The following is a 72,089-nucleotide window of genomic DNA, read 5'->3' on the forward strand; positions in this document are numbered from 1 at the left end:
AATCCAGACATTAAGGGGGTCTCCTGTGGCACTCAGGAACATAAATGTGCATTATTTGCAGACGACCTTCTTTTATTCGTCACTTCTCCTTCAGTCTCCCTCCCTAATGTATGCAAAACATTGGCTAACTTTGCAGATATTTCGGGCCTTCGGGTTAACCTATCAAAATCCTCCATCCTAAATATCTCTGTAAAAAGAGAGGAGGCTCAACGCTTGCAATCCTCCTTCGAGTTTCTTTGGCAAGACTCCCGTATCAGATACCTTGGGGTTAGCCTTACGGCCAAGTTCGAGGATTTACATAAAGCAAATTACCCAGCTATTTACCAGTCCTTGAAGGGTGAACTACAGAGTTGGTCTCTTTATCGATTATCATGGCTAGGCAGAATTAATGCTGTCAAGATGAATCTGCTTCCTAGGCTTCTCTACATATTCAGGGCTCTCCCTGTTCCACTCCTCAGGGAACCGCTGCGGAAATTTCAAAACCTGATTATCAACTTTATCTGGGGGGGGAATGGGACATAGACTCTCTCGCAAGGTACTGTATGCACACAGACGGAAAGGGGGGTTGGGAGTCCCTAACCTTTGGCTCTATTACCAGGCTGCGCGATTAGCACAGCTCTCTGCGGTTTACTCCAGATTTGAGAAACCAGACTGGATACAAATTGAAAGACAGGCAGTTCCTATGTACACCCTGGATTATCTCCTATGGAGTCCACCTAAGCTCAGACCTCCCATACTGTCGCCTGTTTTGTCGTCTTCCTTCGCTTTGTGGGATGGTCTACGGCAGTCCTCCTCCCTCACCTCCAGTATGAGACCACTTTCACACTTATTCCATAACCCGGCATTTCAACCCGGTATGGACATTAGGGCCTTCCAATGGTGGCTGGATAAAGGAATTTATCGTATAGGACACTTCTTCACCTCCCAGGGACCTCTCACCCTCAAACATTGCTCTGACAAGCTCAAAATGCCACTTTCGGAAAAGTTTAGATTTTTACAAATCTCGCACTTTCTCACATCCATCTCGAAAGGGGAATCCCCTCCCTTCTCTTTCACAAGCTATGAGGTATGGTGCTGTAATTCAGCGGAGCAGAGAGGGGGCATCTCAATAATCTATAATTCACTGGTATCCGACCAAGAGAAACTACCATATATGCGGGCCTGGGAACGGGATCTGGCGTCCGAATGGGACAGAGAGGAATGGGGTAGGGTTGGATTTCGCTCCTTTCAGGGGATCCACAGTATATCATTAATGGAAGCAGGCATAAAAGTCTTGACCCGTTGGTATTTTGTGCCCGTCAAATTACACAAGATGTATCCCTCTGCCTCACCTCTCTGTTTCAGGGGATGCCAGATGCCTGGTTCTATGTTGCATATATGGTGGGAGTGTCCTAGAATTAGGGGCACATGGAACAGAATTTTTCATATGATATACAAAGTGACTGGACATAGGATTCCCAACACTGCCCCTATCGCCCTACTGCATTCAAAACCCCCGGGCATTCCGAAATACACCTACACACTGGTTCGCTACATACTGTTGGGAGCCAAACTCGCTATAGCGGGATCCTGGAAATTGCCCAGGGTCTCCATCAGGAAAATAAGGAATAAAATCACATGGATTATGACCCAAGAGAAAATGGTCAGCGTGCTGACCACCACGGTACCCAAATTTGAGATGATTTGGGAGCCCTGGGCATCCTACGTAGGTATCTCACTGGTTCCAGGAGTGACTATGAATTAGATTGTCTTACTGATGTTATCTGGGGACTGGCTGTAAACCCTTACTTCTGTCCTATTCTCTCTTCTTTTCTCCTTTTCCTCCTTCCCTTCTCCTGATCTTCTGTCATTCCAATCTTCTCTGGGCCATAGGGCCTTTTCTCTATGTTGTTGTGAGGCAACTAGTTGTCATTACGTTATGCCTTATATGGGAGTTTGAAACCCGATTTGGTACGGACATGTACCGGGAGTATTCCTCTATTTACTGATCTAATTTTCTTATTTCACCATGCTCACATAGACCTCTCTTGGGTCAGGATACTTGATGACAGGCTTGACAACCATGAAATCTCATTGGTTTGTTTGTTTTACATGTGCTACATTTGTTTCCTCATTGCACATTGACTCTTTGGTGTTGTCAGAAAGGTACTCTTCTATGGACTACTGGCAAATGCCCTGGATGTCCTCTACTCATGTTATACCTTATACTATTGGTACTGTTAAGCTCCCGAAGTTGTGTTGCCTTCTTTACAATATTATTGTACTTGAATGTCCTGTACATTTGTTATTCTTGAATAAAAATTATTGAAAGTAAAAAAAAGAAATCCATATGGAAATGTAAACTATTACCTGTTACATAATAGAGAAGTATGGAAACTGTGGTAGTTTGCCAGGCTGGCCACCATACATTATGAATCACCACCTGACATGTTTCAGACTAATACTGTGGAGTCCTTCTTCAGAGGTGCAAAAAATGGGTACTGGTGTTTTCTAGAACACAAATATGTGCTGTTAGTAACACATTTATGAAGACTACATTCTGTTATACAGTAAATATATCATAGATATGTAATATCACATTATTACAAGTCATTACACAGGCTGTATTGTACTTACTCAATCCAACCACTACATTGTACATCAGAGCTGCATATCCTTGACCATGGATATGCATGGTCAGGGACCCAATATAGGCATGAGGCGGCAAGTCCCAGGGAGGGTGAATCTACAGTCACAAGGACCAGACAACAGGTAAACCTCCAGTGTAACCAACAGTCAGCTATATCATCTATGGAAAAATAGATAATATGTAGATATTGAGAGAGAGGCCATCTCCATCAGCCAAACACACCATAATGGTAAGTGTCTTGAAAAAGGAGAGCGCAGGTCCAGGACAGGACTCTCGTGCATGCTCTGAAACTAGTTGTGAAGCCCAGATTGCCCACACCTACCTGTGACGTCAGACGCCTCCGATGACTCCCGGCCGCCGCACAAGTCTCCACCGCTGCACGGCACTTCCGGAACGATTGAGCTAAGTCTCCACCAGTTCCTGGACATTAAAGCGGAGTTCCACCCTGGATTTTTTTTTTTTTTTAATACCCCCGGGACAGTCAGGGCTAGTGCATTCCACAATGGCTAGCCTCTGATCTGTCCCGGGTTGCACTTACCTGTTAGGACAAATACTTACCTTGCAAATGTCTTGTCCAGCGCTGCCATCTCAGATGTGGGCAGCTTGAAGCCAGCGCGTCCTCTTCGGCGTCTTCTTCCGCCTTCTTTGGTCCCACGATGCTCTGCGCCGGCCCCGACGTCACTTCCGGGTCGCGCGCGTCATCCCTCCACAGCTTCTGGGCATGCCCAGAAGCTGTTTAGAAGGGGATGACGCGCGCGACCCGGAACTGACGTCGGGGCCGGTGCAGGCGCAATGATTCCTGGGAGCTATGACGTCCAGCTCCCAGAAATCATTGCAGAGCCAGGAAGTGACGACGGGCCGCGGCCGAGGAAGGAGGAAGAAGGAAGTAAGGTAAGTATATTTTCTTCGCTACGAGGTAAGTAAAAAAAAAAAAAATATGCGATTATCCATTTCTTTTTCAGGTGACCCGGAGCGAGAAGATGGAGGTAAGTATAAAAATAGGGTGGAACTCCACTTTAAGCCTACGCCTGGACACCTGGATACTTGGATGCAATCTCCAGCAGCCGCCCTCTGAGAGCCATGCACTTACCAGCTTACTTATATGTAAGTTACTACATTGTCTTGTAATAAATTGTGCTTTTTACCACACTCAAGAGGCGCTTCCCTCTTCTCTTTAGCCACTGATACAGACCATGCTATTGCATGGTACCGATACATCGATGATATCTTCATGCTATGGGACGGACCGGAAACATTACTCAATGATTTTTTCAATTACATTAAAGACAATAATACCTTTAATTTATAATTTACAATGTCCCATAGTAGGTCAACTCCCACAATATGAAAGAAGATTTTTCAATTAAGCTTATATTGGATTTTCAATAATAACTATTTGTATCCCTATTACAATGCAGATGTTATAAAATGTAAGTGTATGCTGTAACCAAAGATTGCCTTTAAAAAGTAACTCCACTTTCATGGGGAAAAAAATCAGCAAATAAAGAAAAAACAGAATAGCGTATACAATTGTGACACAAATCATATTGTAACTGAATGTTATTAACAATTACCTTTCCATTTCAATCTGCAGCTGTTGTAATTTTCTGAAAATACAATATGGCCGCCTGGAGCTTTTCTGTACACAGAATGTATACTGACCACACCCCCAGAAACATCATTTCCTGCTTGTGTGATTGGCTCACCAAATCAGATTTCTGGCATCCCCTGCAACAAAAATGTCATTTTTGGTGAGATACTCCCAATAGGAACACGTCTAAAGGGATGCAGGCCCAGCAGATTTCCTCATTAGAGCTCTGTAGCTGCCACAGCTGATAGATAATTATGAAACCACTCCCATTAGACCCACTCAGCACAGAGGGACAAACAATGATTTCTTCAGAATGACAAAAGGTAGAAATCTGCAACAACAAAGTTTGGTATAATCATTGCAATATACAGAGATCACCCAGAGGGGAATGTTTTTTTTTTTTTTTTCAACAAAAGTAGAGATACGCTTTAAATAAAACCTGTTTTTATTATATCCCTTATTTTAGGCCGGCAGGGTAGTGTACATAGTTTCCTCAAAACTTTGCGGCACCCTGCCTCAGTACTCTTTTTAAAAGCCCCTGTCCCTACTTTTATATTGTGCTTTCCTTGGCTCATTCCTTCCTCTGTTTTTATTACATACCATACTTTAGACCCCATGAGGTAATCACTGGGTCTTTGTGCTTCTCTATGCAATGCAGGCAGATCATGGCTGGTGGGAGGGGCAGACAGAGTGCTGTACATAGCTTCCTGAAAACATCACAGAACACCACCCAGCTTTCTAAGATGAGAATGAGGGACCCCTATTAGCAAAAGTATTTAGGCATAGGACACACCCCCTGCCACGCCCCTTAAAGGAGAATTATACCAAAAATTACTAGTTAAACCCACAAGTGCTTTTTTTCCCCCCACTTATATTCCTTTATACTGGCATTTGAAATTTACAAATGCAGCAATTTAGAAATTGGATGAAAGGTTTGGCACTGGGAAACACTTTATGAAAGATAAGTGCATTTTATATACAACTCTATAGATCAGACCAAAATGAGGGACAAATGAGGAGGAAAGGGGGACAGAGGGACTTTGTTCCAAATCAGGGACAGTCCTTCGAAATCAGGGACAATCCTTCAGATTTGGGGACAGTCCTTCGAAATTAGGGACAGTTGGGAGCTATGCCATAGTACCCTGCCTCAGTACTCCTATTAAAGTGATTGTAAATGATCACTTTGTAAAACAATCCATTCCGTTTAAAATAGAAAGGAAAGGCAAAACATTTTTGTATAGATATAAAAACCATTATAAATACTTTTTTCCCCATTTTTATAGGTGATCACATTCCCTCTGTTCTCAGCTGCATAAGAGCTGGGGGGAGGAGAAGCCAACAGGACACTGAGCTTCCCAGTGAATGGCTGTGCATCGGGGGCGTGTCAGGACAAGTCTGATCATTGGAGGAGAGCTGGCTAAATTCCAAGCACAGCTAGAAAACTGACCACAGTGTGTTCTCCTGCTTAGTGTGGTCAGTTTTTAATAGGAAAGCAGAGGGACTGGCAGGAATGCCAGGGATCTTACACAAAGGAAGCAATACAAACAGAACAGGAGACTTTCTCGTACAAGTACACAGTACAGCAGACACATATCAGGAGCATGAAATGTTGGGGTAACAAAAACTTTAAGAGCCCTCAAGTCCTGATGCAATCAGTGAGAGGAGTTATGAAAATATCAAAATGCCTTGATGGGTGGTTGTCAGTCTGGCGTAGCAGGCGTGCCAAGGCAGGCTGCATTTGCATGCAAGGTAACGCCCAAATGTGATGCTGAGCCTCCATGATTGACAGAACTAAAATCCAACAAGGAGCGAGCAAGGGACAGTCAGGATAAGGAAGAGAGGGCTAGAGGATGCTGCTCCTTTCAGCTTTTAATGCACGTTGTGAGAAGCTCACAGTGTGCAGTGAAATCAGAGTAAGTCATTTCAGTCCAGGAGAGGAGCCGGTACAACTGTGCAAGACTGAAGGGAAGGCCGGAGTTGACCTTTAACTACTATAATATGAATTTTGGGCGGAATGCCCCTGTAAAGTGTTACTAAACCCAGGAGCCTGCGGTCACTATATGTGGTCTCCCCTGGACCCTACAGTCACTATATCTGGTCTCCCCCAGGAGCCTGCGGTCACTATATCTGGTCTCCCCTGCACCCTACAGTCACTATATCTGGTCTCCCCAGGAGCCTGCATTCACTATACGTGGTCTCCCCAGGAGCCTGCGGTCACTATATCTGGTCTCCCCTGGACCCTACAGTCACTATATCTGGTCTCCCCTGGACCCTACAGTCACTATATCTAGTCTCCCAGGAGCCTGTAGTCACTATTTCTGGTCTCCCCAGGAGGCTGCAGTCACTATATCTGATCTCCCCAGGAGCCTGCAGTCATTATATCTGGTCTCCCCAGGATCCTGCAGTCACTATATCTGGTCTCCCCAGGAGCCTGCAGTCACTATATCTGGTCTCCCCAGGAGTCTGCAGTCAATATATCTGGTCTCCCCAGGAGCCTGCAGTCCCTATATCTGGTCTCCCCAGGAGCCTGCAGTCACTATATCTGGTCTCCCCAGGAGGCTGCAGTCACTATATCTGATCTCCCCAGGAGCCTGCAGTCATTATATCTGGTCTCCCCAGGATCCTGCAGTCACTATATCTGGTCTCCCCAGGAGCCTGCACTCACTATATCTGGTCTCCCCAGGAGCCTGCAGTCACTATATCTGGTCTCCCCAGGAGCCTACAGTCAATATATCTGATCCCCCCAGGAGCCTGCAATCACTATAGCTGGTCTCCCCAGGAGCCTTCAGTCACTATATCTGGTCTCCAACAGTACACAGAACATGGGAATGCAATAGTTTTAGTAAATATAAACTGATCACTACCTTTTCTCATCAGAAGTCTTCCGACTTCTATAAGTTTCCGGCCGAGTACTGGTTAACCACTAGCCCTCCGGAAGATTTACCCCCCTTCATGACCAGGACATTTTTTGTGATACGGCACTGTGTTGTTTCCACTTACAATTTTATTTCATTTTTTCCCCACAATTAGAGCTTTCTTTTGGTGGTATTTGATCACCTCTGCGGTTTTTAGTTTTGCGCTATAAACAAAAAAAGCCAACAATTTTGAAAAAAAAAAAAAAATTTTTACTTTCTTTTTTTTCCCAATACTTTCTGCTATAAAAGACATCCAATAACAAAATGTAAAAAAAAAAAAAAAAAAACACATTTCTTTATCAATTTAGGCCAATATGTATTCTAGATATGTTTGTTAAAAAAAAAAAATCCCAATAAGCGTACATCGATTGGTTTGCGCACAAGTTATAGTGACTACAAACTATGGGATATTTTATTATTTTATTTTTTAATAGTAATGGCAGTGATCAGCGACTTATAGCAGGACAGCCATATTGTGGCGGACAAATTGGACACTAACTGACACTTTGGAGACTTTGCGGGAACCTGTAACACCAATACAGTAATCAGTGCTAAAAATATGCACTGTCACTGTATTAATGACACTAGCTGGAAAGGGGTTACATCATGGTTAATCTAAAGGTTAACTGCGTGCCTAGCCTGTGCTTTCTCACTGTGTGGGAGGTGCTTTTACTAGGGGAAGGCATTGATCCGAATCCCTGCTTTGCAGGAACACAGGATTGGATCAATACCTTCCGGACAGAACAGCAATCTGCCTTGTGTACATAGGTAGATCGCTGTTTTGCCTGTGTACTGTACTATCGGCGGGTGCCGGCGGATAAGCCCGTGGTACCGGCCACTGGGCTTCCGCTGTGTGTGATCATAGCAGAAGCGGGTCGCAGCAGCGTGCGTGCGTGCCCTGGACCCGGAAGTATCAGATCACGTACTGGGGTACTAGGGCGTCTACTAACTACAGGAAAGATTTATGTCATTTTTATTGTTTTTTTACTAGTAATGGCCGCGATCTGCGATTTTTTGCGGGACTGCAACATTGCGGCGGACAGATCGGACCCCTAACTGACATTTTTGACAGTTTTGGGGGGGATCAGTGACATTACTACAGTAATCAGTGCTAACAATATGCTCTGTTACTGTAATAATAACACTGGCAGGAAAGGGGTTAACATTGTGGGGGATCAAAGGGTTAAATGTGAGCCTAGGGGAGTGATTCTAACTGTGGGGGGGGGGGCGTGGCTTGTGAAATGACCATAGAGACCTGTGATCCTATATAGAAGGATCACAGGTGCTCTGTGATCATTCCAGGGAGAAGGACGGTTGGCTGTGTTTACAACAGAATAACTGCGGCGGGCGGTCCTTAACCAGTTAAATAACTAGATTAACCAATCAAAACGAAACATAACAATTTCTTTTTTATCATGCACATGTCTTTTTGGAAGAAGGGGAGGGTCAGAGAAGACAGGATCAAACAGCCTTTTTACACAATGCAGAGGCTTAACCCCTTAGGTTCCACAGTGAGTATAACAAGCATGCTTTACTGCAGGGGTGGGGAACCTTTTTTTCTGCCAAGGGCCATTTGGGTATTTATAAAACCATTCGGGGGCCGTACAAAATTATCACCTTAAACATGAGCCTGTTATATTTGGTCAAACATTTAATTATCTCACCCCTAATGTGGTGGCTGCAACTGCTTCTCTTTGGTGAAGTGTGTGATGTTAGCTGGTATTGAGGATGTTGCTACTCGCAACAGGTTTTCCAGGTTTGCGTCGGTCAGTCTGGAGCGCAGACGACTTTTTTGTGGTGGTAAGTTTTGAAAAGAACTGCTGGGCTGGTACTGCTGGTGGGTATAGCTGGCTGGCACTGCTGTGGGTACAGCTGGCTCAGGCTGGTACTGTGCTGTGAGTACTGCAGGATGGTACTGCTGGCTCAGGCTGATACTGCTGTGGGTACTGCTGACTCAGGCTGGTACTGTGCTGTGGGTACTGCCTGGCTGGTACTGCTGGCTCAGGCGGGTACTGCTGTGGGTACTGCTGGCTCAGGCTGGTACTGCTGGCATGTACTGCTGGCTGGTATTGCTGTGGGTACTGCTGGCTGGTACTGTTGTATGTACTGCTGGCTCTGGCTGGTACTGCTGGCTCTGGCTAGTACTGCTGGTTCTGCTGTGGGTACTGCTGGTTCTGGCTGGTACTGCTGTGTGTACTGCTGGTACTGCAGTGAGTACTGCTGGCTCTGGCTGGTACTGCTGGCTCTGGTTGGTTCTGCTGTGTGTGCTGCTGGCGGGAAATGTTGGCTAGGAGAAGTGTAGCAGAGCCATGCTGGAGGAAGAGGTGATGTTTCCTGTATTGGTCACAGGCGGAGTGCATTTGATATCACTCCGCCTGTGACTCACTCAGACTGTCATAACGGAGCCAGAACTATACAGGAAGCATTGGCTCCATTCTGACAGATCGGCTGAGAGACACAGACTCAGCTGCATGGGGGGCCAGACCAGATGACTTCGGGGGCCGCATACGGCCCCCGAACCATAGGTTCCCCACCCCTGCTTTACTGCATATACAGACCGATTTTACTGTTGTTGGTTTAGTAACACTTTATCATTTAACTCTGCACTGCGGCAGAAAGGTAAAACCACGCTTGGCGAGACGGAGAGGGGTCTTGCAGGTGATTATCAGCTTGTTCTGATGGCACAACGGTTCTCATCTCGAGCAGGAAAAAAGCAGAAGCTACTAAACCGCAGTAGCTGAGAAAGTTATCAGGGCGTCAAGTCAAACATCCTCCTAGGCCAGGACTTCCGCACACAAACAAACCGCTGTTGTAGTAACGGCCTTATCAGCAGCGCTGTTCAATTTTTACATAAAGACCAATAAGAATTGAATGATGATTGGCTTCCAGGAAGCTTCAATAAAACTCTGATTGCTGCCGGTTATTTATGACTGTCGGTGTCGCAGAGCGCAGAGCTATGCACCCCGAATGCCTGGAATTCCTTATCATTCCTAGAAATGCTGGAGATATAAAACATGAACATTTAAAGTGGAACTCAACCGCATCTGAGCACCACAAAACCGAAACACTATTTCGTTTATTTTCAACCACTTCAGCCCCGGAGGATTTGGCTGCTCAATGACCAGGCCCTATTTTGCGATTCGGCACTGCGTGACTTTAACGGATAATTGCGCGGTCGTGCGACGCTGTCCCCAAATGAAATTGACGGCCTTTTTTTCCCACAAATAGAGCTTTCTTTTTGGTGGTATTTGATCACCTGTGCGATTTTTATTTTTTGCGCTATAAACAAAAAAAGAGCGACAATTTTGAAAAAAAAAAAAAAAACAATATTTTTCACATTTTTATATGAAATTCTCAAAAAAAAAAATGTAAAAATCTAAATTTTTTAATATTTTAGGCCAATTTGTTTTCTGCTACATATTTTCGGTAAAAAAAAATTACAATAGTTGTATTTTTATTGGTTTGCGCAAAAGTTATCGCGTTTACTAACTACTGGAAAGATTTATGTCATTTTTATTGTTTTTTTTTTTTTCCTAGTAATGGCGGCAATCTGCGATTTCTCTTGCGGGACTGCGACATTGCGGCGGACAGATTGGACCCCTGACTGACATTTGTGACACTTTTGGGGGAACCAGTGACATTACTACAGTAATCAGTGCTAAAAATATTCACTGTTACTGTAATAATGACACTGGCAGGGAAGGGGTTAACTTTACTGGTGATCAAGGGGTTAGGTATGTCACTAGGGGCGTGATTCTAACTGTGGGGGGCGTGGCTTGTGATGCAATCACAGAGACATACGATCCTACATAGCAGGATCCCATAGCCTCTGTGATTACTTTAGTGAGAATGACAGACGGCTGTGTTTACATCAGCCGTCTGTCTTTCTCCCTCTCCTGTGGGAGATTGCGAGTGACCAGCGGACATCGGAGCCACCGGTCACACACGCTGGCTCCCCAGGGAACGAGCGGGGGGCGGGAGCGTGCCGCCGGAGGCACGCGCTCGCCCCCCACAGGCTCGTGGGCGAGCGACGTAGTACTTTGCCCAGCAGCGGCTGACCGCCGCAGTAAATAGTCGTGTGGCGGTCGGCAAGTGGTTAATAATCAAAGAAAACTCCCCCATCCATCCATGTCTCCATGCTTTAGTTTGCTGAGAAATCACTTTGAAAAACATCCCCCCTGGCCTTTCTGGCTGTGGCCCTCTTGAGTATGGCCAAATGATTTAAGTAGCATTTACTTCCTGGAATCCATCTGCCCCTGGCTCAGGCAAACAGGTAGGAGGATGAGCTTGTAAAGAGCCTCTGAAGAGCCCAGTAGGAGGGGCGAAACACGTCAAGTGGGGACGGCAGTTTATTACAGTGTCCAGTGGTTGGAACGCACACCGAGCAGGAACCGCACTGACACCTTATACTTGATTTTATGCACTAAATTGTAAGTGTATCTGCTTTTAATCTTTTTAAATAAACACACAGTATTACACTATGGGCACCTTTTTCTTTGTTCTCATTAGCCTTATGATTGGAGGGATTTTGGAGGAACTTTACCCTCTTCAGGAAGTACTCCATAACTTATACCTTATGCTTGGAGAAGAAGGAGGGGAACTCCCATCACATACAGTATCTCACAAAAGTGAGTACACCCCTCACATTTTTGTAAATATTTTATTACATCTTTTCATCTGACAAGACTGAAGAAATGACACTTTTCTACAATGTAAAGTAGTGAGTGTACAGCTTGTATAACAGTGTAAATTTACTGTCCTCTCAAAATAACTCAACACACAGCCATTAATGTCTAAACCACTGGCAACAAAAGTGAGTACACCCCTGAGTGAAAATGTCCACATTGGGCCCAAAGTGTAAATATTTTGTGTGGCCACCATTATTTTCCAGCTCTGCCTTAACCCTCTTGGGCATGGAGATCACCAGAGTTTCACAGGTTGCCACTGGAGTCCTCTTCCACTCCTCCATGATGACATCACGGAGCTGGTGGATGTTAGAGACCTTGCGCTCATCCAACTTCCATTTGAGGATGTTCCACAGATGCGCAAGAGGGTTTAGGTCTGGAGACATGCTTGGCCAGTCCATCACTTTTACCTTCAGCTTCTTTAGCAAGGCAATGGTCATCTTGGAGGTGTGTTTGGGGTCATTATCATGTTGGAATATTGCCCTGCGGCCCAGTTTCTGAAGGGAGGGGATCATGCTCTGCTTCAGTATGTCACAGTACATGTTGGCATTCATGGTTCCCACAATGAACTGTGGCTCCCCAGTGCCGGCAGCACTCATGCAGCCCCAGACCATGACACTTCCACCAGCATGCTTGACCGTAGGCAGGACACACTTGTCTTTGTACTCCTCACCTGGTTGCCACCACACACGCTTGACACCATCTGAACCAAATAAGTTTATCTTGGTCTCATCAGACCACAGGAGATGATTCCTGTAATTCATGTCCTTAGTCTGCTTGTCTTCAGCAAACTGTTTGCTGGCTTTCTTGTGCATCATCTTTAGAAAAGGTTTCCATCTGATCTGGGAGCACAGCCATGCAGACCAATTTGATGCAGTGTGCGGCGTATGGTCTGAGCACTGACAGGCTGACCCCCCACCCCTTCAACCTCTGCAGCAATGCTGGCAGCACTCATACATCTATTTCCCAAAGACAACCTCTGCATATGACGCTGAGCTCGTGCACTCAACTTCTTTGGTCGACCATGGTGAGGCCTGTTCTGAGTGGAACCTGTCCTGTTAAACTACTGTATGGTCTTGGCCACCGTGCTGCAGCTCAGTTTCAGGGTCATGGTAATCTTCTTATGGCCTAGGCCATCTTCATGTAGAGCAAAAATTATTTTTTTCAGATCCTCAAAGAGTTCCTTGCCATGTTGAACTTCCAGTGACCAGTATGAGAGAGTGAGAGCGATAACACCAAATTTACCACACCTGCTCCCCATTCACACCTGAAACCTTGTAACACTAACGAATCACATGACACCAGGGAGGAAAAATGGCTAATTGGGCCCAATTTGGACATTTTCACTTAGGGTTGTACTCACTTCAGTTGCCAGCGGTTTAGCCATTAATGGCTGTGTGTTGAGTTATTTTGAGGGGACAGCAAATTTACACTGTTATACAAGCTGTACACTCACTACTTTACATTGTAGCAAAGTGTTATTTCTTCAGTGTTGTCACATGAAAAGATAGAATAAAATATTTACAAAAATGTGAGGGGTGTACTCACTTTTGTGAGATACTGTATGTGTTGTGCCTGAGAGCACTACATGCCTACAGGATATATACCTCTGGTGAGTGGGGATCACAGGAGGGGAGCACAGAGTGGCACCTTGTGAAGCACCAGAAGAATAAATCAGCACAGACACTTTTTTGCACTATTGGACTTTTATCGTTATGCACTTTATGTTGCATTGTCTTGTAGCACTGCCCCCGTCAGGACTGCCAGATTTCACATTTTCGGGTCCCCCTGAGTTACCAGCACACAAAATGACAGTTTTAAGTCCTTACTTTCTCCTTCCTTGGCTTGCTCCAATAATCAGTCCAGGGGTATTTTGGTTGTTTTGTGTCTATTATAAATTAGGGATAGGAGAAGGGAATAGTTGGATACTCCAAATTAACCATACACAAGGGTTGAGGACTCCTATCTTCAGGTACAGCTAGGCTGTTAAATCACCCTGCCACCATGGGTGAACTTGGATTAAGTCTCTTTCCTCTTGGTAAGATGACTTGGTGAACTGACAATTATCTTCAGGACACTCTCTCTAGTATCCTCTCTCTCTTCACTGCCCACACCCATCCACTGACTATCCTACATGTGGGGTGGCCCCTCTCAGGTCAGGCCCCTTGACACGAGTCCCTGTACTTACAATATAGGTCTCCAGTGTCTCTGAAGAAGAGGAATTCCTTGAAATGCATCATCCCACGGAGTCTTCAGTGACTGTTATATCCATACGTGTTGATATATTGGATGGAATGTACTGAGATCTGTGATGTGCAATTTCCTGTTGCCTTTGTGAGTATAACAATAAATCATTTGTCTCCGGACAATGCACTAGGTCGGTGCCCCCTCTGTGTGTTTTGTTTAGTATCCTACATGTGGGGTGGCCCCCCTCAGGTCAGGCCCCTTGACACAAGTCCCTGTACTTACGATACTATGGTCCCAGGGTTTCCAGTGTCACCCCTTTAGTCAGCTCTGGCCCTCAGGACAACCTCCTGCGACTGCATGCCACTGCTACAGAGGAGGAGGCAGCTGCCCCCTCCCTCCGGGACTCCGCTCTTCAGCCAAAGACCTTGAAGCACATGTCCTCCTGACTTTTATACAGTATCCCAGAATGCACCGAGGCGACCTGCCCTCTTTCAATCACCAGGACTGTATCAACGCCTATGCACCCATTCGTCAGGTTTCCTCCCACTGTCCAACATGCCTCCCTATTGGACCAGCATGAAACACTCTCTAGACAGAATGATTTGCATCCTGAGCACAATGAGCAGACCTTACTAACAGATCCTGCTCTCTGATAGGCAGAAAACAATATAGATTTACCTGCAGCTCCTCTGGTAAGCAGACAGAGCTCAAAACTATACTCTCTCCCTAGCACCTACCTAGGAGGGTGCTCCAGTTTATTGATTTTTTTACTGTGATTTTGTTTTCCAGAATGCACTTTATTTAGTCATATTGGTTTTTATACTGAATATTCTTTTTGAGCTTGTTGCAATTTAGTAGCAACGCTGTATCATTTTCTTATCTTGCTTTAGGAGGATGAGCTTAGCTGGGAAAGCCCCTCCTCTCCTCCCATGAAGACTCCTGGGATGTATGACAACATTTTGGCCTAGGCCAGAAACCAGAAAGTAACTTAAAGCGGAGATTCACCCAAAAGTGGAACTTCCGCTCATTTGTTTCCTCCCCTCCCTCCGGTGCCACGTTTGGCACATTTCAGGTGGGAGGGGGGAACGGGTACCTGTTTTTGACAGGTACCCTTCCCCACTTCCGGGAGACAGCGCCTCAGCACCGTCCACCGGAAGTTCCATCCTCCTTCTCCTTCCCCCGCCGCCAAGCCTATGAGAATGCACATCATGCGCAGTAGGGAACCGCCTGTGAAGACTTCATTGCCGGTTTCCCTTAGAAAGAATGGAGGCAGCAGCGCCCGCCATTACGCTTTCCATGGGGGCAGCTGTGCGTGCTCGCGCCAGAGTCCTGCTGCTTTGTCTATTGACACAGAATGTAGGACTCGGCCCCGCCCCCCCCCCATTCTATGCCACAGTATTTGATTAACAGCAGCGGGAGCCAATGAAGAGAGAGACAGCAGCGGGATCCAATGAAGAGAGAGACGAGACAACAGCTGGAGCTGATGCGCTCGTTCATGTCGCGGGATCGGATCGGGCTCAGGCAAGTATAAGGGTTTAATGCATATTTAGGTGAAGAACCTTAAGGATTTACAACCACTTAAAAGATTAGTGTAGCACTGCCCCCTAGAGGACTGCTGAGTATTACACTTTCTGGATTCCCCTGGGTTACTCTTAGCAACTGACAGCAGATAAACAGCATTGAAAGTTCTTGGCTCAGTCAATAACCAATCCAGGGGATTTGGTTTTTGTGTTTTATTTTAGAACTTGGATAGAAGAAGGGATGAGTGGGATACTCTGACTAGTAACTATGCACAATTCTGAGGACAACTGACTGTAAAATGTGGCAAGATCGCTGCTTCACCTTGCCACTGAAGTGAAGATAAGGTTAACTGTTCCCGCTTCATTATTCTCTTCAGGGTTAATAACTTGGCACCCCCTTTGCTATCACTGCCCGTGTGCTGACACCCGTCTGCTGACTCTAGCCACTGGAGTGGCCCCCTTCCTGGGCAGACCCGTTGGTAAGCTCCCCTGTACTCACGGACACTGTTTTTCCAGAGTTGCTCTGCCTTCACCTCAACAGAAAGCTTCACTGGACCTCTTGGTTCAGCCACACCTTCTGGTTCACAAGGCCGACTGCCTGTGACCACCTTCACAGCTTCAGAAGAGGAGACAGCAGTCACCCTCCTTCTGGGACTTGGCTTCCCACCCAAAGACCCCCTGTCACATGTGCCCTTGGTCTTTATAGCCTATCCCAGGATGCACCGCTCTCTGTGCCAACCCACTGGGAAAATCACAAAAGCCTGTGTGTCACTGGCTAGGTTTCCTCCACTGTCCAACAGGCCTCCCTATTGGATACAGTGGGGACACTCCCTCAGCCCAGATAAATCACACCCTGGAAACATGCAACAAGCCTAACTACGAATCCTGCTCCTTGATAAGCAGAAGGAGACACTAGGTTTTACCTGTCACTCTCCTGAAAGGCAGGCAGAGCAAAAGTACTCTCACCTAGCACCAATCTAGGAGGGTGCTACATTAGAAAAAAATCCTGGACCTCCTTCCCCCATCCCCCTTACAGCCTGGACCTCGCTCCCATATCCCCCTTACAGCCTGGACCTCGCTCCCACATCCCCCTTACAGCCCAGACCTCGCTCCCGCATCCCTCTTACAGCCCGGACCTCGCTCCCACATCCCCCTTACAGCCCGGACCTCCCTCCCACATCCCCCTTAAAGCCCAGACCTCGCTCCCACATCCACCTTACAGCCCGGACCTCGCTCCCACATCCCCCTTACAGCCCAGACCTCGCTCCCACATCCACCTTACAGCCCGGACCTCGCTCCCACATCCCCCTTACAGCCCAGACCTCGCTCTCACATCCCTCTTACAGCCCGGACCTCGCTCCCACATTCCCCTTACAGCCCGGACCTCGCTCCCACATCCCCCTTACAGCCCGGACCTCGCTCCCACAACTCCCTTACAGCCTGGACCTCGCTCCTACAACCCCCTTACAGCCTGGACCTCACTCCCACATCCCCCTTACAGCCCGGACCTCGCTCCCATATCCCCCTTACAGCCCAGACCTCGCTCCCACAACCCCCTTATAGCCCGGACCTCGCTCCCATATCCCCCTTACAGCCGGGACCTCGCTCCCACATCCCCCTTACAGCCCAGACCTCGCTCCCACATCCCTCTTACAGCCCGGACCTCTCTCCCACATCCCCCTTACAGCCCGGACCTCGCTCCCACATCCCCCTTACAGCCCGGACCTCGCTCCCACATTCCCCTTACAGCCCGGACCTCGCTCCCACATCCCCCTTACAGCCCGGACCTCGCTCCCACAACTCCCTTACAGCCTGGACCTCGCTCCTACAACCCCCTTACAGCCTGGACCTCGCTCCCACATCCCCCTTACAGCCCGGACCTCGCTCCCACAACCCACTTACAGCCTGGACCTCGCTCCCACAACCCCCTTACAGCCCAGACCTCGCTCCCACAACCCCCTTATAGCCCGGACCTCGCTCCCACATCCCCCTTACAGCCCGGACCTCGCTCCCACATCCCCCTTACAGCCCGGACCTCGCTCCCACATCCCCCTTACAGCCCGGACCTCGCTCCCACAACCCCCTTACAGCCTAGAGCTCGCTCCCACAACCCCCTTACAGCCCGGACCTCGCTCCCACATCCCCCTTACAGCCCGGACCTCGCTCCCACATCCCCCTTACAGCCCGGACCTCGCTCCCACATCCCCCTTACAGCCCGGACCTCGCTCCCACAACCCCCTTACAGCCTAGAGCTCGCTCCCACAACCCCCTTACAGCCCGGACCTCGCTCCCACATCCCCCTTACAGCCCGGACCTCGCTCCCACAACCCCCTTACAGCCCGGAGCTCGCTCCCACATCCCTCTTACAGCCTGGACCTCGCTGCCACACCCCCCTTCCCTCTGAATGGTGCCCAATGGGGCACCAGAGGGGGGGGAGGAAGCAGATGAGCGGAAGTTGCACACTTGGCTGGAACTCTGCTTTAAAGAGGACCTGTCCTGCTTATTTCTATTACAAGGCATGTTTACATTCCTTGTAATAGGAATAAAAGTGATCAAAAAATAATTTTTTTAAGGGACAGTGTAAAAATAAAAAAATAAAAGGGAAAATAAAAAACGGAAACAAAAAAATTAAAGCGCCTTGTCCCCGTTAGCTCGCACGCAGAAGCGAACATATACGCAAGTTGCGCCCGCGTATGTAAACAGTGTTCAAACCAAACATGTGAGGTATCACCGCGAGCGAGAGCAAAAATTGTAGCCCTAGACCTTCTCTGTAACTCTAAACTGGTAACCTGTAGAAATTTACCTATGGAGATTTTTTAAGTACCATTGTTTGTCTTGTCGCCATTCCACGAGACTTTTGTTAGGTATCTATTTACTTGGCGTAACATTATCTTTAACAATATATAAAAAAATTGGGCTAACTTTACTGTTTTCTTATTTTTTAATTTAAAAAAGTGTATTTTTTCCAAAAAAATTGCTTTTTTAAGACAGCTGCGCAAATACGGTGTGACATAAATTATTGCAATGATCTCCATTTCATTCTCTATTGTCTCTGCTAAATATATATATATATATATATATATATATATATATATATATATATATAATGTTTGGAGGTTGTAAATAATTTTCTAGCAAAAAATACTGATTTTAACTTGTAAACAACAAGTGTCAGAAATGGGCCTCATCCTTAAAGAGGAACTGCAGTCTGCTCACATCATTTGTAATTAAAACATCTTTGCCATTCTGAAGTTTTCCTCCATCCACTTTGCATATTATATTGTATATACTGTGATTCTGTACTTACCAAATATGCTGGAGAAATCTCCCTCCACTAAGTCTGGCTGCAGCCAGTTTTTACTGTGGGCAGCTGAAGCTGCTGCCTGTTCACTTCCTGGATTTACACAGACACACAGACTCACACACACAAATATACAGACAGACACACTCACACCACTCCCCACTGCTTGCCTGCACATTTCTCCTCTCTGGATGAATACACATGGATCTCTGCAGTCTTTTGTTATCTCCGCCCTCATCCAGCCCCTCCCAGCTCTGCAGCTCTCCTTGGCTCTCCTATGAATCACCACTCCTCCTTTGCTGGCAAACTCTCAGGAGAGTGAGAGAGAGCTGTGCATGATGTCATTAGCCTAGGCTAAATACCAGACAAGATAGAGGAAGTGGGCTGTATAATGTATTTACTGGCAGAAAAAAAATGTTTTAATATTCAAATTTAAAATAACAAGGGCATAGGACTTAATAGATGGAAAATGTGACTGAAGGTCCGTTTTAATGGGTGGGGTACACACTACAAGAAAATCGGCCGAACAATTGTCCGTTTTTCCTCGTTGTATGACAGCAAATCAGTACCGATGAAAGAAAGGCTTTTCTTTGTTCTTTATTGTTCTGATCATGTGCTGTCTTTTGTTTCTGATTTTTCATGTACTAATCAGATGGAAATGGTACACATTAACCGCTTCCATACAGAGCAGTTAGACCCCCTTCCTGCCCAGACCAATTTTCAGCTTTCAGCACTCTCTCACTTTGAATGACAATTGCTCGGTCATGCTACACTGTAACCAAACAAAATTTTTATCATTTTTTTCACGCAAATAGAGCTTTCTTTTGGTGGTATTTGATCACAACTGGGTTTTTTTTTTCGTGATATAAGCAAAAAAAGAGCAAAAATTTTGAAAAAAAAAACACTTTTTTTTAGTTTCTGTTATAAAATTTTGCAAAAAATTAATTTTTCTTCATACATTTGGGCCAAAATTTATACTGCTACATATCTCTGGTAAAATTAACCCAAATTAGTGTATATTATTTAGTCTTTGTGAAAATTATTGAGTCTAGAAGCTATGGTACCAATTACTAAAAAATTGATCACACCGGATGTACTGACGGCCTATCTCCTTTCTTGAGGCCCTGAAATGTCAGGACAGTACAAATACCCCCCAAATGACCCCTTTTTGTAAAGTAGACAGTCCAAGGTATTTAGTAAGAGGCATGGTGAGTTTTTTGAAGTTATAATTTTTTCCCACAATTCTTGGGAAAATTAAGAAAAATTTTTTTTTTCTTTTTTTTCCCACAAAGTTGTCAATTTATAAGCTATTTCTAACACATAGCATGTACACAGCAAAAATGACACCCCAAAATACATTCTACTACTCCTCCTGAGTATGGTGATACCACATGTGTGAGACTTTTACACAGCCTGGCCACAAAAAGAGACTCCACATCCAAGTAGCACCTTCAGGCGTTCTAGGAGCATAAATACACATAACACTTAATTACTACCTATCACACTTTTGAAGGCCCTAGAGCACCAATACAATGGAAAAGTCCAGAAAATGACCCCATTTTGGAAAGCAAACACTCCAACGTATATTCTATGAGACGTTGTGGGTCGTTTGAACATGTCATTTTTTTCCACAAGTTTATGGAAAATGTGGGAAAAAAATAAAAACTTTTTTTTTTTTAAACAAAGTTGTCAATTTATAGGATATTCCTAACACATAGCATGTACACAGCAAAAATGACACCCCAAAATACAATCTGCCACTCCTCCTGAGTATGGCAATACCACATGTGTGAAACTTTTTCACAGCCTAGCCATATAGAGGGGTCCAACATCCAAGGAGCACCATCATGCATCCTAGCCTCTTGCCTAGGCCTATTTTTGACATTTGGCGTTTACAAGCTAAAATCAGTTGTTTTTGCTAGAAAACTACTTAGAACCCCCAAACAATATATATATATATATATATATTTTTTTTAGCAGAGACCCTAGAGAATAAAATGGAGACTATTAGAAATATTTTTTATCACACCGTATTTGCGCAGCGGTCTTCCAAACGCAATTTTTTTTGGAAAAAATTAACTTTTTTGAATTAAAAAATAAGAAACCAGTAAAGTTTTTTTTTTCCATAATGTGAAAATAATGTTATGCCGAATAAATAGATACCCAACATGTCATGCTTCAAAATTGCGCACGCTCATGGAATGGCGACAAACTGTGGTACTTCAAAATCCCCATAGGCAAAACTTTAAAAATTTCTACAGGTTGCCATCTTAGAGTTACAGAGGAGGTTTTTTCTTTCCGTATGCGTTCGCTTCTGCGTGCGAGCTCACGGGGACAGGGCGCTTTAATGTTTTTTTTTTTTTTACTATTTATTTTATTTATTATTTTTACACCGTTTTAAAAAAAAAAAAAAATGATCATTTTTATTTCTATTACAAGGAATGTAAACATTCCTTGTAATAGAAATAGGCACGACAGGACCTCTTTTTTTGTGAGATCTGGGGTCAAAAAGTCCTCAGATCTCACAAGTACACTAAAAGATATAAAAAAAAAAAAAAAAATAATAAAATAAAATGAAAAAAAAAAGGGGACCTTTAAACTAGTTGCTAGGCAACGACGTTTGCCCTCACTCGACATCCTGTCTGTGAGGATCCGGGACCGGATCATTTTCCCCGCTGCCGGCGGGTCCGGTAAGCGGGGAGAAGGACCGGAACGCGGCGGGGGGGGGCACCTCTTCCGCCATCCCGGAACGGTGATCCCGCGGCGAATCCGCCGCTGGGACCACCCTTATTCGGAAAGCCAACCGTCCACCGTTTAAAAAAATACCAGGGTTATGGCAGCTATCTGCTGCCATAACACCAGTATTTAGGTTTAAACGGAGGACGTATATAAACCTTTTTGGACTTGGACATGGTGGCTGTATGAAGGGTGACAGGTACTCGGGTACTTTGCTGGGCAGGTGACAGGTACTCGAGTACTCCGATAGGCAGGTGACAGGTACTCGGGTACTCTGATGGGCAGGTGACAGGCAGGTGATGGGTACTGATGAGTAGTACTGATACTGATAGGTGATACTGATACTGTACTGATGGGTACGGATGATCAGTACTGATACTGATAGGTGATAGGTACTGATGGGTACTGATGAGTACTGATGAGTAGTGATGGGTACTGATGAGCAGGTGGCAAGTACTCAGGTACTTCAGGTGTCAGGTACTCTGATGAGCAGGTGGAAGGTACTCAGGTACTCTGATGGGTAGGTGACAGGTACTCGGGTACTCTGATGGGTAGGTGACAGGTACTCGGGTACTCCGATGACGGGTACTCGGGTACTCCGATGACGGGTACTCGGGTACTCCGATGACGGGTACTCAAAGTACCCGAGTACCTGTCATCAGAGTACCCGAGTACCAGTCATCAGAGTACCCGAGTACCCTTCATCAGAGTACCCGAGTACCCGTCATCAGAGTACCCGAATCCCCGTCATCAGAGTACCCGAATACCCATCATCAGAGTACCCGAGTACCCGTCATCAGAGTACCCGAGTACCTGTGTCACCAGCCCATCAGAGTAACCGAGTACCTCTCTGTATCCCATCAGAGTACCCGAGTACCTGTCACCTACCCATCAGAGAACCCGAGTACCTGTCACCAGCCCATCTGAGTACCTGAGTACCTGTCATCAGAGTACCTGATGGGCTGGTGACAGGTACTCGGGTACTTTGATGGGCTAGTGACAGGTACTTTGATGGGCTAGTGACAGGTGCTCTTTATTGGGGGGGGGGCAATCAGTGTGTTTGGGGTGCACTGTATTTGGTAACTAGCTGTTACCACAATCTCCTCCTCACACAGGATCAGTGTGTGAGGAAGAGAACACGGTGACAGCTAGTTACTGTGTTCTCTGTTGACATTTGTGACCGGCTGTGATTGGACACAGCCGGTCACGTGGTAAAAAGCCAATTTCATTGGCTCTTTACCTAGATCGGGGATGGGCTCTGTCCGAGGGACGAGCCTCGTCCCCGATCGCCGCGCTGCGCGCCCCCCGGGGGTGCGCATTGAGAAGGGGAACGAGCGGCTCGCGCTGGAGCCGCTCATGTGATCGGCTGTGATTGACACAGCCGATCACGTGGTAAGCAGCCAATTTCATTGGCTGTTTACCGTGATCGGGGTTGGGCTTAGTCCAAGGGACGAGCCTCACCCCCGATCGCTGCGCTGCGCGCCCGCGGGGGCGCGCAGTAGCGGCGAGACCAGGCGGATGTCATATGACGGCCTCCCAGATCGAGAGACTTCCTGCCGCCGTCATTTTATTATGGCGCGGTATGGAAGGGGTTAAACAAAAATCGTTCTGTTCCCACTAGAAAAAAATTAGAGCTTGTTCCTTCGGAAATATTCATTCAGAAGGTCGGAATGGGCTGTAGAAAGTTGTGTACACACTATACAAAAATTGTACGAAAGTTCCTCCGACGAAAATGTTCTTCTGATTTTCTTATAGGGTGTACGAGCCTTAAATCTCAACCACAGGCTATTTTTGCATGCAAGATAGGGACCGTAGATTGTAAGCTCTTTAAGGGCAGGGACTGATATGTTTTGTTGGCACTATATAACGCCTTTAATAAATACTTTTTTTTCCCCAAAAAAATTCCTTTTAACCACTTGCCGACTGCCGCCCGACTATTTACTGCAGCAGTCAGCCCCTCACAGGCAAAGTGACATAGGACTACGTCGCTCGCCTGTGAGGCTCTAGGGGGCGAGCGTGCCCCCGCTCGCTCCCTAACATCCCTCGCGATCTCCCCGTGGAGAGGGAGAAAGGTAGGAAGCTGATGTAAACAAAGCCGCTTGTCATTCTCCCCTGTGTAAGAACAGAGATCATACGGTCCTGCTATGTAGGATCGTATGTCTCTGTTGTTACACCACCAGCCACGCCCCTTTACAGTTAGAATCACGCCCCTAGGGACACACTTAACCCCTGAATCTCTAATAAAGTTAACCCCTTCCCTGCCAGTGTCATTTTTACAGTAACAGTGCATATATATAGCACTGATTACTGTAGTAATGTCACTGGTCCCCCCAAAAGTGTCAAAAATGTCAGTCAAGGGTCCGATCTGTCCGCCGCAATGTCGCAGTCCCGCAAAAAAAAATCGCAGATCGCCGCCATTACTCCTTAAAAAAAAAAAAAAAAAAAATTACAAAAATCTTTCCCTTAGTTAGTAAACGAAATAACTTTTGCGAAAAACCAATCGCTTATTACGATTTTTTTTACCAAACATTTGTAGCAGAAAACAAATTGGCCAAAAATGTTAAAGTTTGATTTTTACATTTTTTGGGGGGGGAATTTCATATAAAAAAATTTGAAAAATATTGTTATTTTTTCAAAATTTACGCTCTTTTTTTGTTTATAGCGCAAAAAGTAAAAATTGCACAGGTGATCAAATACCACCAAAAGAAAGCTCTGTTTGTGGGAAAATAAGGACGTCAATTTCGTTTGGGTACAGCGTCGCACGACCACGCAATTGTTCGTTAAAGTCACGCAGTGCCAAATCACAAAATAGGGCCTGGTCAGGAAGGGGGTAAAATCTTCCTGGGCTTAAGTGGTTAAAATGTCTAGAGTTGTCACCTGTAATACCTCTTTTTTGCCACAAGATGTCCCCAGTCTTTAGGGTTGAATGATGCCCTGTGCCACTCAACACAGAGCACCGAGGAAAGACTGCGAGTACAGGGAGTCATGGCCCCGCCCACCTGAGCATGCCACTCAGAGACCCAGTGACCAGACAAAGGACATCAGAAAATGTTAATGATCAGGAAAAAAAAAAAAGGATGACACAATAGTCAGTGGGAGCCTCAATGGGGGAAGGGGCACTTGGGGATGGTAGCCTAAAAACCAAATTTGAGGTGTGGATTTTATTTCATGATTACATTAGTCCAGCTTGGATCAATGTTGCATGCATGTGTCAAACCTTTGCGTCTGCTGTGGAAGCAGATAATCACTGTAGTAGTCACTGCTACTACAGTGATCGCAACTGTCTTCTAGGTCCTGTGCTGCCCGGCTGCCAGAGTTGTATAAAGTACTCGAAACCCATACTTGAGTAAAAGTACAAGTGCTTGATTAAAAAGTGACTTGAGTAGAAGTACTAAAGTATTCAACATTTTTTGTACTTAAGTATTCCAAGTAGTTTTTTTAAAAATGTTGCTACTCAAGTACTGAAAGTAAAAGTACGAGTACTGTGTTATGTAGTTATTAAAGAAAGAAGTCAAAAGTTTGAACATCATATTGTTTTTTATTATTTCAAATGCAGCTTTTATTTATACATACAGTAGCTTTTATTTTCCTATGCGCTGATAATACACATGTTTTGAACTTCATGAAACCTGCCATCTACTGTTCTGGCAGTGGTAATTTTTATAATAGTAACGAGTAACTATGCAGCACAAAAAAAAAAATATCGGAGTAGAAGTATTGAAATCATTGAAAAAATATAGTGAAGTAAAAGTGGAAGTAGGAGAAAAAAATTCTACTCCAGGAAAGTACAGATACCGCCTTTCTGTACTTAAGTACAATAGTGAAGTAGTTCTACTTATGCCCCATACACACGTGCAGATTATCTGCAGACTTTTGTCTGCAGACTTACCAAAACCATATAATATGAGGTCAAACTTAAACACTTTCAATTTGTATGCAATCCGGCAGGCCCTTGCACTACATATAAAAGGTAAGTCTGCAGATAATCTGCACGTGTGTATGGGGCATTAGTTACTATACATCTCTGCTGCCTGCATAATAACCACAGGGGGTTGCTTGCACAGCGCAGGCACCATTCACAGAGCGCCCTGCATTTTTCTTAGTGACTGCAAGCCTTTCTCTGATTGGATGAGGTGAGGCAGTGATGTCATAATCTCCGCCCCATCCAATCAAGGGATGCCTTGCATTCACTGAGGAAAATGCAAGGCTCTCTGTGAATGGCACCTAACCTGGCAACCTTTGTAGTTACTGTGCAGCAGGGAAGCATGGGACCTAAGAGATAGCCGCAATCACTGTAGTAGCAGGGACTACTACAGTGGTACTCCACTTCCACAGCAGACCCACAGGTATGGCACATATATATTACATTGGTCCTAGCTGCACTAATCTAACTATGCAATAAAATCCATACCTGGAGGTCTGCTTTCAAGGAGCCCAGCAAGATTTCTCAAATACAAAGTGACAACCCAGATGTATTGTTGCCATGTAGAAAGTGACGTCACTATTCGGATTCTTCCAGAGGTTGTCAGATTTTTCCCTTAGAAGGATCTATTGTGGATTTTGGATACATTAAATATAAAATAGAGGAACAGGGATTTATAAATAGATCCAATGATTCATCCATTTCCCAGTAACACTGGAGGAGAACTTCTGACATTCTTCATAGTAAATGTCAGCGGGGATTTCTCACTTCTCTATTGCTGACACCTGACGACAAGCTGTTTATGGCCAGCTCTATAAAATGGAATGGAGGCACTGATATGGTGCTCAGGGTATTCTATCAGTATTGGCTTCCATCCAATGCCAGGCACCGTGGTAACATGCAAAGGAAAAATCCCATGGGGCTCATTCACATGGCATTCAGGGGGTGGTAAAATCGGGTGGTTGAGACACTTTTTTACTGACCATCTTTAAAGAAGGGCATGCAACAAATCAGGGCTGTACACATGCTGCAACCTTTATACGTATTTATTTTATAATATTTTTACCATGCGCGTCATCAACAAGCCCTGACGAAGGAAGGCTTAACCTCTGCCATGTCTTGGCTTTGTCTACAGTTTTTAATACTGAAATAGGCCTGTGCCTGGATTTTAACCACTTCCATGCCGGCCACTTTCACCCCCTTCCTGCCCAGGCCAGTTTTTGAATATCAATTGTGCAGTCATGCAATGCTGTACCCATATTACATTTTTTTGCACACGAATAGAGCTTTCTTTTGGAGGTTTTTATCGCCACTGGGTTTTTTTTTGTTTGTTTTTTGAAAATTAAACAAAAAAAGACTAAAAATGTTGGAAAAAAACAGGTGTTTTTCTTAGTTTCTGTTATAAAATATTGCAAAAAAGTAACTTTTCTCCTTCACTGATGTGCACTGTTGAGGCTGCACTGATGGGCACTGATAGGAGGCACTGATGGGCACTGATAGGAGGCACTGATGGGCACTAATAGGAGGCACTGATGGACACTTATAGGAGGCACTGATAGGAGGCACTGATGGGCACTTATAGGAGGCACTGATGAGGAGGCATTGATATGTGGCACCGATGGACACTTATAAGAGGCACTGATGAGCACTAATATGCGGCACTGATAGGCAGCACTGATGGACACTTATAAGAGGCACCGATGGGCACTGATATGCTGCACTGGTAGGAAGCACTGGTAGACACTGATAGGAGGCACTGATGGACACTTATAGGAGGCACTGATATGCGGCACTGATAGGCAGCAGTGATGGACACTGATAGGTGGCACTGATGGGCACTGATAGGAGGCACCGATAAGCAGTGATAGGCAGCACTGATGGACACTGATAGGAGGCACTGATAGGCAGCACTGATGGGCACTAATAGGCAGCAGTGTGTTTACATGTGATCGGCTGTGATTGGACACAGCTGATCACATGGTAAAGGGCTGCTGTGATTGGTCTTTTAACCTGATCTGTGACCAGCTGTGTCTGAAGGAGCATTCTGGCATGGTTCAGGGAGGACATCCATGGATACCCGCCCAGAACTGGACGACATCGGTGTAGCCTATTTTTGGCTATAGCGCAGGTGGAAAGTGGTTAAAGTGTCACTGAAAGCAAAACTTTTTTTTCATTTTAGTTAGAGGGGTTATACCCGTCAGTTTTTTTTTTTTTGCCATCGTGTCCCATTGGGGGAGATACCCCTTCATTTCCTGTCCCATAGCCAAAACAGGAAGTAAGAGGAAATCCCTCCAAAGTGAGGAAATCCTGGGGTGTCACCAGAATTAGTGTCCTCATTGGAAGATTTCACCTCTATTATTGTTCTGGTGTGTAGACAATATGTGGGATTTTCTTTTACTTTCACGTTCAATGATAACATTAAACAGGACACATAAAGAGGATAAATCGCTGTAATGGGGACACAGACAGCAATAAAACCTGACAGGGGCTCTAATTCTCCTCCACTCTATCCTAGACGAAGTGACATTTTAGTGGCATTTTAAAGTGAAGTTCCACCCAAAAGTGGAACTTCCACTCATTTTCTTCCTCCACCCCCTCCGGTGCCATATTTAGCACCTTTAACCACTTTACCACCGGAGCATTTTGCTGTCTTACGTCTGGGCCACTTTTGCGATTTGGTGCTGTGCGACTTTGACTGACAATTGCGCGGACGTGCGACACCGTACCCAAACGAAATTTACGTCCTTTTTTTCCCACAAACAGAGCTTTCGTTTGGTGGTATTTGATCACCTGTTACTTTTTGCGCTATAAACAAAAAAATAGCGTTTATTTTGAAAAAATAACAATATTTTTAACATTTTTTATATGAAATCCCCCCCCAAAAAAATGTAAAAATCAAATTTTTTTTAAATTTTTGGCCAATTTGTTTTCTGCTACCTATGTTTGGTAAAAAAAATCACAATAAGCGTATTTTGATTGGTTTGCGCAAAAGTTATTGCGTTTACTAACTAAGGGAAAGATTTCTGTCATTTTTGTTTTTTTAACGAGTAATGGCGACGATCTGCGATTTTTTTTTGCGGGACTGCGACATTGCGGCGGACAGATCGGACCCTTGACTGACATTTTTGACACTTTTGGGGGTACCAGTGACATTACTGCAGTAATCAGTGCTATACATATGCACTGTTACTGTAAAAATGACACTGGCAGGGGAGGGGTTAATTTTATTGGAGAGGGAGGGGTTAATGTATGCCTGGTGCTTACTGACGTGTGTGGGGGGAGGTGACTGTGTGACACAGGGACAGATCGCATGTTCAGCTATGCTGAACACAGCAATCTGTCACTCCTTGTCACTTAGGAGATCCGCCCGCTCTGTTTACACAAGCGAGCGGATCTCCAAACTAGATTCCCCGACGATCGGGGAAGAGCAGCGGCGATCGCCACCGCTCCTCCCCTGGCCCAACTCCCGCTGTGACTGAAAACAGCGGGAGCGAGCCTCCGGTGGCGCGCAAGCGCCGCCTACAGGGGGAGGAGTCCAGCAACGTAGGTCTACGTCGCTGGACGGAATCGAGCCACTTTGCCGCAGTACGGTCAACGTGTCCGGTCGGCAAGCGGTTAAGGGGGTAGGAGGGAATGGGTACCTGTTTATGACAGGTACCCGTTCCCCACTTCCGGGAGACGGCGTGGCGGCGCCGCCCCTCGGAAGTTCGGCCACCTCCTCCTTTCCCCGCGGCCGAGCCAATCCAAATGCGCAGCGCGCTTCGCGCATGCGCAGTAGGGACCTGCCCGTGAAGCTGCAAGGCTTCACTGCTGGGTTCCCTCACTGGCAATGGCGGCAGCACCCGACAGCTGATGAAAACGTCGGCTGCGGTGCCGACATCGCTGCTGACTTTTAATTTTTGGAGGGGGAGGGGGGAGGCTGGAACACCGCTTTAAGTCCTCTGTGTTGGTCTTCAATTGCAGAAGAACTGAAGCCAGGCGGTCAGAGGAACAGCCAGCCAACTGCCATTTTCAGGAGGAGATCAGCAATGGCAGATCACACATTCCTCCTAATGACAGTTTACTTTACAAGTGAAAATCGTTGCAGTGAAAAAAATGTAAATTCATCATTCAGGTAAAACAAGACTTCAGTATTTTAAGACACAGAACAATTAAAAGAAAGTGTGAACCTGCCGGGGCACGTAGTTTACTGCAGTAATGTACAGAGGAATGTTCCATAAAGGATGTTATTTGCATAGAAGTCTTAAGAATGCTGCAGAACGAGCTTATCACTGATCGAGAATCCAGGGACAGAACTGCAGATCATGGGGCCCCATGGCAAAGTTTTGATGGGCCCCGGAGCCCTCTATGCTGTTATTTATCTTAACATAATGTCTAAATCAAGGACAGGCCTCAGGCCTCAGGAGAACCGTTCTCATAGTCAATACATTAGAGCTGGGGTAGGTAACTGGGAAGTGGAGATCTATCTGAACATCATGAAAACGATCATTGGGGGTTCGGTGCTCTTTTTTTACAGAAATGAACTAGCAAGGCCTAACTAAATATTAAGGAAAACTTAGAAAAACATAATAAAACAAATGTCACTGTAAAAATATAAACTTACACTACATGGTAAAGTGGACAGTGTTAGTCAGTAGGGCAGTGGATGGTGTCAACATGGCAGTGGATGGTGTGTGGACAGAGTCAGAAGGGCCGTGGATGGTGTCAGTAGGGCAATGGATGTTGTGTAGACAGAGTCAGTAGAGCAGTGGATGGTGTCAGTAGAGCAGTGGATGGTGTCAGTAGAGCAGTGGATGGTGTCTGTAGGGTAGTGGCCGGTGTCAGTAGGGCTATGGATGTTGTGTAGACAGAGTCAGTAGAGCAGTGGATGGTGTCAATAGGGCAGTGGATGGTGTGTGGACAGAGTCAGTAGGGCAGTGGACGGTGTCAGTAGAGCAGTGGATGGTGTCTGTAGGGTAGTGGCCGGTGTCAGTAGGGCTATGGATGTTGTGTAGACAGAGTCAGTAGGGCAGTGGATGGTGTCAATAGGGCAGTGGATGGTATGTGGACAGAGTCAGTAGGGCAGTGGACAGTGTCAGTAGGGCAGTGGATGGTGTGTAGACAGAGTCAGTAGAGCAGTGGATGGTGTCAATAGGGCAGTGGATGGTGTCAGTAGGGCAGTGGATGGTGTCAGTAGGGCAGTGGATGGTGTGTGGACAGAGTCAGTAGAGCAGTGGATGGTGTCAATAGGGCAGTGGATGGTGTCAATATGGCAGTGGATGGTGTGTGGTCAGAGTCAGTAGAGCAGTGGATGGTGTCAGTAGGGCAGTGGATGGTCTGTGGACAGAGTCAGTAGGGCAGTGGATGGTGTCAGTAGGGCAGTGGATGGTGTGTGGACAGAGTCAGTAGGGCAGGGGGGGGGTGTCAGTAGGGCAGTGTACAGTGTCAGGACAGAGGATGGTGTCAGTAGGGCAGTGGATGTATCAGTAGAGCAATGGACAGTGTCAGTAAGGAAGTGAATGGTGTCAGTAGGGCAGTGGATGGTGTCAGTAGGGCAATGGATGTTGTGTAGACAGAGTCAATAGAGCAGTGGATGGTGTCAATAAGGCAGTGGATGGTGTCAGTAGAGCAGTGGATGGTGTCAGTAGAGCAGTGGATGGTGTCAGTAGAGCAGTGGATGGTGTCTGTAGGGTAGTGGCCGGTGTCAGTAGGGCTATGGATGTTGTGTAGACAGAGTCAGTAGAGCAGTGGATGGTGTCAATAGGGCAGTGGATGGTGTGTGGACAGAGTCAGTAGGGCAGTGGACAGTGTCAGTAGAGCAGTGGATGGTGTCTGTAGGGTAGTGGCCGGTGTCAGTAGGGCTATGGATGTTGTGTAGACAGAGTCAGTAGGGCAGTGGATGGTGTCAATAGGGCAGTGGATGGTATGTGGACAGAGTCAGTAGGGCAGTGGACGGTGTCAGTAGGGCAGTGGATGGTGTGTAGACAGAGTCAGTAGAGCAGTGGATGGTGTCAAAAGGGCAGTGGATGGTGTCAGTAGGGCAGTGGATGGTGTCAGTAGGGCAGTGGATGGTGTCAGTAGGGCAGTGGATGGTGTGTGGACAGAGTCAGTAGAGCAGTGGATGGTGTCAATAGGGCAGTGGATGGTGTCAATATGGCAGTGGATGGTGTGTGGTCAGAGTCAGTAGAGCAGTGGATGGTGTCAGTAGGGCAGTGGATGGTCTGTGGACAGAGTCAGTAGGGCAGTGGATGGTGTCAGTAGGGCAGTGGATGGTGTGTGGACAGAGTCAGTAGGGCAGGGGGGGGGGTGTCAGTAGGGCAGTGTACAGTGTCAGGACAGAGGATGGTGTCAGTAGGGCAGTGGATGTATCAGTAGAGCAATGGACAGTGTCAGTAAGGAAGTGAATGGTGTCAGTAGGGCAGTGGATTGTGTCAGTAGGGTTGTGGACGTGTCCGTAGGGCAGAGGATGGTGTCAGTGGGGAAGTGGATGCATCAGTGGGGCCAAGGACAGTGTCAGTAGGGCAGAGAATGGTGTCAGTCGGGCAATGGATGGTGTCAGTAGGGCAATAAACAGTGTCAGTAGGGCAGGGGATGGTGTCAGTAGGGAAGTGGATGCATCAGTAGGGCAATGGAGGGTGTCAGTAGGGCAGTGGACAGTGTCAGTAGGGCAGATGATGGTGTCAGTAGGGAAGTGGATGCATCAGTAGGGCAGAGGATGGTGTCAGTAGGGAAGTGGATGCATCAGTAGGGCTAAGGACAGTGTAAGTAGGGCAGGGGCCTGTGTCAGTAGGGCAATGGATGGTGTCAGTAGATAAGTGGATGATGCCAGTAGGGCAGTGGATGTTGTGTGGACAGAGTCAGTAGGGCAGTGGACAGTGTCAGTAGATAAGTGGATGATGCCAGTAGGGAAGTGGATGGTGTGTGGACAGAGTCAGTAGGGCAGTGGAGGGTGTCCGTAGGGTTGAGAATGGTGACAGTAGGGCAGTGGAGGGTGTCCGTAGGGTTGAGAATGGTGACAGTAGGGCAGTGGACAGTGTCAGTAGTTCAGTGGACAGTGTCAGGGCAGTGGATGGTGTTTGTAAGGCAGTGGACAGTGTCAACAGGGCAGTAAATGGTGTCAGTAGGGCAGTGGACATGTCAATAGGGCTGAGGACATGTCAGTAGGGCAGTGGTTGTGTCAGAAGGGCAGAGGATGGTGTCAGTAGGGCAGTGGACGCTGTCAGTAGGGCAATGGACAGTGTCGGTAGGATAGCAGAGGATAGCAGACGGTGTCAGTACACATAGTTAGTCTGTTTGAAAAAAAGACACAAGTCCATCTAGTTCAACCAATAACTTTCAGTAGGGCAGTGGACGGTGTCAGTAGGGCAGTGGATGGTGTCAGTAGGGCAGTGGATGGTGTCAGTAGGGCAGAGGTCAGTGTCAGTAGGGCAGTGGATGGTGTCAGTAGGGCAGTGGATGGTGTTAGTAGGGCAGAGGTCAGTGTCAGTAGGGCAGTGGATGGGGTTAGTAGGGCAGTGGATGGTGTTAGTAGGGCAGAGGTCAGTGTCAGTAGGGCAGTGGATGGTGTTAGTAGGGCAGAGGATGGTGTCAGTAGGGCAGAGGGCAGTGTCAGTAGGGCAGTGGATGGGGTTAATAGGGCAGTGGATGGTGTCAGTAGGGCAGAGGGCAGTGTCAGTAGGGCAGAGGGCAGTGTCAGTAGGGCAGTGGATGGTGTCAATAGGGCAGTGGATGGTGTCAGTAGGGCAGAGGGCGGTGTCAGTAGGGCAGAGGGCAGTGTCAGTAGGGCAGTGAATGGTGTTAGTAGGGCTGTGGGTGTGTCAGCAGGGCCAAGGATGGTGTCAGTAAGGCAGTGGACGGCAGGGCTGCTGATAAGGGGGTAGCACCTGTCCTCCTGTACGGGACCAAGGCCCCATAAGTTCAACAGGAGGGGCTCAAGCAGCAGAAGTGGGTGCAATTACTAGAACCAATCCCCCTGTGGCCCTCCTTGTGTTTGCCATGTTGCAGTTGTGAATGAACAGGGATCTTCTGTACAGAATGCTTCCTGTTCATTCACTCTGCAGCTGAGGTGGCACGCTCTGGCCCCCACTAGGCAGACAATGCCCTGGACTGGCGGCACCGATTGCTGCCAGCTATCCGCGATTGATCCCCACTGAGAGAGAACGACAGTTTGCTGTTGTAAACACAGCCGACCGTTTTTCTCTCTGAAATGATCACAGAGCGCCTGTGATCCTTCTATATAGGATCACAGGTCTCTATGATCATTTCACAAGTCCCTCCCCCCACAGTTAGTAAACACTCCCCTAGGCTCACACTTTACCCTTTGATCACCCCTAGATTAACCCCTTCCCTGCCAGTATCATTATTACAGTAACAATGCATATTTTTAGCACTGATTACTATAGTAATGTCACTGGTCCCCCCCAAAAGTGTCAAAAATGTCAGTCAGGGGTCCGATCTGTCTGCCGCAATGTTGCAGTCCCGCTAAAAATTGCTGATTGCTGTCATTACTAGTAAAAATAAATAAAATAAAAATGACTTAAATCTTTCTCCTAGTTTGTAGACGCAATAACTTTTACTCAAACCAGTCAAAATACGCTTATTGCGATTTTTTCATTTTTACCAAAAAATATGTATACAAATCGGCGAATACAAATTGGCCTAAAAGGATGAAAACATTTGATTTTTACACTTTTTTGGGGAATGTTTAATAGCAGAAAGTAAAAAAATATTGTTTTGTTCTCAAAATTGTCGTTTTTTTTGTTTATAGCAAAAAAAAAAAAAAATCGCAGAGGTGATCAAATACCAGCAAAAGAAAGCTCTATTTGTGGGGAAAAAATGACATCAATTGTATTTGGGTACAGCGTCGCATGACTGAGCAATTGTCCGTTAAAGTAAAGCAGTGCTGAATCGCAAAAAATGGGCTGGTCATTAAGGGGGCAAATCCTTCCGGTCCAGAACTGGTTACCCGCAGTACCATGGGTCCATTGGATCCAGGCAGCACTTGGGGAGGGCAGAAAATTGACTCCCAAGATTTTTTTCCCAGCAGTTTTGTGTGTCATCAGTTTGCGGCACGTTACGGGCGGCATTTCTCCATCTCATACTGCCGCCTGTAGTGCAAACTGATGGGTATGAGGAGGTGGAGCATCTCCTCCGGGGAACTTCCCTCATGTGATCGTGGCATGCGTAATGATATAGGGAGGGAGAGAGAGAGAGGGGGGATGAGAGAGAGAGAGGGGGGTTGGTGAGGGGGGGGAAGGAGAGAGGGGATGAGAGAGAGGGGGGTGGGAGAGGGGGGAGAGAGAGAGAGGGGGTGGGTTAGGGGGGAGGGAGAGAGAGAGGGGATGAGAGAGAGGGGGGTAGGTAAGGGGGGGAGAGAGAGGGGGGGTGACAGTGGGGGGATGAGAGAGATTGGGGTGAGAGAGAAAGAGAGAGGGGGTGTGTGTGAGAGAGAGAGAGAGGTGAGAGAGAAAGGAGGGGTGAGAGAGAGAGGGGGGGAGAGAGAGAGAGGAGGGGGGGTGTGAGAGAGAGAGGAGAGAGGCGACTCTAGCAACCAGTGGCCAAAAGAGTCTCCGGTGGAGGGGGGTGGCTTTTTTGCTGCCCCCCTGCAAAATGCCGCCCTAGGCCTGGGCCTTGTTGGCCTAGGCCAAAATACAGTACTGTGTAGAGTCACCGGAAGTGACGTGGTTGGAGTTTTCGTCAGAAGACTGGCAATGGCACCGATCCAATCAGTGCGACTCTGACTTTGCGGTGCCACACCGATTTGCAAAAGTAGTTCCTGCACTACTTTTGCCGATTTGGGTTGCATGAAGACGCACAGATGTCTTTCAAGTCGCGGCTTTGAAATTGTGCGATTTCAGATGAAGTTGCACGAATTTACAGCCGTGTTCAGTGTGAACGAGGGATTAAAGTAATTTCTAGATTTTAACGTGTGTGAAAAATGAAGGCATTGGTCCGGCCGGTAGAATAGCGGTTTAGCTGTCTCCATGCAGTTAGGCCGGCGTTGCTGGGAGTGCTCGCTTCTCATGGTGTCTGCAGTGCAGCAAGCGTCAGAAGAGACGCCGCCTGTCTATTCTTGTGTTATTATCGGAGGAGATAGCAGAGAGCTGCACAGTGGCCCCCCCAGGCTCTGAGCACATTCCTGGCCACTCACACACAATTACCCCCATTAGTCAGAACATGTGAGAGATGTACGGCTATAGAGGAAGGCCCTGGGATGACTCCGCACATTACACCGAGCCCTATGGCCAGGACGTGTCACTATGCGGTTCGTTCACCGCGTTACGCCAAGGGAGCCGTCTCCGAACATCCGCTGAACACAAATTCAATCTGATCCCAGCCTGATACAATTCTCATAGAGATTACAATGATGGAGAGAAACACAGGAAAGTCCTACTCAAGGCACATCTTCTATTACTCTGCATTGGATAGAGTGGGGAAGGGTTAGAGCCTCTGTCAGATTATTCTATTGCTGTCTGTGACACTATTGGGAAAATTCCCCCAGTGTCATAGCAGGGAGTGATGGGATAGATCTCAAACGTGGACACAGATATTACTGACAGTTTAGATTTTGAGCGTTGGTGGACAATTAAAACACAACTCCATTCAGGGTAAAGTGGTTGTAGACCTCAGACATGAAATATGAACAAAGCATATCCCTCTATAGCAGGGATCCTCAAACTACAGCCCTCCAACTGTTGCAGAACTACACGTCCCATGAGGCAGTGCTGTATCTTGGCCTAGGCCAACAAGGCCCAGGCCTAGGGCAGCATTTTGCAGGGGGGCAGCAAAAAAGCTGCACCACGCACAAGTAAAAAAGAGCCTCCTCCCGCCTCCCCCACTAAAAAGAGTTCCTGATGGCTTGCGCTACACACTTTTAGTATAGTGCCAGTCTTATAGGGCGAATTGGGCTGGAGGGCAGGGTCCAGGAGGCAAATCAGTCTGGCACCCCCATAAAGCGGCCACACTGCTACCTCCTGGTATGATATGATGGTATGATGATGGGCACTGCTGAGGCTGAACTTATGGGAACTGATGAGGCTACACTGATGGGCACTGATAGACTGTGGCTGTGGTTTAAAGATGACAGGGCGGGTCATAAACAGGAAGAGGTGTGGCCTTTACAGGAAGGGGTGCATCATATTTAAATTAGGGGGTGCACAAGTTTAGTCAGGCCTAGGGCAGCACAAAACCTAAATACACCACTGCCATGAGGCATTGTAAAACTCTGACATTCACAGACATGACTAGGCATGATGGGAATTGTAGTTCCCAAACAACTGGAGGGCCATAGTTTGAAGACCTCTGCTCTATAGTGTGTGCTTGTCTCAATCCAGAGCACTGAGTGTAATTTCTGTCTGCTGCTTCCTTCCTCTGCTATCAGCATGAGTCACTTCTGACAGGTTTTCCTGACACCAAGAGAAAAATGGTGACAGGGGAGAGATCTCCAGCACACAGCCTGTGATTGACAGTCTCAGCTCTGTTCCTTCTGCTTTGTAAAGGTGGGGATTTGTCTCTTCCCTCCAATCAGCTCTCAGAGCTCTTGTTTAATGTGCAAATGCAGCTCCATGCCCCCTGCATTGTGAGTCTGAAAAATCCTCATCACAGGTAGTGATGGGCTGTACACCCCCCTGTTCGGTTCGCACCAGAACATCCCGAACAAGGAAAAAGTTCTAGCGAACATGCGAACCCTAATAAAGTCTATTGGACACGAACATGAAAAATCGAAAGTCTTAATTCTAAAAAGGCTTATATGCAAGTTATTGCCATAAAAAGTGTATGGGGGCCCGGGTACTGCCCTGGGGGATGTGCATCAATGCAAACATTTTATTTAAAACTATCGTTTTTACAAGAGCAGTGATTTTAATAATTCTTAAAGTGAAACAATGAAAATGAAAAATTCCTTCAAATATCGGCCCGGGGGGGGGGGGGGGGGGGTCCCCTTAACGTGCCTGTGAAGTGGCGCATCTGCACGAGCCTGCTGCAGCAATACTGACATTTCTAAAGGAAAAAATGTCATTTAAACTTGCTCGCGGCTGTAATGTATTGTCGGCTCTCAGTAATACAGATAAAAAAACATGAAAAAAAACATCTTTCGGGTCTGGTAAAGATTTTAAGGGGAACCCTAGGCCAAAAAAAAAATGTCACTGGTCCCCCCCAAATGTGTCAAAAATGTCAGTTAGGGGTCCAATCTGTCCGCCGCAATGTTGCAGTCCCGCTACAAATTGCTGATCGACGCCATTACTAGTAAAAAAATAAAAATGACACAAATCTTTCCCTTAGTTTGTAGACGCGATAACTTTTGTGCAAACCAATGAAAATACGCTTATTGGGATTTTTTTTTACCAAAAAGAAGCAGAATACAAATTAGCCTAAAAGGATGAAAAATTTAGATTTTTAACTTTTTTTTTTTTTTTTAGGGGGGGGGGGGGGATGTTGTATAGAAGAACGTGAAAAATATTGTTTATATTTTTTTTTACACAATTGTCGCTCTTTTTTATGTATAGCACAAAAAAATTAAATTGCACAGGTGATCACATACCACCAAAAGAATGCTCTATTTGTGGGAAAAAAAGGACTTCAATTTCATTTTGGTACAGTGTTGCACAGCCGCGCAATTTTCAGTTAAAGTAACGCAGTGCCGAATCATAAAAAATGGCCTGGTCATTAAGGGGGCAAATCCTTCCGGTCCAGAACTGGTTAACTAAAATTTTGTCTCTGGGTGGACTGATCCTTTAAAAAAAAATATACAAAAAATAAGTTTCCTTTTCTAGCAATCATTCATGCTCTATGGTGTTGGTAATACGGTATTTTACAGAGCAGCCATTCATGTGTTTGTTTAACTCACGCGCGTTTGAAAGCAAAGTAGAAAATGAAAGGATTTTCAGTTGGAAGCCTCTTATTACTGTAATCACAACACGAGCGATTAGTAAATGATTATACTGTCAATCAATAAAAAAAATATATATCATTTCGCTACATTATGTATCTTTTTTCTTAGAATACCGGCACTCAGATCATGAAGGGAATGGGCGTCATGCGTGAACGGCCCGCTTATCAGGTGATGGGGCGCCCTACGCTCTGGCAGCCAGGGCTGCTGTTAGAAATCGCGGGGCCCCGTACAGACTACCTGGCAGGGCCCCCACCTCCAAATAAAATATTAAAGATATATTTAGCTAAAATTACAACAAAATCACTATTGGCAGACATATATAACATAAAAAAAAAAAATATATATATGTTAAATAAAAAAGAAGATGAGATGAGAAAAATATACAGGCTGGGCAGTTGGAGCTCAGTGATCAGAGAGACAGAGAGAGAGAAACAAAGTTACAAATAAACTCCTGAGTAGAGATAACATTAGAGCCAGGGTTGGGAGGGGGGCCCACACAGGGAGGGGGATTAGTGAGGGACGACTGTCTCTTTCTCAGAAGATAAAAGCTGATAGCAGGGAGAGGGAGAGATCAGATTCGGGTGCTGGAGGAAGATTTCTGTATTTGTTGTCCATCACTAATCCCCCTCTCTGTGTGGGCCCCTCTGTGTGCTCGGGCCCCCTACAAGAGGGCTGGTGGTCCCCCCCTATCAGCGGCCCTGCTGGCAGCCATGGTTCTCCATGGGGGGGCTGTGCGCACAAAGAGCAACTGGGATTGCATACAGGTGAGATGGTGATTTATGTGCGTGTCACTGATGGGGGGGGGGGGGGGGATCCGCTCTAATTCTCAGCATGTCGGCCAATGTGTTATTTCATTTCTTAGAATAGTGTTAAAGGAAACCTGTCATGAAACAAGGGGGCTATCCTCACTTGCTTCCGAAAAAGTGACTTCAATAGTTTGCCTGTGCCTGGAACCCTCCTGTGCTCTTTGGTTCCATCCCTTGACTGTGTCAGTTAGTGATGCAAGAACTGGCGAATGGAACCAACCATTTGCAAAGTGGGGGGGGGGCACAAGCTTCTGACACTCCCAGAAGTGTCAAATGCTGATGGAAGGTGCAGCCCAGGAAAGGAGGGAAGGTAGGGGACCCAGGCCGCCGAGGATTTCAATACGTCTTCTTTGCAATGTTGTGGACTGATGAGGATCCCAGCCTTGCCTGTATCTCTAGACCTGTGATGGCAAACCTTGACACCCCAGATGTTTTGGAACTACGTTTTACATGATGCTCATGCACTCTGCAGTGTAGGTGAGCATCATGGGAAATGTAGTTCCAAAACATCTGGGGTGTCAAGGTTCAACATCACTGCTCTAGGCCGACCAGTGTTTCCCAACCAGGGTTCCTCCAGAGTTTGTACAGACTGCAGCTACAGGAGGAAAAAGGAGGACAGTGATTTCTCTACATGCTGCCCCCGCCGCCCCTCCTATCCAGGTGTACAGTGGAGCTGCACAGGCCCCCTGGAGCATGGGGCCCGGTTGCAATCGCAACCCCTGCAACCCCTGTAGTTACACCCCTGGAGGAACTTACAGAGCCTGTGCCCTCTCCACCAGTCCAGTGTACCTCTGTTACTCCACTCCCGGTAACAGAAAGGGGTCCTGCCGAGCACCTAGCACAGACCTCATGTGTGCTTTCACATTACTCTGTCCTTCATGTGCCATGTGACCAGGCCATAGATCTCTGTAACACTTGTCTGTTCCTGGTTGCCATGGAAACCCTATGCAGAGATGGTGAGATGGTGGAAACCCCTCATAATGGGCACAGCAGGTTTTCAGTGATGGCGGAAGCCGCTCCTAATGGGCACAGCAGGCGTACAGATCTAGAACTCAGTGCAGGTATGATGGGAATGCCTCATAATGGGCACAGCAGGCCCAGAAACTCCATTCAGTGGTGGTGGAAACACAACAGAATTGGTACAGCAGGTGTGCTGACCTGGGATATTATTATACAGGATTTATATAGCGCCAACAGTTTACAATGTGAGGGAAGACAATACAGTTACAATACAGTTCAATACAGGAGGAATCAGAGGGCCCTGCTCATTGGAGCTTACAATCTAGGATACTCATTGTAGAGATCTCTCCCACAGAGTCTCCAAGAGACAGAAGAAACCGTCAAGGAGTTTAACTCTCTGGGCTCCTTCTCTTTGTGTTGTGTAAAATTTAGTTGGATTCAACTTCTGTGTCTTAAAGAGTAAAGCTGTCTGTGGATGGTGCCAGGTCAGCAAGTGACCACACTGTCCGGACACACTGGGTCTAAGGAGGTATGTCAATGCATAAAGTGCCATTTGAAAGAGAATATCAATAGATATATAAATAATTGATTGGCAGCAAATTGTCCTTGGATAATAATTTTAAGGCCATCATCAACCACTTTAAGACCGGAAAGATTTGCCCCCTTCCTGACCAGGCCCTATTTTGCGATTTGGTGCTGCATTATTTAACAGACAATTGCGCAGTCGTGCGACACTGTAGCCAAATAAGATGTCCTTTTTTTTCCCCACAAACAGAGCTTTCTTTTGGTGGTATTTGATCGCCTGTGCGATTTTTATTTTTTGTGCTATAAACAAAAAATAGAGCGACAATTTTGAAAAAAAAAAAAAAAACAATATTTTCACATTCTGCTATATGACATTCCCAAAAAAAATCAAAATCAATTTTTTAATATTCTAAGCTGATTTTTTTTCTGAAAAAAAAATCGCAATAAGCGTATTTTGATTGGATTGCGCAAAAGTTATTGCGTTTACTAACTAAGGGAAAGATTTATGTCATTTTTATTGTTTTTTTTTTTTACTAGTAATGGCGGCGATCTGCGATTTCTAGCAGGACTGCGACATTGCGGCGGACAGATCAGACCCCTAACTGACATTTTTGACACTTTTGGGGGGACCAGTGACATTACTACAGTAATCAGTGCTAAAAATATGTCCTGTTACTGTAATAATGACACTGGCAGGGAAGGGGTTAACACTGTGGGTGATCAAAGGGTTAAAAGTGAGCCTAGGGGAGTGATTCTAACTGTGGGGGGCGTGGCTTGTGGAATGACCATAGAGACCTGTGATCCTATATAGAAGGATCACAGGTGCTCTGTGATCATTCCAGGGAGAAGAACGGTCAGCTGTGTTTACAACAGCCGACCGTCCTTCTCTCTCAGCGGGGAACGATCGCGGGTGTCAGGCAGCAATCGGAGACGCCTGCCCACTGCATCGGCTTCCATGCTGCTGAGTGGGGGCGGGAGCGCGGCGGCGTGCGCTCGCCCCCTAGCTTCCCACGCGCGACCGACGTAGGTATACATCGGTTTGCCGCAGTAAAAAGGCAGCGTGTGGTCGGGAAGCAGTTAAGCCATTGTGACCCATTGCAATGAATTACCAAAATGCCTGGCAATGAACAAAAGAGTCCTTACACTAAGAATGCGGCACAAAACAAGGCATGGTATGTGTGTCACATGGTACTGAACTGCACCCGTGGAAGCTGTGCGATGATGTCACATTCTCAGTGACACCACAATGTACCCCACCTTCTTCTCTTTGAATTATTTTGTATTATAATTAACACCTTCCCGACCTCAGATTTACTGCTGCAGGCTGGCTCTCCTGTGCGAACCGACGTAGCCCTACCTCGGTCACACGCATGGTGCTGGGGGGTGAGCGCGCACCAATAGGCAGCGGTGATTCCGATCCATGGGGTTGGCGGCGGCATCTGTCGCCGGGCACCTGCGATCGCTCCCCGCTGAGAGAGAAGGACGGTCAGCTGTTGTAAACACATCTGACCGTTCTTCTCTCTGAAATGATCACAGATCTATATAGGATCACAGGTCTCAATGATCATTTCACAAGCCCATTCCCCATACAGTTAGTAAACACCCCCTAGCTCACACTTAACCCTTTGATCGCCCCTGGGTTAACCCCTTCCCTGCCAGTGTCATTATTACAGTAACAATGCATATTTTTAGCACTGATTACTGTAGTAATGTCACTGGTCCCCCCAAAAGTGTAAAAAATGTCAGTTAGGGGTTCCGATTTGTCTGCCGAAATGTCGCAGATCACCGCCATTACTAGTAAAAAAAAAAAAAAATTAAAATGACATAAATCTTTCCCTAGTTTGTAGACGGACGCAATACATTATGCGCAAACCAATTAAAGTACGCTTATTGCAAAAAATTTTACCAAAAATATGTAGCAGAATACAAATTGGCCAAAAATGATGAAAATGTTTGATTTAAAATTTTTTTATTGGGAATGTCCTTGTTTATTTTTTTTTGTTTTTTTTGTTTATAGCGCAAAAAATAAAAATCGCACAGGTGATCAAATACCACCAAAAGAAAGCTCTGTTTGTGGGGAAAAAAAGGACATCAATTTTAATTCGGTATAGTGCCACACGACCGCGCTATTGCCTGTTAAACTAACGCAGTGCCGAATCACAAAATATGGCCTGGTCAGGAATGGGGTAAAATCTTCCGGTCTTAAAGCGGTTAAAAATACGCTCATTGAGGATTTTTTTTGTCAAAGACATGTAGCTAAATACATTTTGGCCTAAATATATGACAAAAATTGAATATATTGGATATTTTTTAACTGTCAAAGTAGAAAATATCAATTTTTTCGCAAAAGTTTCGCTCTTTTTTTTATTAATATCGCAAAAAATGAAAAGCGCAGAGGTGATCAAATACCACCAAAAGAAAGCTCTGTTTGTGGGGGAAAAAAGGACATACATTTTGTTTGGGTACGGCGTTGCATGACCGCACAATTGTCAGTTAAATTTGCGCGGTGCCAAGTTGTAAAAAGTGGCCTGGACGTTAAGCAGGAAAATCCTCCGGTGGTAAAGTGGTTAATGTGGGGTTGTTAGCGCTACAATCCATTTTTTATTGCATTTTTGGCTTCCCCAGCAAAGTTCTGTGCATTGGATGACGCAGAGGCCGGTATGGTTGGGAACCAAGCTGAAGACGTTTTTTCTTCTTCTGCCGCACGTCGTACTGACTGGCATCATTAACGGCATGCCATAAACCACTTCTTCTTTCCGATGGCACCACACCCAGTTATGTATAATATATTTACAGGAGATTTATTTCAACATCTCCAATGGAAATCTAACCCTGGCACACATACAGGGGCGGCGACTGGCATCTGCCATGAGATTATGCCATCTGCTATACAATGGCTGCAGCTGTCACTGACATAGGATGCCTCGTGATCTTCCCTGTATAGGGGATGGGATACATCTCAGGTTCAATCCAGGGCAAGCAACGCTTCTAATATACATCTCCTAGGGACATTCCATGTCTGCATGAATGAGTCCCTGACTTCACAGTATACAGCAACCAGTGCCAGGGTAATGACAACCAGTGCCAGGGCAAGGACAAGGACAACCAGAGCCAGGGCAAGGACAACCAGAGCCAAGGCAAGGACAACCAGAGCCAGGACAAGGACAACCAGTGCCAGGACAAGGACAACCAGAGTCAGGGCAAGGACAACCAGAGCCAGGACATGGACAACTGTAGCCAGGACACGGACAACCAGTGCCAGGACAAGGACAACCAGAGCCAGGACAAGGACAACCAGAGCCAGGACAAGGACAACCAGTGCCAGGGCAAGGACAGCCAGTGCCAGGACAAGGACAACCAGAGCCAGGGCAAGGACAACCAGTGCCAGGACAAGGACAACCAGAGAAAGGACACGGACAACCAGAGCCAGGGCAAGGACAACCAGAGTCAGGGCAAGGACAACGAGAGCCAGGGCAAGCACAACCAGTGCCAGGACAAGGACAACCAGAGCCAGGGCAAGGACAACCAGTGCCAGGACAAGGACAACCAGAGCCAGGGCAAGGACAACCAGTGCCAGGACAAGGACAACCAGAGCCAGGGCAAGGACAACCAGAGCCAGGACAAGGACAGCCAGTGCCAGGACAAGGACAACCAGATCCAGGGCAAGGACAACCAGAGCCAGGACAAGGACAGCCAGTGCCAGGGCAAGGACAACCAGAGCCAGGGCAAGGACAACCAGAGCCAGGGCAAGGACAACAAGAGCCAGGACAAGGACAACCAGAGCCAGGACAAGGACAACCATAGCCAGGGCAAGGACAACCAGTGCCAGGACAAGGACAGCCAGTGCCAGGGCAAGGACAACCAGAGCCAGGGCAAGGACAACCAGAGCCAGGGCAAGGACAAAAAGAGCCAGGACAAGGAAAACCAGAGCCAGGACAAGGACAACCATAGCCAGGGCAAGGGCAACCAGAGCCAGGACAAGGACAGCCAGTGCCAGGGCAAGGACAACCAGTGCCAGGGCAAGGACAACCAGAGCCAGGGCAAGGACAACCAGAGCCAGGACAACCAGAACCAGGACAAGGACAACCAGAGCCAGGACACGGACAACCAGAGCCAGGGCAATGACAACCAGAGCCAGGACAAGGACAACCAGAGCCAGGGCAAGGACAACCAGAGCCAGGGCACAGACAACCAGAGCCAGGACACGGACAACCAGAGCCAGGACAAGGACAACCAGAGCCAGGGCAAGGACAACCAGAGCCAGGGCACGGACAACCAGAGCCAGGACACGGACAACCAAAGCCAGGACACAGACAACCAGAGCCAGGACAAGGACAACCAGAGCCAGGACAAGGACAACCAGAGCCAGGACAAGGACAACCAGAGCCAGGGCAAGGACAGCCAGAGTCAGGGCAAGGACAACCAGAGCCAGGACAAGGACAACCAGAGCCAGGATAAGGACAACCAGAGCCAGGCCAAGGACAACCAGAGCCAGCGCAAGGACAACCAGAGCCAGGGCAAGGACAACCAGAGCCAGGGCAAAGACAACCAGAGCCAGGACAAGGACAACCAGTGCCAGGGCAAGGACAACCAGTGCTAGGGCAAGGACAACCAGAGCCAGGACAAGGACAACCAGAGCCAGGGCAAAGACAACCAGAGCCAGGACAAGGACAACCATAGCCAGGGCAAGGACAACCAGTGCCAGGACAAGGACTACCATAGCCAGTGCAAGGACAACCAGAGCCAGGACAGGGACATCCAGTGCCAGGGCAAGGACAACCAGAGCCAGGACAAGGACAACCAGTGCCAGGACAAGACAACCAGTGCCAGGGCGAGGACAACCAGAGCCAGGACACGGACAACCAGAGCCAGGGCAAGGACAACCAGTGCCAGGACAAGGACAACCAGTGCCAGGACATGGGACAACCAGAGCCAGGACACGGACAACCAGAGCCAGGGAAAGGACAACCAGTGCCAGGACAAGGACAACCAGTGCCAGGACAAGGACAACCAGAGCCAGGACAAAGACAACCAGTGGCAGGGCAAGGACAACCAGAGCCAGGGCAAGGACAACCAGAGCCAGGACAAGGACAACCAGAGCCAGGGCAAGGACAACCATAGCCAGGGCAAGGACAACCAGAGCCAGGGCAAGGACAACCAGAGCCAGGACAAGGACAGCCAGAGCAAGGGCAAGGACAACCAGAGCCAGGACACGGACAACCAGAGCCAGGACAAGGACAACCAGAGCCAGGACAAGGACAACCAGAGCCAGGACAAGGACAGCCAGTGCTAGGACAAGGACAAGGACAACCAGAGCCAGGACACGGACAACCAGAGCCAGGACAAGGACAACCAGTGCCAGGGCAAGGACAACCAGAGCCAGGACAAGGACAAGCAGTGCCAGGACAAACATGCCAACCCCCCCCCCCCCAAGATAAAAGCACTATGTGTCAGCAGAAATTCCCCCCTCCCCCCCCCAAAAAAAAACTGAGCACTAATCTGAATGCTTTCCTCCTAAACATAAACTCCCCCTCTTCCAAGTACAAATCCACCCCCCTTCCAGGACAAATCTTTGCCCCTCCTCCCCATACCCCAGGTCAAATGCCCCCTTCCCCGTAAAAAATCATCCCTCCAAGCACAAAACCACTGCTCCTAAAATTTCCCTTCCTAGTACAACTCTTCTCTCCCCCCCCCCCCCCACTCCAAATCCCATAACCCAGCACTAATCCCACCGTCCCATCACCAGCCAAGGGCTATGTTAGATGTTAGATGATTACAGTCACACACCTACACAGGTTGAACTGGATGGACTATTGTCTTTATTCAACCTCACCTACTATGTAACTATGTAAATGTATGTAACCCCTCCTAGCACAAATTCTCTACCCATAAAATTTCCCCTCCTAGTACACCTCTTCCCCCCACACTCCAAATCCCATATCCCAGCACTAATCCCACCCTCCCATCACCCCTCCTTGCACTAATCCTCTACCCCTAAAACTTACCCTCCTAGTACACATCTCCCCCCCCCCCCACTCCAAATCCCATATCCCAGCACAACCCTCCCATCACCCCTCCTAGCACAAATCCTCTACCCATAAAATTTCCCCTCCTAGCACACCTCTACCCCCCACACTCCAAATCACATATCCCAGCACTAATCCCCCCTCCCATCACCCCCTCCTAGCACTAATCCTCTACCCCTAAAATTTCTAGTACACCTCTCCCCCCTCCCCCCACTCCAAATCCCATTTCTCAGCACTAATCCCCCCCCTCCCATCACCCCTCCTAGCACTAATCCTGTACCCCTAAAATGTCCCCTCCTACTACACATCTCCCCCCCCCCCACTCCAAATCCCATATCCCAGCACAACCCCCCCCCCCCTCCCATCACCCCCCCCTAGCACAAATCCTCTACCTCTAAAAAAAAAAAAAAAATCCTCTACCTCTAAAATTTCCCATCCTAGTACACCTCTTCTCCCCTCCCCCCCACTCCAATTCCCATATCCCAGCACTAATCCCACCCTCCTACCACCCCTCCTAGCACTAATCCTCTTCCCCTAAAATTTCCCCTCCTAGTACACCTCTTCTCCCCCCCACTCCAAATCCCAATTCCCAGCACAAATACCCCCCCCCCCCCCCATCACCCCTCAAAGCACTAATCCTCAACCCCTAAAATGTCCCCTCCTAGTACACCTCTTCCCCCCCACTCCAAATCCCATCCTCCAAGCACATACCCCCCACCCCCTCCCCGGCCCATCACCCCTCCTAGTACAAATCCTCTACACCTAAAATTTCCGCTCCCAGTACACCCCCCCTCTCCAAATCCATTCATCCCAGCACAAATCCCCTCCCCCCAATTACCCCTCCTAGCACAAATCCTCTACCCTTAAAATGTCCCCTCATAGTACACCTCTTCTCCCCCACTCCAAATCCCATATCCCAGCACTAATCCCACCTCCCCATCACCCCTCCTAGCACAAATCCCCCCCCCCCATCACCCCTCCTAGCACAAATCCTCTACACTTAAAATGTTCCCTCCGGGTACACCTCCCTCCCCCACTCCAAATCTCACCCTCCCAGCAAAAATTCCACCCTCCCCCATCACCCCTCCTAGCACATATCCTCTACCCCTAAAACTTACCCTTCTAGTACACCTCTCCTCCCCCCACTCCAAATCCCAACACCCCAGCACAAATCCTCTACACCTAAAATTTTCCCTACTAGTACACCTTCCCTCCCAGCACAAATCCTCTCCCCCATCACCCCTCTTATCACAAATCCTGTACCCCTAAAATGTCCCCTCCTAGTACACCTCTACTTCCCCACTCCAAATCCCCACTCCCAGCACAAATCCCCCCCCCCTTCCCAGTCTCCTCCTAGCATAAAACCTCCCCCCCATCCCACCTCCTGACACAAATCTCCCTAAATCACCTCTCTTAGCAAACCCCCCCCCCCCCACCAAAATAATCTGGAAAAAAACGGGGCATTAATCTGTAAAAAAAAATGGTGTGGGGTCCCCCCCCCCCAATCTATACCAGGCCCTTTGAGTCTGGTATGGATTTTGGGGGGGGGGGGCTCCATGCCATTTTTTAAAAATGTTGGCGTGGGGTTCCTCTCAAAATCCATGCCAGACCCAAAGGGCCTAGTATAGATTGGGGGGGACCCCACACCATTTTTTCCCAACTTTATTTATTGCTGGCAATTCTTGTTTTTACATTCAACTGTCAGCGGGGAAGCCTGCTGACAGCTGGTGACTCATAGGTTGTTATTGCTTCCCGGCCCACTCTTTATCTACCAGCTATTCGCTGTTTGTTAGAGAGAAGAAAAAAACCCAACATGAAAACCGCATGTAAAAACACATCAAGAACGCAACACTTTCATTTTTGGTGCGGGTCCATTGAAGTCTTTTTAAATAACGCAGCCTGTGTTACCCGCCGTCATCCAGCCTGTGTGCCCATCACGCAGCCTGTGTCCCCCATAAACTCAGCCTGTCTTACCCGCCGTCATCCAGCCTGTGTCCCCATCACGCAGCCTGTGTCCCCCATAAACTCAGCCTGTCTTACCCGCCGTCATCCAGCCTGTGTCCCCATCACGCAGCCTGTGTCCCCCATAAACTCAGCCTGTCTTACCCGCCGTCATCCAGCCTGTGTCCCCATCACGCAGCCTGTGTCCCCCATAAACGCAGCCTGTGTTACCCGCCGTCATCCAGCCTGTGTGCCCATCACGCAGCCTGTGTCCCCCATAAACTCAGCCTGTCTTACCCGCCGTCATCCAGCCTGTGTCCCCATCACGCAGCCTGTGTCCCCCATAAACGCAGCCTGTGTTACCCGCCGTCATCCAGCCTGTGTCCCCATCACGCAGCCTGTGTCCCCCATAAACGCTGCCTGTGTTACCCGCCATCATACAGCCTGTGTTACCCATAAATGCAGCCAGTGTCCCCGTCGTCATCCAGCCTGTGTCCCCCATCACGCAGCCAGTGTTACCCGCCATCATTCTTCCTGTGTCCCCCATCACGCAGCCTGTGTCCCTCATAAATGCAGCCTGTGTTACCCGCCGTCATCCAGTCTGTGTCCCCCATCACGCAGCCTTTGTCCCCCATAAATGCAGCCAGTGTCCCCGCCGTCATCCAGCCTGTCCCCCATCACGCAGCCAGTGTCCCCGCCGTCATCCATCCTGTGTCCCCCAGCCTGTGTCCCCCATCACGCAGCCTGTGTACCCTATAACGCAGCCTGCGTTTCCCGCCGTCATCCAGCCTGTGTCCCCCATCATGCAGCCTGTGTTCCCCGCCATCATCCAGCCTGTGTCCCCCATCATCCAGCCGGTGTCCCCCATCATCCAACCTGTGTCCCCCATCACGCAGCCTGTCCCCCATCACGCAGCCTGTGTACCCTATAACGCAGCCTGCGTTTCCCGCCGTCATCCAGCCTGTGTCCCCCATCATGCAGCCTGTGTTCCCCGCCATCATCCAGCCTGTGTCCCCCATCACGTAGCCTGTGTACCTTATAACGCAGCCTGCGTTTCCCGCCATCATCCAGCCTGTGTCCCCCATCATGCAGCCTGTGTTCCCCGCCATCATCCAGCTTGTGTCCCCCATCATCCAGCCGGTGTCCCCCATCCTCCAACCTGTGTCCCCCATCACGCAGCCTGTCCCCCATCACGCAGCCTGTGTACCCTATAAAGCAGCCTGCGTTTCCTGCCATCATCCAGCCTGTGTCCCCCATCATGCAGCCTGTGTTCCCCGCCATCATCCAGCCTGTGTTCCCCATCATGCAGCCTGTCCCCCATCATGCAGCCTGTGTCCCCTATAACGCAGCTTGCGTTTCCCGCCATCATCCAGCCTGTGTCCCCCATCATGCAGCCTGTGTTCCCCGCCATCTTCCAGCCTGTGTCCCCCATCACGCAGCCTGTCCCCCATCACGCAGCCTGTGTCCCCTATAACGCAGCTTGCGTTTCCCGCCATCATCCAGCCGGTGTCCCCCATCATCCAACCTGTGTCCCCCATCACGCAGCCTGTCCCCCATCACGCAGCCTTTGTACCCTATAACGCAGCCTGCGTTTCCCACCGTCATCCAGCCTGTGTCCCCCATCATGCAGCCTGTGTTCCCCCCATCATCCAGCCTGTGTCCCCCATCACGCAGCCTGTCCCCCATCACGCAGCCTGTGTCCCCTATAACGCAGCTTGCGTTTCCTGCCATCATCCAGCCTGTGTCCCCCATTACGCAGCCTGTGTCTCTGCACTGTTCACAATGGTGTTTTTTTTTTTTTTTTTAGAGGAACTATAAATCCCAGCATGTACTTTCCAGCTCAGATTCACATTTTTTTTGAGGAACTATAAATCCCAGCATTCCTTTTCAGGCTTAATTGTACAAGTTACTGTGGGGGATAGAATTGTGCAGGGGTTTTTATTTGCCAAAAGCTCCAACTTGTACAAATTACTGTGGGGGATAGCACTGTGCAGGGTTTACTATTTGCCAAAAGCTCCAACTGTCCGCAGGCGCATGCACTGTAGTATTTTACTGGGCTGCCAAGAAGTCCAACTCTTAATGCGAGGAGTTGGAGTTCTCTGTGAACGGGCATTGCCATTCGTGCATGCGCAGTAGGTAATTGTACTCTGCTGCCGAGAACTGCAACTCTCATGCACGGAGTTGGAGTTCTCCGTGAACGTGCTTTGAAGGGGGCGCATGCGCGGTAGTGGCAACTTGCCGAGATCTCCGACCGGAAGTGATGCGGATTGGAGATCTCGGCAGGTTGGAAATTCCGGCAGTACACCGGCTCCAGTAAGATAACCGGAAAGTGGCGGGAGGGGTCACCTCTCCCACTGCCCATAAAAGTGATCCCATGGCGAATCCGCCACCGGAACCACTTTTATCAGATTTTGGATCGCCAGCCATGTAAAAAAATACCGGGGTTATGTTAGCTAGCTGCTGCCATAACCCCGGTATTTAAAGTCAAAGTAACAACATTTGTCTGTACACTAAACCACTGGGACGCCACAAAAGAGGAAATGTACACATTATACACCAAGAGTACAGAGCAACACAAACTACTGACATACACACAGCAACAATATGCTAAGAATCCTCAGCCACAGAAAACTCTGCTGTGTTTAATTAGGTTCATAGATGGTTAAATACGCTCATTAAAAAACATGGGGGAAAAGGGTCGATTTTAACCACTTGCCGACTGCCGCACGACTATATACTGCGGCAGTCAGGCTCTCCTGGGCAAAGTGACGTATGGGTACGTCAATCGCCCACGAGCCTGTAGGGGGCGAGCGCGCGCCGCCGGCCGCGTGCTCCTGCCCCCACTCGTTCCCTCGCATCCCCACGCCTGTGACCGGTGGCTACGATGTCCGCCGGCCACTCGCGATCTCCCGCAGGACAGGGAGAAAGACAGACGGCTGACGTAAACACAGCCGTCTGTCATTCTCCCTTAGATCATCACTGAGGCTATGCAATCCTGCTATGTAGGATCGTATGTCTCTGTGATGATCTAGCAAGCCACGCCCCCTGACAGTTAGAATCACGCCCCTAGGGACACACTTAACCCCTTGATCACCAATAAAGTTAACTCCTTCCCTGCCAGTGTCATTTTGACAGTAACAGTGCATATTTATAGCACTGATTACTGTAGTGTCACCCAAAAGTGTAAAAAATGTCAGTCAGGGGTCCGATCTGTCCGCCGCAATGTATCAGTCCCGCAGAAAAAATCGCAGATTGCCACCATTACTAGTTAAAAAAAAAAAAAAAACAATAAAAACGACATAAATCTGTCCCGTAGTTAGTAGACGCAATAACTTTTGCGCAAACCAATCAAAACACGCTTATTGCGATTTTTTTTATCAAAAATATGTAGCAGAAAACAAATTGGCTTAAAATGTTAAAAAATTTTGATTTTTTTACATTTTTTTTGAGATTTTCATATAAAAAAATGTAATGTGAAAAATATTGTTATTTTTTCGAAATTGTTGCTCTTTTTTTGTTTATAGCGCAAAAAAAAAAAAAAATCGCAGAGGTGATCAAATACCACCAAAAGAAAGCTCTGTTTGTGAGAAAAAAAGGACATCAATTGTATTTGGGTACAACATCGCACGACCGTGCAATTGTACGTGTAATTCACGCAGTGCCGAAACGCAAAATAGGGCCTGGTCTTTGAGCAGCCAAATCCTCCGGGGCTTAAGTGGTTAAAAAATCCAGTAAATATGTTGAAATTAGTACATTGAATCCATTATAGAAATAGGAATACTGGTTAAACTAGAGGATAAGATAGAAAGTGTCAAATTGAAAAAAAAAAAAAAGATGGTTAAATTAAATATGAAATATGAAGTAGGACTGTACAGGAAACATACTGATATGGTTGATGTGAAAAAGTATTTCTTACATTTATGCATAAGGAATAAGTTATGTACAAAGTGCAGGGGACAGGAGGAAGTCATGCACAGAGTGTAGGGGTCAGGAGTAAGTAATATACAGAGTGTAGGGGTCAGGAGTAAGTAATATACAGAGTGTAGGGGTCAGGAGTAAGTTATGCAAAGGGTTCAGGGGTCAGAAGTAAGACCTGCACAAAGTGCAGGCGTCAGGAGTAAGTCATGTACAGAGTGCAGGGGCAGGAGTAAGTCATGCACAGAGTGAAGGGGTCAGGAGTAAGCTATGTACAGAGTGTAGGGGTCAGGAGTAAGTCATGGACAGAGTGCAGGGGTCAGGAGTAAGTCATGTACAGAGTGCAGGGGTCAGGAGTAAGTCATGTACAGAGTGAAGGGGCAGGAGTAAGCCATGTACAGAGTGAAGGGGCAGGAGTAAGCCATGCACACAGTGAAGGGGTCAAGAGTAAGTCATGGACAGAGTGCAGGGGTCAAGAGTAAGTCATGGACAGAGTGCAGGGGTCAGGAGTAAGTCATGGACAGAGTGCAGGGGTCAGGAGTAAGTCATGTACAGAGTGTAGGGGTCAGGAGTAAGTCATGGACAGAGTGCAGGGGTCAGGAGTAAGTCACGGACAGAGTGTATGGGTCAGAAGTAGGTCATGCAGAGTGCAGGGGTAAGAAGTAAGTCGTGCACAGAGTGCAGGGGTCAGGAGTAAGTCATGCACAGAGTGCAGGGGTCAGGAGTAAGTCATGGACAGAGTGCAGGGGTCAGGAGTAAGTCATGGACAGAGTGCAGGGGTCAGGATTAAGTCATGTACAGAGTGTAGGGGTCAGGAGTAGGTCATGGACAGAGTGCAGGGGTCAGGAGTAAGTCGCCATGTACAGAGTGTAGGGGTCAGGAGCAGGGCCGATCCTAGGGTCACAGACTCCTGGGTGCAGAATTTTTTCTGGCGCCCCCACATGGGCGTGGTCATCTTACTAACTCCTCCCCTTTGCAAATGCTTCTATGGCAATGGCTCAAACACAGAGATGCTCCCCTAAGAAGTCTTCCTTACCTCAGGACCCTCCCACGATCTCTTAACAATAAACAAATTACAGTAAGAGAAGCAGAGTACTCTAATGGGAACTGGAGGGGGGTCTCTCTAATGCAGTGGTCCTCAACCCTGGCCTACAGGGCCCACTAACAGGCCAGATTTGCAAGATAACTGAAATACATCCCAGGTGATATCATGGGCTGCTCAGTGATTGCAGTACTCTAGTCTGCATCTCCCCAAGGTAATACCTAAAATCTGGCCTGTTAGTGGGCCCTGTAGGCCAGGGTTGAGGACCACTGCTCTAATGGACACAGAGGGGGCATCTGTTAGAGAGTCTGTTAGACAGAGCCCCCAGACAGGAGATGGTCAGAGACTGCAGACTTGATACAAGAGATGGTAAGTGCCCACCAAATGCAGCCTACCAGTGCCCACCAAATGCAGCCTACCAGTGCCCACCAAATGCAGATTACCAGTGCCTTCCAAATTCAGCTTACCAGAGCCCACCAAATGGAGCCTTAACAGTGCCCCCCAAATGCAGCCTACCAGTGCCCCCCAAATGCAGCCTTATCAGTGCCCACCAAATTCAGCCTTATCAGTGCCCACCAAGTGCAGCCTACCAGTGCCCACCAAGTGCAGCCTACCAGTGCCCACCAAATGCCAGTGCCCACCAAATGCAGCTTACCAGTGCCCACCAAATGCAGCTTACCAGTGCCCACCAAATGCAGCTTACCATTGCCCACCAAATGCAGCCTACCAGTGCCCACCAAATGCAGCCTACCAGTGCCCACCAAATGCAGCCTATCAGTGCCCACCAAATGCAGTCTACCAGTGCCCACCAAATGCAGCTTACCAATGGCCACCAAATGCAGCCTACCAGTGCCCACCAAATGCAGCCTACCAGTGCCCACCAAATGCATCTTACCAGTCCCCACCAATTCAGCCTACCAGAGCCCACCAAATGCAGATTACCAGTGCCTACCAAATTCAGCTTACCAGAGCCCACCAAATGGAGCCTTAACAGTGCCCACCAAATGGAACCTTAACAGTGCCCACCAAATGCAGCCTACCAGTGCCACCAAATGCAGCTTACCCGTGCCCTCTAAATGCAATTTACAAGTGCCCACCAAATGTAGCTTACCGGTGCCTAGATTAGAGCTGTGATCTCCCGCTGTGTCACAGAGCTTTTGAATTTCCCGGGCAGCCACTGTAACAAAGTCCCACCTCCTAGACCAGCTCTTATGATATAGGTCATACTGATTTAATTTCCTGGCATTGGATCAGTGTGCCGCCTATCACAGGAGCCGGTCAAGGGGGCAGGACTTTGTTACAGTGGCCGCCCGCCTTTTTACACTCAAGCTCCATGTCACAGCGGGAGATGCCCACTATGCAGTGGCGTACCTAGAGCATTTGGCACCCGGGGCGGATCCTATATCTGGCACCCCCCCAACTTACAAAAATTTCTAATGTTTTCAAGAATATTTATGGCCCACATTTGACACCCCCCATCACAGTGCCCCTTGCAGTCTGCCCCCCCTGTCTCTCTAATCACAGTTCCCCCTTTTTCACTCTCTGCCTCCCCTGCACAGTCCTACCTTTGGCATAAACAGGTAGTTAATACTATTAGAAATGTGTTTAAGTTTGAGTAAGAGATTGGAGACTTGCTAAAGGAGATGGTCAGAGACTGCGGACATGGTACAGGAGATAGTCAGAGACTGCAGAAATGATACAAGAGATGGTCAGAGACTATGGACCTGATACTGGAGATGGTCAGAGACTATGGACCTGATACAGGAGATGGTCAGAGACTGAGGACATGATACAAGAGATGGTCAGAGACTGAGGACATGATACAGGAGTAGGTCAGAGACTGAGGAAATGATACAAGAGATGGTTAGAGACTGAGGACATGATACAAGAGATGGTCAGAGACTGAGGACATGATACAGGAGTAGGTCAGAGACTGAGGAAATGATACAAGAGATGGTCAGAGACTGAGGACATGATACAAGAGATGGTCAGAGACTACGGACCTGATACAGGAGATGGTCAAAGACTGAGGACATGATACAAGAGATGGTTAGAGACTGGGGACATGATACAAGAGAAGGTCAGAGACTGCAGACATGATAGAAGACAGAAGAGCACTAGGGGGGCTGGAGAGCACAGGGGAAGCAGAGAGCACTGGAGGAGCTGAAGGGCAGGGGGAATGGGGGGGACTGGAAAGAATTAAGGGGGCGGGGTTTGGAAAGCATTGCAGGGGGGTTGGAAGGCACAGGGGGTGGAGATCACTGGGGGGGGGGGCAAGGAAAACCAGGGGGATGGAGAGCACGGGGGGAGGGGGGACTGGAGAAAACTGGGGGGAACTGGAAATCACTGAGGGGTAAGCCAGGGAGCACAGGGGGGTGGAGAGCACTGGGGGAGCCAGAGAGCATGGGGGGAGATGAAAAGCACTGTGGGGAGCTGAAGAGCATCGGGGGGGGCTTAAGAGCACTGAAAGGGGGTTAAGAGCACTGAGGGGGGGCTAAGAGCACTGGGGGGCTAAGAGCACTGGGGGGGGGGGGGGTTAAGAGCACTGAGGGGGGGCTAAGATGACGGAGGGGGGCTAAGATGACGGAGGGGGGTAAGATGACGGAGGGGGGGCTAAGAGCACGGAGGGGGGTTAAGAGCACTGAGGGGGGTTAAGAGCACTTAGGGCAGAGGGTTAAGAGCACTGGGGGGTTAAGAGCACTGAAGGGGGGGTTAAGGGCACTGGGGGGGGGGGGCTGGAGAGCACTGGGGGCCAGCAGAAGAAGTTGTAGAGGAGGGGGATGGGGCAGCTGCATATAGATTAATTGACCTTTCCCTATTCTTCCTGCAGCCGCTGAGAGGAGGAGAATCAGACATTCAGGGCTGCAGGAAGAATAGGGAAAGATGAATTCCTCCATATGCAGCTGCCCCCATCCCCCTCCTATACAGCACACACACTCAGGCACTCACCTTCTTCCCGCTGCGGCTCCGCCCCCACGGCTCCGCCCCTGCCCCACGAGCAGCGTGGACTGAAGGAGCTGCCTTCTCCTTCACACTGAGATGCGGGCAGGACACCGGCCGTACACACCCCCGCCCCGCCGGTACGCCACTGGAGGAGGGGAGGACTCTGCCACTGGAGCTTCGGCGCCCCTCCCCCGCCTCAGCTCGCGGTGCACCCCGTGCACCAGCCCAGGATCGGCCCTGGTCAGGAGTAAATTATGCACAGAGTGCAGGGGTCAGGAGTGAGTTGTGTACAGAGTGCAGGGGTCAGAAGTAAGTAATGTACAGAGTGCAGGGGTCAGGAGTAAGTTATGTACATGGTGCAGGCGTCAGGAGTAAGTAATGCACAGAGTGCAGGGGTCAGGAGTAAGTTATCCACAGAGTGCAGGGGTCAGAAGTAAGTTATGTACAGAGTGCAGGCTTCAGGAGTAAATTATGTACAGAGTGCAGGGGTCAGGAGTAAGTTATGCACAGAGTGCAAGGGTCAGGAGTAAGTTATGTACAGAGTGCAGGGGTCAGGAGTAAGCTATGCACAGAGTGCAGAGGTCAGAAGTAAGTTATGCACAGAGTGCAGGGGTCAGGAGTAGGTTTTGTACAGAGGGGTCAGGAGTAAGATATGTACAGAGTGCAGGGGTCAGGAGTAAGTTATTCACAGAGTGCAGTGGTCAGAAGTAAGTTATGCACAGAGAGCAGGGGTCAGGAGTAAGTTTTGTACAGAGGGGTCCGGAGTAAATTATGCGCAAAGTGCAGTGGTCAGGAGTAAATTATTCACAGAGTGCAGCGGACAGGCGTAAGTTATGTACAAAGTGCAGGGGTCAGGAGTAAGTTATGTACAGAGTGAAGGGGTCAGGAGTAAGTTATTCACAGAGTGCAGGGGTCAGGAGTAAGTTATGCACAGAGTGCAGGGGCCAGGAGTAAGTTATGTACAGAGTGCAAGGGTCAGGAGTAAGTCATGTACAGAGTGAAGGGGTCAGGAGTAAATTATTCACAGAGTGCAGCGGTCAGGCGTAAGTTATGTACAGAGTGCAGGGGTCAGGAGTAAGTTATGTACAGAGTGCAAGGGTCAGGAGTAAGTCATGTACAGAGTGTAGGGGTCAGGAGTAAATTATGCACAGACTGTAAGGTTCAGGAGTAAGGATCAAGTAAAACGCAGGTTACGTATCAGAATTAGGTAACACACAGAGTGCAGGAGTAAGGAGTGCATAATACATGGAATTTACATCGAGGTCATGGATCAGGAGTAAGTAACCCACAGAGGTCATGGGTCAGGAGTAAGTAACACACAGAGCTCAGGGGTCAGGAGTAAGTAACCCACAGAGGTCAGGGGTCAGGAGTAGGTAACCCACAGAGGTCAGGGGTCCGGAGTAAGTAACCCACAGAGCTCAGGGGTCAGGAGTAAGTAACCCAATGAGGTCAGGGGTAAATATCACAGAGTGTAGGGGTCAGCAGTAAGTAACACGCAGAGGTTTAGGAGGATTTAGGAATAAGCAACACACAGATAGCAGGGGCCAGGAGTATGCAATGTACAGAGCATAGGGATCAAGAGTAAGTAATGCATAGAGTGCAGGAGTTAGCAGGGCATAACACAAGGAGTCCAGGAGTTAAGTGTGTATATTGCAGACTGAAGTGGTCAGTAGTAAGTAATGCACAGGTTGCAGGAGACAGGAGTAAGTATCGCACAGAGGTTAGGGGTCAGGCGTAAGTAACCCACAGAGGTTAGGGGTCTGGAGTAAGTACCGCACAGAGGTCAGGGGTCAGGAGTAAGTAACTCACAGAGTTCAGGGGTCAAATGTAAGTAACCCAGAGTTCAAGGGTCAGGAGTAAGTAACCCACAGAGTTCAGTGGTCAGGAGTAAGTAATGCACAGGTTGCAGGAGACAGGAGTAAGTACAGCACAGAGGTCAGGGGTCAGGAGTAAGTAACCCACAGAGGTCAGGGGTCAGGTGTAAGTAACCCACAGAGTTCAGTGGTCACGAGTAAGTAATGCACAGGTTGCAGGAGACAGGAGTAAGTATCGCACAGAGGTTAGGGGTCAGGAGTAAGTAACCCACAGAGGTCAGGGGTCAGAAGTAAGTAAGCCACAGGGGTCAGGAGTAAGTAACCCACAGAGTTTAGGGGTCAGGAGTAAGTAACCCACAGAGGTCAGGGGTCAGGAGTAAGTACTGCACAGAGGTTAAGGGTCAGGAGAAAGTAATGCGCAGAGGTCAAGGGTCAGGAGAAAGCAACACGCAGAGGTCAGGAGTAAGCAACACACAGAGGCCAAGGGTCAGGAGTAACGCGCGGAGGTCAGAGGTCAGGAGTAAGTAAGCCTCAGGGGTCAGGAGTAAGTAACCCATAAAGTTCAGGGGTCAGGAGTAAGTAACCCACAGAGTTCAGTGGTCAAGAGTAAGTAATGCACAGGTTGCAGAAGACAGGAGTAAGTATCGCACAGAGGTTAGGGGTCAGGAGTAAGTAACCTATAGAGGTAAGGGGTCAGAAGTAAGTAATCCTCAGGGGTCAGGAGTAAGTAACCCACAGAGTTTAGGGGTCAGGAGTAAGTAACCCACAGAGGTCAGGGGTCAGGAGTAAGTACCGCAGAGAGGTTAGGGGTCAGGAGTAAGTAATGCACAGAGGTCAAGGGTCAGGAATAAATAACGCGCAGGGGTCAGGAGTAAGTAAGCCACAGAGGTCAGGAGTAAGTAACCCATAGAGTTCAGGGGTCAGGAGTAAGTAACCCACAGAGGTCAGGGGTCAGGAGTAAGTAATGCACAGGTTGCAGGAGACAGGAGTAAGTACCGCACAGAGGTTAGGGGTCAGGAGTAAGTAACCCACAGAGCTCAGGGGTCAGGAGTAAGTAACCCACAGAGTTCAGGGGTCAGGAGTAAGTAACGCACAGAGGTTAGGGGTCAGGAGTAAGTAACCCACAGAGCTCAGGGGTCAGGAGTAAGTAACCCACAGAGTTCAGGGGTCAGGAGTAAGTAACGCACAGAGGTTAGGGGTCAGAAGTAAGTAAGCCACAGGGGTCAGGAGAAAGTAACCCACAGATGTCAGGGGTCAGGAGTAAGTAACCCACAGAGTTCAGTGGTCAGGAGTAAGTAATGCACAGGTTGCAGGAGACAGGAGTAAGTAACGCGCAGAGGTCAGGGGTCAGGAGGAAGTAACACGCAGAGGTAATAGGTCAGGAGTAAGTAACGCGCAGAGGTCAAGGGTCAGGATTAAGTAGCACACAGAGATCAGGAGGAGTCCGGAGTAAGTAACCCATACAGGGGTCAGAAATAAGTAACGCAGAGTTCTTTTTTTGCATTAAACATCAAATAATTTTCTGATTTACAAGTTGGTACCCTGAACTGAGATTAGGTTTTAGTATCATCTCTCCAACTGCTATTGGTTGAAAAATTGATGTCCACAGGACAGAAAATCTGACGGCTGGGAATCAGTAGAGTTGGGACCCCGGGAATCCAGGCACATGTATAATCATGACCATATGGGGGGGCTCTCACTCATTATTCCAAGATTAACCAGCATGCGGTGCTACAACTGCTGGGGAACTATAAGTCCCAGCTCAAACAGGCTGAGCTCTCTAAGCTGCAGGTTAGCTGAGAGTTAGGGTCAGTTTTCACCATAGAAACGCAGTCCAGGTGCATTCCAGATGCTTTTCTGCATGCACATTTTTGACTCAATTTTGAAATTTTGATGCGCTCCTGTGCGGTTCTGATGCGTTTTTGGTGCATTTTTGATGCAGTCCAGTGTATTTTACCCCTCTTTTTCTTAACCTTAAATAAGCACATGTGTGTTCCAGTGCGTTTGTGGGTGGGTTTAGGTGCGTTCCAGTGCGTTTTTGATGCATTATACAGCGTTCCAGTGCAGGAAAAATGCAGCATGTTCTACTTTTTTTTCCTGGAACACACTAGGACTGCAAGCACTGGTGTGAACTATACCATTAGAAACCATATAACCTACTTTTCAAGCGTTTTTGATGCAGAAAAAAAACGCACTGGACTGCATGTGGTGTGAACTGGCCCTTAAATAAAAATATGGACCAGATACCCCGAGCTGAGTGTCACGTATAATTCCTCTATAATTCCTCTTGTTGAGCACAGGAGGAAGGCTCCCAGTCCTTTCCAATCCTACAAACAGATTGCTTCTTGACCATCAGGGGTTCCTGTGACCGGGTGACAACACAGCAGCACAATTGAGCGGTAGTTGTCACCCTATAACAGGAAGTGCCTGACCAAGGATCCTCATGGTAATTATTTTAATGAAAACTGCAGATTTAGGAATATTAATAAGAATATGTGTGTCCATGGTCTGACCACTGCTGGACACCATTCTCAGTTGGCCACTGAATAAACATGAGTGCTTGGCGTAACCAAGCCTTCATCTCTAGGCCTCCACCAATAGGAGGGGGAAAGAGCAGACAGACGATGGAGGCACCGTCTTATCTCAGGGGAAATAGCAAGCAGAACAGAACAGGCTGCCAGGCGTCTCTGCCTGACCCATAATTATGGGATTGCCGATCAGATCAAGCAAATTAACATTTACCCGCGGCTATTTCTACAGTTATTTAATTTAAAAAAATAGAAATAAAAGCACCAATAAAAGCCTATTTAACCACTTAAATACTGATTTTTACAAGTTAAAATCAGTATTTTTTTCTAGAAAACTATTTAGAACCCCCAAACAGTATATATATTTTTTAGCAAAGACTCTGGAGAATAAAATGGCGGTCATTGCAATATTTTTTGTAACGCGGTATTTGCGCAGTGGTCTTTCAATTTTTTGGAAAAATTAAGAAAAATCACATTTCACTGAATTAAAAAAAAAAAAATAAACAGTAATATTAGCCCATTTTTTTTGTACATCGTGAAAGATGATGTCACGTCAAGTAAATAGATACCCAACATGTTACTGTTTATAATTGCGCACACCCGCAGAATGGTGACAAACTACGGTCAATAAAAATCTCCATAGGCAACGCTTTAAAGATTTTTAAAAGTTACCATTTTAGAGTTAGAGAGTAGCTCTTTTTTTTTAATTATTGCTCTTGCTCTGGCGATCGCGACAATACCTCACATGTGTGGTTTGAACAGCGATTTCATTTGCTGGCGCAACTTCTTTACACGTTTTCTTTCGTGCTCGAACTCACGGCGACGGGGGCGGCTAAAACATTTTTTTTTTCCTATTTATCTTATTTGTTTTTTTAATTTTAGCACAGGTTTTTAAAAAAAAAATTAAAATCTGATCACTTTTATTGCTGTCACAAGCAATGTAAACATCCCTTGTGTTAGCAATATGCAGTGACAGGTACTCTTTATGGAGGGATCGGGGGTCTAAAAGACCCCAAACCCCTTCACTGCACTTCAATGTATTCAAAAAGCCTAAAACGGCATTTTTGAATACAGTCACTTTTTAAATTTGGCGCCTTGAGCAGCCGAGTAACCCGGATGTGACGTCATGTACGACGCCTCCGGGTTACGTCATCGGAGACCCGATCGAAGCCGCACCCGGCTTTGATCGGGACTCCAACCAGAGCCGCGGGAAGGCGGCAGGGTGTTCCCTCCCGCTCACTGGGGTAACAATAGAGCGGCTCCCAAGCCGCAGCGGTCATTACCACTGGAAAGCCGACCGCCGACTCTAAAAAATGGTACTGGGATGATGCCTCTAGCGGCAGGCATCATCCCGGTACAACCACTTAAAGTCAGCCGACGTAGACCTATGTCGGTTTGCGTTAAGTGGTTAAGGACGGCCCCACGCAGATATACTGTGGCAGGGCGGCCTTCCTGCGGGAAATCACGTACCTGTATATAATTTCAAGCAGTGGGTCTGGGGTGCGCGCGTGATCGGACATCGCGTCTCACGGGACCCACCGACCATTCCCAGGAGAGGCGGAATGGCGGTCTGTCTATGTAAATAAGGCAGACCGCCGTTCTGTTATAGAGGAAGATAGAGATCTTGTGTTTCTGCTAAGCATGAACACAAATCTCTGTCTTCTTTCAGTCAAAGCACCTCCCCCACACAGTTAGCATTCACTCCCTAGGAACACAACTAACCCTTTGATTGCCCATGATGTTAACCCCTTCCCTGCCAGTATTATTAGTACAGTGACAGTGCTTTTTTTTAGCACTGATCACTGTATTAGTGTCACTAGTCCCCAAAAAGTGTCATTAAAGCTGGCCATACACTAGCCGAAATATCGGGCGAACTCATTTTCGAAAAACGAAAAATTGGCCGTGAGAGCAGACGATCGTGCCATCATGTAATGACTGAATTTCGGACGATAAATCGTTCAATGGACATAAAAAAAATCAGTTTTTCGTTCAGTTTGTCACATATACCTAGTGCAAACAGAGCTGCTGAAAAACACATTGACCTTTCAATTTATTGTTAGTTTATCGTTCGGCCGGCAGATTTTCAAAACTGTTCCTTCGATTTTTCGGCTCTGAAAAGTTAAAAACGATTTTCTATTTGTGCCCATTAACTGGACAAAGAACGAACGATCGGACCAAATGACAGATTTTCGAAAAATCTTTCAGCTAGTGTATGGCCAGCATTAGGTGTCCGGTTTGTTCGCCGCAATGTCGCAGTCCCACTAAAAATCGCTTAAGGCTGGCCATACATGGGTCGAACTTTGAAAGAATTTTCTTTTTTGAAAATCTTATCTAAGAATTTTTGTTCGAATTTTGCACCATTAGTGGGCTGCAACAATGGGCGATTTTTGTGCGGTCATCGAAATTTGAGTGATCTGGCATGTTGGAAATTTTTTTAAAAATCAAACGATTTTCTAATCAATCGAAAAAGAAATGCGCAAGAAAAGAAAATTCCCAGGAAGAAAAGAAGATTCCCAGCAAGGAAAATTCTTTACTGTAGCAATATGAGGTGAAATTGAAGGGTTGGTTGGTCGAATTTCGAAATCAATGGTGGCGCCATCTGATCACAAAACACACAAAATTTCTGATTTTCTAAAGAATATTTTTTCTAAATTCGACCCATGTATGGCCAGCCTAACACAGATTTAGCCAGATTTGTGAACAATATTTGAGAGAAATAGGCCTTTTGTGTACATAGAAAAAGTCTTAGATCTTTGAGTTCAATTAACGAAAAATGGGGGCAAAAACAAAAGTGTTGTGTTTTATAATTTTGTTCAGTGTAATAGATTACTGATCAATTTCCCAGGAAAGGAATCCGCTCTATTCACAAAGGCCGGTCCAGGGTGGAGGCACTGCCCACTTTATCCACTTGCTGACCGCATACTATATATACAGTGCCTTGCGAAAGTATTCAGCCCCCTTCAACTTTTCGACCTTTTGCCACATTTCAGGCTTCAAACATAAAGATATAAAACTGTAATTTTTTTGTGAAGAATCAACAACAAGTGGGACACAATCATGAAGTGGAACAAAATTTATTGGATATTTCAAAATTTTTTAACAAATAAAAAACTGAAAAATTGGATGTGCAAAATTATTCAGCCCCCTTAAGTTAATACTTTGTAGCGCCACCTTTTGCTGTGATTACAGCTGTAAGTCGCTTGGGGTATGTCTCTATCAGTTTTGTACATCCAGCGACTGAAATTTTTGCCCATTCCTCCTTGCAAAACAGCTTGAGCTCAGTGAGGTTAGATGGAGAGCGTTTCTGAACAGCAGTTTTCAGTTCTTTCCACAGATTCTCGATTGGATTCAGGTCTGGACTTTGACTTGGCCATTCTAACACCTGGATATGTTTATTTGTGAACCATTCCATTGTAGATTTTGCTTTATGTTTTGGATCATTGTCTTGTTGGAAGACAAATCTCCGTCCCAGTCTCAGGTCTTTTGCAGACTCCATCAGGTTTTCTTCCAGAATGGTCCTGTATTTGGCTCCATCCATCTTCCCATCAATTTAAACCATCTTCCCTGTCCCTGCTGAAGAAAAGCAGGCCCAAACCATGATGCTGCCACCACCATGTTTGACAGTGGGGATGGTGTGTTCAGGGTGATGAGCTGTGTTGCTTTTACGCCAAACATAACGTTTTGCATTGTTGCCAAAAAGTTTGATTTTGGTTTCATCTGACCAGAGCCCCTTCTTCCACATGTTTGGTGTCTCCCAGGTGGCTTGTGGCAAACTTTAAACAACACTTTTTATGGATATCTTTAAGAAATGGGTTTCTTCTTGCCACTCTTCCATAAAGGCCAGATTTGTGCAGTATATGACTGATTGTTGTCCTATGGACAGAGTCTCCCACCTCAGCTGTAGATCTCTGCAATTCATCCAGAGTGATCATGGGCCTCTTGGCTGCATCTCTGATCAGTCTTCTCCTTGTATGAGCTGAAAGTTTAGAGGGACGGCCAGGTCTTCGTAGATTTGCAGTGGTCTGATACTCCTTCCATTTCAATATTATCGCTTGCACAGTGCTCCTTGGGATGTTTAAAGCTTGGGAAATCTTTTTGTATCCAAATCCGGCTTTAAACTTCTCCACAACAGTATCTTGGACCTGCCTGGTGTGTTCCTTGTTCTTCATGATGCTCTCTGTGCTTTAAACGGACTTCTGAGACTATCACAGTGCAGGTGCATTTATACGGAGACTTGATTACACACAGGTGGATTCTATTTATCATTATTAGTCATTTAGGTCAACATTGGATCATTCAGAGATCCTCACTGAACTTCTGGAGAGAGTTTGCTGCACTAAAAGTAAAGGGCTGAATAATTTTGCACGCCCAATTTTTCAGTTTTTTATTTGTTAACAAAGTTTGAAATATCCAATAAATTTCGTTCCACTTCATGATTGTGTCCCACTTGTTGATTCTTCACAAAAAATTACAGTTTTATATCTTTATGCCTGAAATGTGGCAAAAGGTCAAAAAGTTCAAGGGGGCCGAATACTTTTGCAAGGCACTGTATATATATATATATATATATATCTATGGTGCAGTGGCGGCTGGTGCTCAAAATTTTTGGGGGGGCGCGAACAGAAAAATGAGTGACCAGCATGCCCCCAATCAATGCAGAGCACCACAGCATGCCCCCCAATCAATGCAGAGTGCCACAGCATGCCTCCATCAATGCAGAGTGCCACAGCGTTCCCCAATCAATGCAGAGTGCCACAGCGTGCCCCTAATCAATGCAGAGTGCCACAGCGTGCCCCCCAATCAATGCAGAGTGCCACAGCATGCCCCCATCAATGCAGAGTGCCACAGCATGCCCCCATCAATGTAGAATGCCACAGCATGCCCCCATCAATGCAGAATGCCACAGCGTGCCCCCAATCAATGCAGAGTGCCACAGCATGCCCCCCAATCAATGCAGAATGCCACAGCATGCCCCCAATCAATGCAGAGTGCCACAGCATGCCCCCCAATCAATGCAGAATGCCACAGCATGCCCCGAATCAATGCAGAGTGCCACAGCATGCCCCCCAATCAATGCAGAATGCCACAGCATGCCCCCCAATCAATGCAGAGTGCCACAGCATGCCCCCAATCAATGCAGAGTGCCACAGCATGCCCCCAATCAATGCAGAGTGCCACAGCATGCCCCCCAATCAATGCAGAGCGCCACAGCATGCCCCCATCAATGCAGAGACCAGCGTGCGTGCCCCCTTCAATGCAGTGTGGGTTCCCCCCCCCGAGACCAATGCACTTACCTGGCAGCGGCTTCTCTTCAGTCCCGGCGGCGGCTTCTCCTCACTCTGTCCCCCAGCACGTCTCCTGCAGTCCTCCCGCTCCCACCTCCTCCTCGGCCAAAGGCATGGGGTTTGCCTTGCAGCCAATCAGGAAGCACGTATCGGACGCACTTCCTGATTGGCCAGGAGGAGGATCGGTGTGGCAATAGCGAGTTTTAATTCGCTATTGTCACACAATGGGTGGGCTCGGGATGCACTGCTCTGCGCCCTGAGCCCACCCTTTGCATCACCCTATTAGAGCCTCTGGCTCTAATCAGGTGATGTAAAAAAAAAAAACCCCATTAAGCTCCATGCATCTGGCATTAGGGGGGCGGACACATGGATGGGGGGGCGGCGCCCCTGCGCCGCCAACACACCCGCCGCCACTGATATGGCGGCAGAGTGGCTCCTAAAGGCAAAAGCAGGCATTGGTACGTTGCTCGCGTGGAGGCAGCTAGGGGGCAAGCGTGCACCGCCGGCGGTACGCTCCCCCCCCCCCCCCGATCGTCAGCGGGGAAGCCGATGCGTGTGGCAGGCGGCTCCAATTGCTGCGTGACATCTGCGATCTCTCCCCGCTGAGAGAGAAGGAGATTCAGCTGTTGTAAACACAACTGACCGTCCTTCTCCCTGGAATGATCATAGAGCCCATGTGATCTTTCTATATAGGATCACAGGTCTCTATGGTCATCTCAGAAGCCACTCCCCCCCACAGTTAGAATCACTCCCCTAGGCTCACATTTAACCCCTTGATCACCTATACTGTTAACCCCTTCCCTGCCAGTGTCATTATTACAGTAACAGTGCATATTTTTAGCACTGATTACTGTAGTAATGTCACTGGTCCCCCCCAAAAGTGCCAAAAATGTCAGTTAGGGGTCCGATCTGTCTGCCGCAATGTCGCAGTCCCGCAAAAAAAAAAATCGCAGATCGTCGCCATTACTAGTAAAAAAAAAACAATAAAAATTACATAAATCTTTCCCGTAGTTTGTAGACGCGATAACTTTTGGGCAAACCAATCAAAATACGCTTATTGGGATTTTTTTAACCAAAAATATGTAGCAGAACACAAATTGGCTTAAAATGTTAAAAAATTTTGATTTTTACATTTTTTTTTAAATAGCAAAATGTGAAAAATATTGTTTTTTTTTGTTTTTGTTTTTTATAAATTGCCGCTCTTTTATTGTTTATCCACTTTAGCCCCGGAGGATTTGGCTGCTCAAAGACCAGGCCCTATTTTGCGATTCAGCACTGCGTGACTTTAACAGACAATTGCGCGGTCGTGTGCCCAAATAAAATTGATGTCCTTTTTTTCCCACAAACATAGTTTTCTTTTGGTGGTATTTGATCACCTGTGCGCTTTTTACTTTTTGCGCTATAAACAAAAAAAGAGCGACGATTTTGAAAAAAAATAGCAATAATTTTCACATTTTTTTATATGAAATTAAAAAAAAATGTAAAAATCCATTTTTTTTAACATTTTAGGCCAACTTGTTTTCTGCTACATATTTTTGGTAAAAAAAATCGCAATAAGCGTATTTTGATTGGTTTGTGCATAAGTTAATGCGTTTACTAACTAAGGGAAAGATTTCTGTCATTTTTATTGTTTTTTTTTTTTTTTTTAACTAGTAATGGCGGCGATCTGCGATTTTTTTTTTTTGGGACTTCGACATTGTGGCAGACAGATCAGACCCCTGACTAACATTTTTGACAGTTTTGGGGGTACCAGTGACATTACTACAGTAATCAGTGCTATATATATGCACTGTTACTGTAAAAATATCAAACTGTGTATCAAATACCACCAAAAGAATGCTCTATTTGTGGGAAATGTCATATAGCAGAATGTGAAAAATATATATTTTCTTTTTCAGAATTGTCGCTCTTTTTTTGTTTATTGCGCAAAAAATAAAAATCGCACAGGTGATCAAATACCACCAAAAGAAAGCTCTATTTGTAGGAAAAAAAGGACATCAATTTTGTTTGGGTACAGCGTTGCACAACCGCGCAATTGTCCGTTAAAGTAACGCAGTGCCGAATCGCAAAATAGGGCCTGGTCATTAAGGGGGCAAATCTTCCGGTCTTAAAGTGGTTATAATCAAACCCACTCTTCCACTTATCAAAGGTTCTTGTTCTCTTATTTACTAACTGGTTTAGCGCAATATCCTGTTTGGGCCCAACATCAGCTGAAATGTGAAATCAGGCTTGCAGTGGGGGAGCTTGCTCAGTAAAGGGATGGAGAAGAAATGGCAAAATGTGCGTGACCCAAATCATAAAAGTGCTGACGGAGGCGCGACGGTGGCAACAAAGAACGCAGCGCGACAAACTGGGCGAGATCCACAACATGTTAGGTTTCAATCGTGTATCTTGCTGTACCGACTCACGTGGCCAACATTTAATTTCTGACTAAACGTGCCTGCGGCTGAATTGAAGGATAAACATCTGGCAGCCACCCCCCCATCGCATTACACAATCGCAATCCATCAGCTGGCCTCTTACGTTCTTTCCTTTATTTGAAACAATCAACATTTTTTGGGAAAACGAGCCGTTCCATAATAAAAATAGAATCCAAATTTTGTCAGCAGAAAGTATTTTTTTTTTTTTTTTGGAGGTAAAGGAGAGAGTACATACTTTACCCAAATTTGTCAGATTTCTGGAGGGGAGTGCGAGCGGCGTGCCTCTGTAATTCCTAGCTATGCTTCTTGGACGCTTTTCAAGAGCCTTGCGTTATAATTCACCTTTTCAGCACGCTACGGACTTTTTTTATTTAAGAACAAGAACCATAAACTGTTACTGTATGGATAGAGAGGTGAATGTTATTCTTACATGATATCTAGAGATCGGCACAGCTGGATTCCAGTAACATTACACATGGATACATTTCTGATGTTCTGCAATATATAAAGAAAATACAATTTATTTCGGCTCTGTTCACATCTTGGCTTCCCGAATCACGGCAAATAGCAGGACGCCCCAGCGATCCCCGTCACTTCCAATGGCACCCTGATCGCAACGCGATTGTCGACCAAAAAATTGCGGTAAAATCGCGCAAACAGAATCGTGGGACACCCGAGTGATGCCGGTGGATGCCAGAATTTGAATGTTCAACATCAGATGAATTATTTATGAAAGTTCCGTGTTTGTCCACCACTTTAAGGCTCTGTTCACATCTTGGCATCCCGGGCACTTAAACCCCCTTCCTGCCCAGGTCAATTCGAAGCTTTCAGTGCTGTCGCACTTTGAATGACAATTGCGCAGTCATGCAACACTACCCAAATTAAATTTTTATCATTTTTTTTTTAAAAAATAGAGCTTTCTTTTGGTGGTATTTAATCGCTACTGAAAATAAATAAAAAACAGATTTTATAGTTTGTTATAAAATTTTGCAAGCAGACTAAGGACATGGATTACTGGAACCATGTCCTGTGGTCTGATGAGACCAAGATAAATGTATTTGGTTCAGATGGTGTCAGGCGTGTGTGGTGGCAACCAGGTGAGGAGTAGAAAGACAAGTGTGTCTTGCCTACAGTCAAGCATGGTGGTGGGAGTGTCATGGTCTGGGGCTGCATGAGTGCTGCCAGCCATGGGGAGCTACAGTTCATTGAGGGAACCATGAATGCCAACATGTACTGTGACATACTGAAGCAGAGCATGATCCCCTCCCTTCAGAGACTGGGCCGCAGGGAAGTATTCCAACATGATAATGACCCCAAACACACCTCCAAGACGACCACTGCCTTGCTAAAGAAGCTGAGGGTAAAGGTGATGGACTGGCCAAGCATGTCTCCAGACCTAAACCCTATTGAGCATCTGTGGGGCATTCTCAAACGGTAGGTGGAGGAGCGCAAGGTCTCTAATATCCACCAGCTCCGTGATGTCGTTATATGTAGTAGTGGAAGAGGACTCCAGTGGCAACCTGTGAAGCTCTGGTGAACTCCATGCCCAAGATGGTTAAGGCAGTGCTGGAAACTAATGGTGGCCACACAAATTATTGACACTTTGGGCCCAATTTGGACATTTTCACTTAGGGGTGTACTCACTTTTGTTGCCAGCAGTTTGGACATTAATGGCTGTGTGTTGAGTTATTTTGAGGGGACAGCAAAGTTACACTGTTATACAAGCTGTACACTCACTACTTTACATTGTAGCAATGTACATTTTTTTTTGCATGGGGTTCCCCCTTAAGTTTAGGGGTATACCAATTTATTTTTTTGCAAGGGGCTCCCTTTTGAATTTAGGGGGGACCTTTCTTGCATGAGGCTCCCCCTTGAATTTAGGGGGAACCCAATTATTTTCTTCCATGGGGTTCCCCTTGAATTTAGAGGAAAAACATTTTTGTTTTTTGCATGGGGCTCCCTGTTAAATTTAGGTGTAAACCATTATTTTTTTTTTTTTTTGCATAGGGCTCCCCCTTGAATTTAGGGGGAATCCTGTTTTTTTTTTTGCATGGGGTTCCCCATTAAATTTAGAGGAAAAAAATATATTTTTTTTGAATGGGGCTCCCCCTTGAATTTAGGGGGAAAACAATTACTGTTTTTATTTTTTTAGCATGGGTTTCCCCCTTGAATTTAGGGGGTAGCCATTTTCTTTTTGCATGGGGCTTCCCCTTGAATTTAGGGGAAAACCACTTTTTTTTTTGCATGGTGTTCCCCTTTGCTTTTAGGGGGAAACCAATTTTATTTTGCATGGGGCTCCCTCCTTGAAATTTATACCAGCCCTGAAGGGTCTTGAATTTTTGGTGGACACCATATTTTTTTTTAAATATTAATACAGTGATTGTTTTTTTTTTTTCCAAACCATTGAGATAAGCCAATACCTTCTATGAAACGCCAGTGGACTGTTTGATGACTGAAGGCTCTACAGCTACTTTACGTGTTTTATTTTTAAGTCCTTTCCATCAACACCAATCTGTGTGTGTGAGGAGTAAATCATTGGAGCCCGTTGACTTCCTAAGGGGTCATGAAGTAGAAGAGAGCCTCATTAGCACAGTAATGAAAAGGGTGATGGATTGTTTGCTGATACATTTACACAAAAGTGTGAATAAGACCAGGAGGGGGTGGGGTGCATTTCTACACGGCCAAGAAGTCAAACTGTGCGCTCACAAAAACCCGAAACCCTCAGCTTATTATTACTGAAAACTCCAGCTCAGCTCCGAAAGGAACTTTCTTCCATTCCCATATCATCCTATTGTGATACAGGTCTTGACTTACAAGCTTTGTATTTTTGGTTCTTTGAAGGATAATTCATATTTAGGCATTCTGTTGCAGTGTGGTAATGCACATGCCTGGGGTGCGCTTAGGGTTCTAATAGACTAGCGCCACCTGTGGCCACACTGATAATTCCTTTTGATGCCACTGACGTATGCCATATGTCGGCAGTAGCGGGAGGGGGGGTTATAGACTACAAGAAAATGGGGGCCGACCGCATGCAGATTCAGGACTTTATAAATGCTAAATTAGAAAGCATTGGCTTTAGCTCAGTTCTCCACCCATGGAACAACTATCTATCGCTTTTCAAATTCAACCTCTACGAATAACCACTTCCGGGCCAATTCTGGCATTCCTCTCCTACAATAAAATCATAATTATTTAGCTAGAAAACTTCTCAGAACTGCTGAACATTATTTATATATATATATATATATATATATTTATTTAAGGTACTTATATAGCGCTGTCAATTTACGCAGCGCTTTACATATACATTGTACATTCACATCAGTCCTTGCCCTCAAGGAGCTTACAATCTAAGGTCCCTAACTCACATACATACACAGTAGGGCCAATTTTTTATACAGGATCCAATTAACCTACCAGCATGTCTTTGGAGTGTGTATATATATATATATATATATATATATATATATATATATATATAAAAATAAATAAGTAAATAAATTGTGTATATATATATATATATATATATA

This window comes from Pelophylax lessonae (assembly GCF_965119305.1).
Source record: "Pelophylax lessonae genome assembly, chromosome: 9".
Taxonomy (NCBI): Eukaryota; Metazoa; Chordata; class Amphibia; order Anura; family Ranidae; genus Pelophylax; species Pelophylax lessonae.